Source organism: Nematolebias whitei, chromosome 13 (assembly GCF_014905685.2).
Source record: "Nematolebias whitei isolate Nwh7 chromosome 13, NemWhi1, whole genome shotgun sequence".
NCBI classification, from domain to species: Eukaryota; Metazoa; Chordata; class Actinopteri; order Cyprinodontiformes; family Rivulidae; genus Nematolebias; species Nematolebias whitei.
The window spans coordinates 24,531,684-24,599,367 of record NC_056510.1 but is presented as its reverse complement, the minus strand read 5'-3'; the positions used below and the strand labels follow the sequence as shown (position 1 = coordinate 24,599,367).

General features: G+C 40.3%; 2 protein-coding genes across 3 annotated transcripts in view; one reads left to right on the top strand and one right to left on the bottom strand.

Annotated features, from left to right (window-relative positions):
- The first annotated feature begins 11,313 nt into the window (after nt 1–11,313).
- Nucleotides 11,314–37,156, top strand: nr1i2 (nuclear receptor subfamily 1, group I, member 2). The gene is made up of 8 exons (XM_037686179.1): nt 11,314–11,556; nt 21,188–21,318; nt 21,468–21,637; nt 21,710–22,020; nt 28,623–28,768; nt 36,570–36,686; nt 36,815–36,920; nt 37,000–37,156. The coding sequence occupies exons 1-8, from the start codon at nt 11,366–11,368 to the stop codon at nt 37,154–37,156; spliced, it is 1,329 nt and encodes a 442-aa protein (XP_037542107.1). The 5' UTR covers nt 11,314–11,365.
- A 4,467-nt stretch (nt 37,157–41,623) lies between these two features.
- The window catches only part of gsk3ba (glycogen synthase kinase 3 beta, genome duplicate a), a 53,267-nt gene continuing 27,206 nt past the window's right edge, over nt 41,624–67,684 (bottom strand). The window contains exons 3-11 of one of the 2 annotated variants that reach the window (XM_037687026.1): nt 66,818–66,901; nt 60,562–60,672; nt 56,609–56,739; nt 54,471–54,577; nt 54,192–54,289; nt 53,988–54,095; nt 49,160–49,346; nt 45,052–45,150; nt 41,624–43,643 (exon numbers count right to left, since the gene is read on the bottom strand). In XM_037687026.1, the coding sequence (XP_037542954.1) occupies nt 43,573–43,643; nt 45,052–45,150; nt 49,160–49,346; nt 53,988–54,095; nt 54,192–54,289; nt 54,471–54,577; nt 56,609–56,739; nt 60,562–60,672; nt 66,818–66,901 (996 nt within the window). In that variant the 3' untranslated portion in view covers nt 41,624–43,572. The remainder of the gene's footprint in view (nt 43,644–45,051; nt 45,151–49,159; nt 49,347–53,987; nt 54,096–54,191; nt 54,290–54,470; nt 54,578–56,608; nt 56,740–60,561; nt 60,673–66,817; nt 66,902–67,684) is intronic. The other variant, XM_037687027.1, reaches the window with a different exon arrangement.

Genomic DNA, 67,684 nt, shown 5'->3' with positions numbered 1-67,684 from the left:
TAGAAGTAAATTTTGTAAAAAAAAAAAATTTAAAGAAAACTTGAAGTCTATGCTAATAAGTTAAACTTAAAACAGCGTAATGAAGTTTTGTTTTAACCAAAAGTTGTTAGAAGTGTTTTAATACATTTAAAAACAAGATCAGATTTAAAAAGTGATCTATTTAGTTTTTTTTCCCCTGAGATTTGAATACTGAGCAGCCTCCAAACTCTGACTTCTGCTTTATATTAAGCTCCATTGTTCAGTTTTTTTTTTTTTTTTTTTTGCCTGACAGTGAAAAGTCCCAGAGTTTGCGTCAATGTTTAGTGACAAACCACACAGTACAGTCAAGTTGGACCCAGCACACCCAGTGCCATCTTTTTCTGATTATCAGTGGCAATTATTATGGATTATCAGTGTCTGCAGCATCTGGCTGGGTAAATAAATGAGCAGGACCTCCTCCACTGATGTAATAAGTGCCTTAATCTGTGGAGGATGCTTGTGGGTGTGATTCTTCATTATTCTTTTTGACAGGCTTCCCAAATCTCAGACGCCACTAGAAACAAAAGAATGCCATGTGACTGAAGCCGATTACTGCAAATACTTTAAAAGGTTTGATTTGTCAACCTACACACTTTGATTTGGATTAATATAGACTCACACCTTGACGGATAAAATAAATTTGTACTACTGCTCATATTTTTTTGTAAATATTAACACAGAATCTGTCACTGACATCTCATTTGTTTCTATTTAGCCGCTTGAATCCTTTTCTACATCAGTTTCCACCAAATGTGGTTTTTGACTAGCCAAGATAAGTCTCACATGTTCTCTTAGGTTTACAGTTTTTCTTGTGTGTTTTATTATAAGTATACATTTTCATATTTGCATGGCTTTATAGAACACCCTCAGAGCTCCTGCAACTGGCAGCACTACCTTGGGGTACCAGTTCTTCACTTCATATAAAGACAACAGTCCAACTTTGAAACCATACAATAAGTTCTCCAGGCTTTTTATTGGCATTCAGTGAGTCCTTTTCTGCTCTGCAGGCCTTACAGTAGGTGTTTTTTTTATTGACAGTCTTTCAGGTTGTGGGTTGCCAGCCGGCCTGGCTGAGGTGGAAATGATCGAGCGAGCACGAGCAAAACAAGCTGAGGAGGCCAGACTTCCTCCTCTGCCCGCTCCACAAGAGACGGGGATGATGGAGGAGATGGAGGCCAAGAAGTGAGTTTTCAGGGAGCAAGACATCCACAAGTGAGCGACTCAGTAGGTCCAGAGAATGTTATGCATTTAAAACCATTCCATCTGATGAAAACTCATATTAGGAAGAGGTTTTTCAAAAACATAATTTACTATGGGGACACCAAATCTTTTTATAGGTTTAGATATATTTTGTCCCGTTTGACCACATTAAACTAAACATTTTAGTTGTGAAATGTCATTTTCTACAAAATTAGGTGAAGTTCTACCAGTTTGTTTGAATTCATGGTTGTCTGTATCTCACAAAATTTCAATGAAACAATGCAAACTGACATGGACTTTATATACCAGAAACATGTCTATAATCAGAATGAAGGCCGAAGCTGAGTTTGTAAAATACTGATTGAATTAGCACATATCAGGTCATGAATAAAAATATAAAATAAACCATCACTCATCTGCAAAAACATACAGTACATTGCTGACAAGATGCTGATATTAATATATTTGTCTTATATTTGGTCTGTTAATAATGACTCATGTGGTTTTTATCATTAAAAATGGACTCCTTTGCATTTCTGTGATGGTCAGGTTGCAAGATTCTCTTCTTGCTGTGCTGGAGGATCTGCTGAGGTGAAGAGATGATGCTCACAAAGAGACTGAACCTCTTACTCAGAGTGCCAGAGAGACAGAGGCCAAGCTTCAACGAATCATTAATGATGACCTCAGAGGTTTGTGCTAGTAAGTTCTGTTTATTTTTCAAGAATCTCCCAACACACACACACATTTTTAACTTTTAGCTCTCCTCTTTTTTTTTATTTTTTATTTTATTTTATTTTGTCTAGCTCAGAAAATTGGAAGCGAGGAGGGAACACTGATGCGGTGCGACATTGTCACCACTTTTTGTTTCTTTCAGACCCACAAGAATGTTCTTTCTTCACCACAGCAACAAGGAGAAGGCAAGAAGTTACTTCTTAGACACTCGTGAAGGTATGAATAAAAAGGCTTCTCAATTTAAATTGACTGTATATTTCCAGAACAACACAGTGGAGAACAAGATTTACAAGTGTTGTTTTATAAACCTTTTATTTGCCGTAAATTACCTTTACTGTATATGCTTTTTTTTAATCAAAAAGTTAAAAAAAATCTCCAGTTATTTAAAAGCGCAAATGGCAGCAGCAGCTAGCCATAGCAATAGCGGTGGAGCCAGGGGCACTTCCAGCAGGAATACCGACACGTTACTGCTGAAGTAATTGTTATGCAAAAATGATGACGATGTTAAAGTTTACTGAGCAGCTTTTCAATAAACCTTTTGACATTTTTAAGATTGGAGCCTTTAAGACGGCAACAGCCCACTTTTGTCTTGGTCTGTTCAGACTAGACAATAGCTTGTCAGTACAGTCTAAATAAACCCGTTATTCCAAACAGAGGCCATTCAGAGCGCTATCTACAACAGATAAGATATTTATCACTTTTATTTAACTAGATTAAAAAACATTTAAATAAAGAGCTCTTTCTTAAGGAGAGTATTGTTTATAACCTGATTTTAAAATACTTGAACACTTTTTAAAGGGATTTTTTTTATATATATAAGCTTTATCATTGATTGATGGAGAAGCTGGAAACATCACTCAAGCCATTGTTGACAAGTCTCAAGCCAGATGACATCAAGGCTGTGGGCAAACTTCCTACAAAGCAGTGGAACTACTGAATAAATAAAAGCTAAAGAAATATGTTCATCAAGTGTATCAACCAAATGTTACATAGAGATTTAAATTAGTGGTTCAACAGGCTCAGCTGGAGGAGACACATGTTAAAAAAAGCTCCTGCATGTCCCTGTCCTCAAGGAGAAGCCTCCTTCACGTCCTGTTACCCCCAGAGTAGACCCCCCTCCAGTGGTTAGTTAATCGCTCCCTGTCATCCATAGGTCATCTGTAGTTAATTCTGTATACGTGCAATTTGTTGTCCAACTTGTGTTTGTTTTTAGGGAGATGAGGAAACAGAGCTTGCAGTAATTGTTTTACAAAAGCTGCTCAGAGAAAGAAGTTCAAATTCAGGTCCCCGAGGGGCAATTAGTTTCACAGTCTATAAAACATCCATACTACACAAAACATTAAGACATAAAAATAATACGGAAGTCATCAATGTTCATTGAGAAGCCTGATCACTCCAGGGATCAACCTGAACTTACCATGGAGTGGGTGATCAGGATCTGCCAGAATAAGCCTGGCCTTGTTCACTGACCTCGTCTCGTGTAGGTCGGTGAGATTCTGTAGCACCACATCTTTATAATGTAGATTTTATTTTTGTTTTTTTTGTTTTTTTCTATTTACTTTTCATTTTATATGCTGTGTATATGAGTGTCTATTGTTGTCTGTACCTCATCTGTGTTCTCTGTCTATAACAGGTCTCTCCTGTAAATGAGTCCTCGTGACTCTTTGAGAATAATCTTTATAAATAAAGGTTGATAGAATCTGAGATTAGTATGTGTCTTAATGTTTTTTTTTTGTTTGTTTGTTTGTTTTAGTTCTTACATTGATGTCTAAACATGCTAAACATGCTTTATATTTGGAGTACATCTCAATTTACTTTGATCCATACTGCTATGCAGATATCTTGACCTTTCTAAGTGACTTTAAAACTCTGTTAAGTTCCTGGCAAAAACCAATGCAGACATGTTCCTGTTTTTAGTTTTCGAAATCGCCTTATAATCTGGCTGTTTTTTTTTTTTTTTTTGCTACTATTCCTCTTGATTGTCCTTTTAGTTGCTATTTTGTTTTGATTTGTAAAAAAAAAAAAACAGCGAGATACTTAAATATGCCTATTTTATGACTGTCAAGGAGTTTGTGATGCCCTGAAACAACAGAGAGACCAGCAAAGACAGAAGGTGAAATAAACAGAAGGCACACAGATGAGAGTTTCCTAAACTCCCAGATCTTATGTAAGTTTGTTTCTTCTCAGATCTCCCAGGAGGAAGCAGCTCAGGCCCACGTGGTGGGCGCAGAGCTTGATGGGCTGTTTGACACCTCTGTCTCCAGGAGGAGCGCAGGAGCCACGCTCCTGAGAGAGAGGTGGCGAGAGGCTGAGGAAGACGGGAGGAGATTAATGGAGGAGTGCAGATGCAAAGAAAACAACAAGATATTCAGACGATACGATTTTAGAAACAACATGCTGTGTAATCACACATTATTATCTCATAATTAGTGTTAATGTTTAAAAATCTGTTAAAATATCAGTATGACTTAGAGAAAAAAGATCTGTCTGATGCTGACGTTTCTTTGCCAGTCCACCTGAAGCAGCAGCTCGGAGCATCGTTCAGGAGATCGCAGCACCTCCTGGGATCCATCCTGAGAAAACTTCAGAGTTGGCTTGTTCTGGTCTACAAAGTCCTGATCAGGCCCACAAGGAGATGATCGGCCAAGTGGAACAGGAAAAGCAAACGCAACAATCTGAGTGAACATGGACAAAAAAATAAAATTTAAAAAAGCATACAGAAAGGTGATTGCAAATAGTTTTAGTGTTGGTATTTGATTGTTATTAACTGTAAATGTGCCTGGAATGAACGTGAAATGTTCAATCTTTCTGACAGTGTTCAAAGAAAGTCAAATGTTTAAGCATGAGTTTTATGAAGACTTGTTTTATAAATGACTAGTGTGACCAACACAGTCAGAACGGGTCTGAATTTGTTGTTTTTTATTCCTCTTTAAGTTTACCTCTACACAGCTGATTACATGTGATTCACTTCTCATATATGTTCATTTGAACAAGTTTTTAATATCAGTTCATAAATTACTCCCAGTTGTCAGTTTTTGAAGTGCCCTCTGGTAAGTTACAAGCCTAATATAAAGGTTACTGAATAAATTTGCATCTATTTCTGTGGCAGTTATCATAAATATTTGGCAGGCTTTTCAAAGCAGACACCCATATTTTACTTTTTTCTGTCACAGGTAACATTTCAGCTATTCAGAATATTCCATTCATTCTTTTTGAAATCATTTCAGAGATCTCCACCATCACTCTTCCTATAAAACATGACGCAGCGTTCTCTATTTGTGTGTATTAGGATGCACTGCATGTTTGTATGATTCTAATTAGTGGCAATTGTTAAACTTTATTTTCATGTGTTTTTTTCTTGTTTGTTTGTTTTGTCAAAACCGCCATGCACTAAGAACAAATTATTTGCATAAACATGACAATGAACCTTATTCTGGTTCAATGTAATTACAAATATCTACAAAGACATTTTGAACATGTATTAGGAACCTGACAAGAAGCCGTAACATAAAACAGGTGAAGTGAAATTATGACCTGTTACAACTACTTTGGACCTATAAATGTTCTTGACTAGAAAAAAAATTGATGTCTACAAAACATATTCAACGTACCAATTGAATGGTAAAGCAGCAATTTAAACTTTTAAAAGGATTTTTTTAATTAAACATTGTCCTGTTGCACGCTTAATAATCTGGGTAGATACTGGTAAATCTAACAAGGTTAAGTCAAGTTCTCTAGATGGGTTTTTCTTTGTTGAAATGTTTGGTCTTTTATACAAAAGTCTTCTTCATTGTTATAATTTTTATTCAGGTCTCTCTTGTAAATGAGTCCTCGAGGCTGAATGTGATTAACCTGTATAAATAAAGGTTGAAATCTAAGGCGCTGCAATAAACCATCTCATAATTTTCCTGATGCATGCTCAATAATCCAGGTAGAAAAATCTAACAATGTTAAGTCAGGTCAGGTGTTATTGTTAGATCAGTCTTATAAATAGCACCTTCTCATAGTGGATCAACCAGTTTGCTGCTGACAGCCAGAACTAGTTGTTCGCATGTAAAATGAGGACCATCATCCTAATTATAGATCTTTAGTGCTCTGATGGCTGTTTACTATTCACAGGGGGTTGAGTGATACTAGCAATAACAGCATTGTAAGAGGGGGACAGTTGAACCCGGAGGCCTCCACCTCTGTTTAATGATGGGCAATTTCTTTTCACAAAGATGGCCTCCTTTACTCCTCTCTCAAACCATCATTCCTCTCTATCCAGGATGTGAACATCTTCATCCCTGAATGAGTGACTGCTGGTCTGGAGATGAGTGTAGACCGCAGAGTCCTGGCCTGATGATGTTGATCTTCTGTGCTGGGCCATCCTTTTGGCCAGTAGCTGTTTAGTTTCCCCGATGTAAGACTGATCACCCTCCTGACACTGAACAACATACACAACATTACTCTGTTTGTGCCGGGGGACTGGATCTCTCTTTTCTACCTCCTCCATGTGCAGGTTGGCAACAATAGGAGAAACTGGCACACCCATGTTTCTGCCTATAATATTGCTCCCCATATGTGAAGTAGGTTGACTGCAGGCACAGTTTCAAGAGTTGACCCAGTTGTTCTGTGGAAAGTGTGGTCCTGCTGCTCAGAGTGGTGTCTGATTTTAATTTTAAACTGACCACCTCTACTGCCTCATCAACAGGAATGCTCATGGACTGGCATTGCTCAAGGCAGCGTGAGACAAATAAGGGTGGATGCAGGTGTGGGTGTTTCACCTTCTCTACTCACATTTTCAAGTTGTCAGTCCGGGGAGTTGAACCTGTGACTTTGAGATCACAGGCCCATCTTCTCTAACCTCTGCACCATGATCATTTTACTAATTAAGCGCTGGTACAGGCAACATATATTTTGAAACATTGTAAGTGACAGCTAATCATGCTAACAGTGTTAATTGTAGACCTCATTTGTGAATTCAGGGTAAATCATACAGACTAGGCGTGGCCTCCCCTGAGTGCAGTCTGTGCACAAGGTCAGATGAAACATTTCAACAAAGAACACTCTGTCCAGAGAACCTGACTCAACCTTGTTAGATACTTAAACATAGTGTTTTGCTTTGTACTAGAAATAAAGTTTTTTAATCATGTGGAATGTACGGTGGCCCTAAGGTGTAAATGAACAAAATTTGAAAAAAACTGAATTACATTTGAAAAAACTGAATTACATTAAGCCAAAGTGGAAGTGGCCGAAGTGGAAGTGGCCCGAATTACATTAACCCTCTATGGCATGGTGTTGCCCTCAGGCAACAAACCACTATTTTGGCCCACACAACACCCCTTTAATTATTTTTTGTAAATAAAACATCACATTCAAAGTCTGATAATAAGTCTGTGACCAATGAAATTTGAGCTGGGCGTGACTTTGACCTTTCATCTTGGGGTGAAACAGTCCTTTTTGGGACAACAGCCCACTTGGACACATTGCTTGCAGAAGGTAAGATAAATTTAACTTTTTAACATGTTTAAATTTAAATAACTTTGTATAAATAATATCTGTGATGTGTATGAATAAGTGAAAAAGCATATTGGATTGAGTAAAGACACTTTTTGTCTTCATTTATATACTCAAATGGCAGTTTTTCATTCGTTGCCTCAGGGCAACATTGTGCAGTCAGACCACTTTTGTGCGAACCATAACATGCTTATGGATGGAGATGTGTAAGGATGCATGGTTATCAACATAATCAACTTTTTTTGCTGTACTATCTACTATTACTCACAGGAAATGGATTCAAGAACAATTTATGGGTGTAAGGAACATGATCAAGTGATTAGGCTCGTTCCTTCCGACAGTGAGAACAGTGAACTTGAGGAGAGTGACAGTGAGGAAGAGTGGACTCCAGAACCAGGTTTGAGGGAGAGTTAGGAGATCAGGGTTCAGTCTGTAGAGTAACATGCTGTATGGAATGAACATGTGTGTGCGTGTGCTGGTGTATGTGCGTGTGTGTGCATGTGTGCATCCGTGGGTGAAGAGAGGTATATATGACCTATTCTAATTTTATGCTTACTGGTTTCTTTTGAAAACAGACGACCTGCCTGATGACAATGAGTCTGTGGATGAAGAGGAAAATGAAGATGATGAAGCATCACAGGAAGATGTTCCACTCTTACCCCGTTGGAGAACACCCCACAGTGCCAACATCACTGATCACCCAGAATGGCAGGTCAGCCTTCCAAAATCAGGCAATATCAATTCCCCCTACGAATACTTCACAATGTTTTTTTCTGAAGACATTCTGGAAGTAGTTGTAGAGCAGTCAAATTGATATGCCATTCAGTGTGACACCATCAAGCCCTCACTACAAAAGAACTGGAGCAATTCATGGGTACAGCAGTGTACATGTCGTTGTTTGGATTACCAGGCACCCGCATCATTTGGAACAGAGCCACCCAAGTGTCCCAGGTAGCTGGCACTAAACACAGGCCCCACTACACCTATTCTGGTCCCTGATGTGCATCTGGATGCCACAACCCTCTGGATGGTCATGGATGAAAAGAAAGGGAGATGCAAGGTACCAGGATGCAAAAGTACACCTAAAGCCAAGTGCCAAAAATGTGACGCCCACCTCTGTTTCACATCCACCAGCAACTGCTTCAAGAGGTTCCATACAGAATAAAACAGACTGTGCTTTGTAAAAAAGAGAAACCCAGTCATTCAGTACCCCCACAGGAACACACATTCAGAGACATGAACACACACTGCAGCTAATCTTTAATGCATTAATTGATCAACCATTTGTGGCTGTTTGTTGAAAGAAAACTTGTTGAAATTGTTGTTGTTATTGAAATAAAACTTCTTCTAATGCATTTATTGCTTGTTTGTTCCTCATTCCACTTATTAAATAATATAGAAAACCTTGGTGTTTTAGTACCCTCAAAGCATCTTGTTGAGGCAACAAACCAAAATCGGGTGGGGGGGGGGGGTTCCCATTTTTTTTTTTTATAAATTTTAAAAACCCCCCCCCCCCCCCCCCCCCAAGCTCCCAAAACTAGGGTGACATATTTTTTCCTCATAAAATAAAATTTCATACCATAGAGGGTTAAGAAAAACAATTGCATTTGAAAAAACAGAATCACATTAAGCCAAACAGGAAGTTTTTTTTTTTTTTTTTTTTTTTTTTTTTTACTTCATTAACAGCATAAACCTGAACAACAAAACAATATACAGTACACAAAATGGAGATGTGTGTACTGGATATTCTAAAAAAAGTTAAGTCAGGTCCTCTGGACTTTCAAAAAACAACAACAACAACAACAAATAAATAAAAGTGTAGAAACGTTTCATCTTTCATCCGAAAGACTTCTTCAGTCTGAGGTGCTGTATTCAGCTCAGTCTTATAAATAGCACCTTCTCAGAGTGGATCAACCAGTTTGTTGCTGGCATTCAAAACCAGCTGCTCACATGGTCAAGGAGGACCATCAGCCTAACAATGGATCATTAGCACCCTGATGGCTGTTTAGTATTAACAGGGGGCTAAATGATACTAGCAATAACAGCATTGTAAGAGGGGGACATCCAAAAAAGTTCAATCTGGTCCTCTGGACATTCAAAAAAAAACAAAAGCAAAACAAAGCAAAAAAAAATCTAGAAACGTTTCGTCTCTCATGGTTGATCCACTCTGAGAAGGTGCTATTTAAGAGACTGAGCTGAATACAGCTCCTCAGACTGAGGAAGTCTCTTGGATGAGAGACGAAACGTTTCTAGATTTTTTTTGCTTTGTTTTGCTTTTGTTTTTTTTGAATGTCCAGAGGACCAGATTGAACTTTTTTGGATTTTTCTACCTGGATTATTGAGCATGCATCAGGATAAGAGGGGGACAGTTAAACACAGAGGCCTCCAGAGGACCTGACTTAACTTTTTTAGATTTTTCTACCTGGTTTATTGAGCATGCATCAGGATGTACTGTATATTGTTCTGTTGTTCGGTTTTATGCTGTTAATAAAGTAAAAAAAAAAAAAAACTCTGTTAGGCTTAATGTAATTCCGTTTTTTCAAATGTTTTTCATTTAAACCTTAGGGCCACCGTAGAAATGCCATTATCGATATCTAAAAGAAAGAATAATTAAAGAAAGAAATCTGGCTTGATTATGTGGTAAAACGAATTTCCATAAAAATGCAGAGTTCAACACCTTGACGTTTTCAAGTCACGCTTGAAACCAAGGTAACATGAACCGAGTGGGCGGTGCTCAAATCTATAACCCCGCCTCCCCTGGAGAATCAGTCAGTAAAACGTGTCCAACCAAGCCGGTGTGAAATAACGAGCGACAAGTCAGGAGTCCGACTTTCTCCAGTTCCACCTGCTTTATGGTCCCACAGTCCTAACGCGACCTGGATCGACCTGAGTAAGGGGAAGCTGTCAGCACATCTGGAGTCATCAGGTGATTGAGTTCACTGACCTCCGCTGTTGGTTTACTGACCTGCTGCTGGTCTGGAAAGGAAGTGTCTGCAGTTTTTTTTTTAATGCGTCAGGGTGGACACAGTCTGTTCTGTGGGTCTGAAATATTAGTTTCTGTGCCAGGCAGAGACATTTAGAAGCGACTGACAGCAAAACATTTACTTTGGCTTTCTTAATTTGTCCTGAAGTGTGTGTGACCCGTGGGAGATGTGTTGTGTAAGACATTCTGGGTGACCTGGTTGGACAAGAGACCCAATATTTTTTTAAATGTCTGAATTCAGCAAACATCCGGAGTTATATTTTTATATCTAGGATCAGTGTTGGATAAAGTGTCTTAAAGCAAAGTTAATTTCAGTTCAGTGGTTAAAACTGCTGCTCTGCAAGTTCTCTGCTGTAAACACTTTGATTAGTCTTTGATTAGTTTAGAATAAACCTTTATTTTAGCAGTTTAAATGCTTCAGAATGTGAATTTATGTGACTGTTTTTAAAAGAGTAGCAGAGGCAGAATCCACACTGGAATGTTACACGTGAAGGCACCAGAACATGTCTGCAGAAAAGTTGCATCTTTATCTAAATGCATTTAGAAACAGTGGAAATTCTAGGGATACTCAGGGGGCAAAACAAAATTGGGCACACACACAGAAAGCCATCAATAAATGTGACATAACACAATGAAAAGACCAAAGTTCAGCGCTAATCACGAAGGTTTGGAGTCATCAGGTGAATAAAAACAGTTTGTTCACAGTTATTTATTTCTGTTATGGGACGAAATTAACTGGAAATATGCTTTAAAATGTCATGAACATTTAACAAACATTGCATTTTCTTTACTTTGTTGTATTTTTCAAAACAGTTCCTGTGTAACTTTTTTGTTGTTTATTTTGAAGCTTTTTTTTTTTTTTTTAACAGTATATTCCACGCACGTTTTGTTGTGGTTTATAGTTGCTTCTCTTGATTTCCTCTACAGTTGAGAATGAGTGAGAAAGCATCTGGTATACAAACACTCAGCGAGTTGGCCAGCGCGCAAACCGAGGAGAACGAGGATGATGAAGAGGGGAAGGAGATGGAGGATGAAGAGCCCAGGGTGTGTGCAGTGTGTGGCGATCTGGCCAAGGGTTACCACTTCAATGCTCTGACGTGTGAAGGCTGCAAAGGTTTCTTTAGGTGAAGTTGCACGTTTCCTTTAACACGTTTAAACTGTTATCACATTTTATTGACCTCTTTTACTCCGTTTAAATAGCAGAAATAACTGATGGTCCAATAAAGGGCATTTGTTGAGATAAACTGATCAGTCAGTTTATGAAGCATTTATATCGAAAAAAAATTAATTTTAATGAATAGTAAAGAGATGAAATGAAACACTGTAAGCAACAAACAAAAACACAAAGACTAGGCTTAACATTTGCATGAATCATTTGCAAATCCTGCTTAGTCAGACCCAAGTTTTTATACCAAAGCAGCTCAAAGTGAGTGCATATCAGTGCAAAAGCACCTAAACATCAAATGGATGGAACAAACTGTCATACCGCCTAAACTGCCTGGCTTGATGTCAGTTTGTGTGGCTGAAAACTGGACCCAAAGGCAGAAAATCTAATCACTTTTAGGGATTTGCTACAGATTAAGGTAAATAGTGGAGTTTAATCTGAAATGACAGGTGGAGAGTGGGCAGGCAGGTAGAAGCGGGGCAACAGGTAATCCACAGATGCACCTAAAGGGGAAAAAAGTCAGACCTTGCAGCTTGTTGTGATGCCATCAAAAAATAAAGTTTAGTTCGGCTTTACTGCAAAAAAAGTCCTCATGAAGTAGACACCAGCCACTGCTAAACAACCATAACAAATTTAAAATAGATTATACCTGAGAGTCATTCCCCACAAATAATCTGAACACTAAGATATCACACAAGATTCCAGTTGAAACCTTTGGCATGCATCCTTGAAAGAATGCCGGTTGAATTTGGAGTTGTTTTACCAGTTGAAGTGGTTCTGTTAGTCCAGCTCTTCAAATTAAATCAGCTGTTTTTATTTAATTTGTGTTACGCAACACGTGGTGAGTTTATCCCATTTTTTAATTTTATTTTGGCCATTCGCTTTAATTGTTTTCATTCTTCCCAGTCAAACCTCTGCAGACAGGGTGTCATCTTGTCACTCAACGTTCTGCAGCGTCCACAGACAGGCAGTGTCATCTATGAATATCAGCTCCCCAAAAATGTTTTTTTGCACTCATGCAGACCCATTTCAACACATACCTGGACCTTCAGAGTTCACTGTCAGGACTCGCATCTTCTGCTGAGAAGTTTTTTTATTTTTTATTATTTTTATTATTTATTATTAGTCGAAGAGAACGAGGGGGTAAACATGTCAGGAGACTGAGGGAGAAGAGGAAAGTCAAAAATGTAAGATTGAGGGTGGCAACTCTAAATGTGGGGACAATGACAGGCAAAGTTAGAGAGCTGGCTGACATGATGCAGAGAAGGAAGGTAGATGTTTTATGTGTCCAAGAGACCAAGTGGAAAGGCAGCGAGGCTCGCAACATTGGAGCAGGGTTCAAACTGTTTTACCATGGTGTGGATAAAAAAGACAAATGAAGTAGGGGTGGTCCTGAAGGAGGAGTTGGCAAAGAATGTAGTAGAGGTGAAAAGCGTGCCAGACAGGGTGATGCGTCTGAAGGTAGAAGTAGAAGGTCTGATGCTAAATGTTGTCTGTGGTTATTCAATTCAATTTAAAAATACTTTATTAATCTCAAAGGGAAATTAAATGTAGTTGTAACTCATTATCCTCATTTCATTAAGAGATGTTATAGATGCAGATAGTTGCAGGCAGGAAGCATCTCTTGTAAAGATCCGTCCCACAGTGGAGCCAAAGAAACTGGCCACAGATGCCGTCTGATCCATCCACCCAGACTCTACTGGCCTCTCAGTTCCTCCGGGCAGCAGGACGCCCTAATACCAGACAGAACTCCTCCCAGAGCGATGGCCACTCCTCTCAACAGCCTGCCGAGCTCCTCATCGCTGCAGACAGCCTGCTGCAGGTGTCTGGGGACAATCTCGGTCCTTCTGCTGTCATGAGCCATGTTTCCTGCAAGTTCCAAGATCTCAGTGGTCAGGCACTCAAGCACAGTGGGCAAGGAGACGGGAATGCATCTATGGTGCCTCCTTTTCAACTCATTTAAGATTTGGGGCTTTTAGCTGAAATATTATTTGAGTTTTGAGATGTTAATCAGCTGTTCCTGATTGTAACACACCCCCCCCCCCCCCCCCCAAAAAAAAAAAGCACTTGTTGTTATGGCTATGCATCATAACAAATGTCCAAAACTAAAACAGTTTCAGTAAAAATCCTTCCAGCTGCACAGCATCTGATACCAAAGAAAGCAGTCATCCAAAAAATGTGAATTACACCCAGCAAAAGAGGAATTAAAAGTTTTCAAAAGCAAAATCTCAGAATTAATGTAACAGAGCTGCTCCAACATGCAGCCACCCCAAGCGGCGCAATTCTAGAACTTAGAATGAACAGTTATGCTCCACATGTTGGATGTGATGTGGAGGAGAAAGATACATTTTGGAAAGATCTTGATGAAGTGATAGAGAGTATTTCCAAGAAGGAGAGCGTGATGATCAGAGCAGATATGAAAAGACAAGTTGGTGAAGGAAACGGAGAGGATGAGGAAGTGAATGGTAGGTTTGGTGTCAAGGAAAGAAACCAGGAAGGACAGATGTGATGGATTTTGCCAACACAAGACGACGAAGATCTCAGCCAAAGAGCCAGGATCTTCTGCGGTAGAGTGGATCTCAGCAGAAGAGCCAAGAGCGAGGACCTCAGCTGAAGAGCCAGGAGCGAGAACCTCAGATGAGCTGGGGGCCTCAGGAGAAGAGCCGGGGACCAGATCTGCAGCAGGTGGTGGTGGTGGAGTCAGGACTGCAGCTGGAGAGTTTGGTACCAGGACTACAGCTGGAGAACCAGGAACGGGGACCAGAGACGGGGCTGCAGCTGGAGAACCAGGGACCAGATACGGGGCTACAGCAGCAGGTGATGGAGCCGGGGCTGCAGCAGCAGGTGATGGAACCGGGGCTGTAGCTGGAGGAGCCGGGGCTGCAGTTGGAGAACCAGAGATTGGAGCTGCATCAGGAGATGGGTTCAGACTTGCTGCTAGGGAGTCAGGAGCAGGAACCAGCGCTGCAGCAGCAGGTGAACCAGGAATCAGAGCTGCAGCAGGTGGGCGAGGAGCCATGAACCCCTCAGGAGGACTGGAATGAGGAGCAACCACTTGGGTCTCCTCGCAGTGGGGCAGAAGTGGAGCCAAGTACATTGCCACCACAGAAGCCTGCCACCGTTCCAGCTCCTCCAGCGAACGAGGGCTGTACTGCTCCTCCGGCAGGTGGGGGCATAGGTTCCTCTCCCCCAGCGAATTCCCCCCTCGCTCCTCCAACAAGTGAGAGCCGAGCAGATCCTCTGGCGGATACAGGTACCCTCCCCCCAGTTAAATTTTCCGCCGTTCATCCAGTGTGTAAGAGAGCTGGGTTTCCCCCTGCTCGCGAAGCTCTCCCACTTTTGCGCTGGGCTCGGGGAGGACCAATGTTTCGTCCCCTTCTTTCCAACACTGATTCGGGACAGCTAGGAGGTGAACGAGGAGGAAGTGGGCAGCGGGGTGCAGCAGCGTGACGAACAGATGAGGAGGAATGAGACGGAGAGGCTGAGGACCCGGGTTTAATGGCCAGGCGGGTCCCCCAAAATAGATTCTTAATTCTCTCATCCCTTTCTCTGTTGCGCTGAGCCGTCTTCTCTGCCTCACGAGCCAAAAACTCAAAGTAATCATCCTCCCACTGGGTTCAGAATGGTCTCGGGATTCTGTCGCGTTCTGCCGTCAGGAGTGTTGAACCCAATTGCAGGAGGATGACAAGAGGCTCGATGAAAAGATCAAAAATATTTATTTTACAAAGACAAACCAAAAGCTGATGGGGCAGCTTACTTACTGATAACAGGACAGGACGGAAAGCAGAAACACACACCATAAGGATAATCCCGAGACAAAGACAAGACGCACAGGAGCTGAATATACACACACAACACTGATTGGGATAACGACAGACACCTGCAGTGAATAACATGAGGCACAGGTGAGACAGGGGCTGAACAGGAAACATGAGGAAACAGACCGAGACAGGACAAAACCCCACAATATGTATGTATGTATGTATGTATATATATATATATATATATATATATATATATATATATATATATATATATATATAACCAGCTTTTCATCTAAACATGTCTGCTGTGTGGAAGTATTTTACACTAGAAACACCATAAAACAAGACAGCAACGTGCAATGTCTGCAGAGCCATAGCACCACATTAAACCGCAGTAAAGTTAGTTTTACGATGGACATTCGAGCTCCGGGGCTTCAGCGGTCTGTTATTTTCGTTCAGTCCGGAGAAGGCAGTCTGATTTCGGTCAGCCCCGCTCAGTCTGACCCACTCAGTCTGTCTGTGTTGGAGGAGGGACAGACTGAGCACGGCTGACCGAAATCGGACTGCTTGCTTCGGATTGAACAAAAAAACATATTGCTGAAGCCCCGGAGCTCGAATGTTTACAGAGAAGTTGCTAAACTTCATTGTAATTAATGACCAACCACTATCAGTTGTGGAAAACAAAGGATTTCACAGCTTGATACTTGCAGCCAAGATATAGTTTACCCTGCAGGAGATATTTATCAGTACAACAGTAGACAATAAAAAAAAAAACATGTTTTGAAAATTTCAAGAAAATTATATATATATATATATATATATATATATATATATATATATATATATTTCTTGAACTAGCAGATGTTTAAAGCCATTTAACATTTAATTTAATTCATTTATTCATTCATTTAAAAGAAACAAAACAAATTCATCAAAATGAAAACATTGAATGAAAAGAGTGCAGAAAGAAGAAAAAAATCATATCTGCCCCTTATTTAAAAAATATAAAATAACTTTAAACAATTACTTAAATTAATCACTTTAATATCCACTTTAAAGCTAGGAATAAAAACGAACATGTTTTGTGTTAGCAGAATTTAATTCTAACTTTAAAACTTATCCAACATTAATAATACTTACCTCAAGTTGCCTTTTTGGACATGCATGCATATATTTGTACAAATTGTACTTGAGAGGAGATTATTACAACCTCATATAATCAATGATGATGATGATATCGGAACTGGATCGGTATTGGCCAATATTTAGATTTAGGTATTGGGATCGGATCGGAAGTTAAAAAAAAAAACAGTGGATCGGTGCACCCTACTTGTTTTGTGGCGTTTCTAGTCAAGTCAAGTCAGATTTATTTATAGAGCACATTTAAAACAGAAACTGTTACCAAAGTGCTTAACAAAAATATCATAACATCAAATAAAAAGTAGCAAGATATATTTACAGCACATGGAATAAAAATATAAAACCGAAAACATAATTAGAAACAATGAAATGCTAAATCAGATCACGTTGTGTCAAAAGTCAAGGAAATAATAACAAAAAGCATAAACTCAGTCAGAAACAATGAAATACTAGTGTTTACTTTCTAGTGTAAAATATATCCACAGAGTGGATGTTTCGATGAAAAGTTTGTTAGCTGTTAGCCACAGTGCTGCTCACTCAGTCCTCACATTGTAGCTGGCTGCAAACTATGAAATGGATTTCCTGAATGTGAGGCGGGTCTTGTTACTCTGGGTTCATGAGACACGCCTTCGTTCAGGAAATCCATTCCATAGTTAGAAGCCAACGTGCAGCGCAACCACAGACCTGTATCATGGATCGGAAATATCGGCAGGTTGGATCTGAAAATCTGATACGTAAATTATGCTGGTATCGGAGCCTGATGCGGATACTGGATCGGATCGGCCCCATCCCTAGAAAAAAAACCCAACCTTGACTCCTCAGTCGTGTCCAACTTCCAGCCTGTCTCCACACTCCCATTCACCTCTAAACTACTGGAAAAAATAATTGAGTCTCAGTTGAAGTGCTTCTTGGAGGATCACGCTATCCTAGAGTTATTCCAATCTGGCTTCAAACCTCTTCACAGCACTGAAACTGCTCTACTGAAGGTTTTCAACGACATTTTCCTATCCACTGATGCAGGTGATTCTATGCTGCTTGTCCTATTGGATCTTACATCTGCTTTTGACACCATCGACCATGGGATCCTCATTTCTAGGCTAGAGCAGTGGGTGGGCATCACAGGGTCAGCCCTCAATTGGTTTAGGTCCTACCTTTCTGACAGAACCTTTTGTGTCAGTATCAAAGATTTCAGTTCCGCATCAGCAGCGCTTCAGTGGTGGGTACCGCAGGGGTCCATTCTTGGTCCCCTTCTCTTTTCTTTATATCTGCTGCCACTAGGCGCTATTTTCCGCAATCACAACAAACCCTTTCATTTCTACGCCAATGACTGTCAAATTTACTTCCCCCTGGCACACACTCTATTCAACCTCTTCTGGACTGCTTGGCTGACATCCGGGACTGGATGGCTTTAAACTTCTTAAGTTTCAACGAGAAGAAATCTGAAGTCCTCTTGTTCCATTCCAATGGCACGTTCATGAACCACTGCATTGACCTTTTCTCTCTAGCTCCGTGAGAGAAACAAAGAGTCACCAATTTGGGAGTGATAATGAACCCTGAAACTTAACAGTCACATAAACATGATTGTTAAATCCTGTTTTTATCAGCTGAGGCGGCTGTCTAAGCTGAAGCCCATAATCTCCAAAGAATAATCTTGAGACCGTGATCCATGCATTCATAACTCCAGGCTTGATTACTGCAACAAGCTTCTGTTTGGAATCAGTCAATCCTCCATTGCACGTCTACAACTGGTCCAAAATGCTGCAGCCCAATTTTTAACTGGTACAGGCCATAGAAAGCACATTACTCCAGTTTTGGCCTCCCTGCACTGGCTACCTATCCACCTTCGGATCCAGTTCAAAATTCTCATGTACCTTTTTTAAATCACTGAACAGTTCTGCCCCGTCCTATCTCACTGATCTTCTACAGCCATATGTCCCAATGCGCTCTCTGAGGTCAGCAGACCAGATGCTCCTTTCAGTTTCAGAAATCCGTTGCAAGCTCAGAGGTGACGGGGCTTAACTGTTGCAGGTCCAAGACTGTGGAATGAGTTGCCACTGCGTGTCAGGCAGGCTCCCACACTCAGAGTCTTTATGTCTCGCCACTTTTATTCCGGTGTGATTTGTTTTGAGCCTGTCTGTATTCTACAGTGTTGGCCTTTTAGATATTATCTGCTGCTATTTGTATCTATATTTTTATTTTTTGTTTTCCTGTCCGCTGTGCTTGTTTGTTGCTATTGTACAGCACTTTGGTTTGCCTTGTTGCTATTGTAAGTGCTCTATAAATAAATTGGTATGGTATGGTATACAGACAACAATAACAGTAAACAAAGACAACAATAAAACTACAGTAAAAATGCAGCTAAAATAAGAGTATTGTATAAAACAATAAATCAGTGTGCCTTAAAACAGGGTGAAATACTAAACAAGAACATATTTGCTTTGATTTTTCTATTGACATTATCAAATGTTTGAAACCACTTAAAGAAATCAAGGTGAACAGCTTCAGTTCCTGTTACAAGGTGTTCCAGGTTGCAGGTGCTGAGTAGGAAAAGGCCTTTTTGCAAAGTTCAGTCCGCACTGAGGAAACGCTGCAGGTAATGATGGACTGAGTGCATATGCTGTAACTGCACTGACGACATGACATGTGGGAGGAGATATAAGAAGGTAGCAGACCAAGGAGGGACTTATAGATGAAAATGAAAGACTGAAAGGTGAAAATGTTAAGACTGGTACATGACCTGTATGAGGACAGCAGGACATGTAGCATTGTCAGTGAACACAATCCACCGTGCCATCCGCTGTTGCCAGCTGAAACAATACAGTGCAAAGAGGAAGCCATTTCTAAGCAAGCTCCACAAGCTCAGACGTTTGCACTGGGCCAGGGGTCATTTAAAATGGAGTGTGGAAAAATGGAAGACTGTTCTGTGGTCAGATGAGTCACGATTTGAAATTCTTTATGGAACACTGGGACGCCATGTCATCCGGACCAGAGAGGACAAGGATAGCCCAAGTTGTTATCAACGCTCCGTTCAGAAGCCTGCATCACTGATGGTATGGGGTTGCATGAGTGCTTGTGGCATGGGCAGCTTGCATGTCTGGAAAGGCACCATTAATGCAGAGAGCTATGTTCAGGTTCTAGAACAACATATGCTCCCATCTAGACGTCATCTCTTTCAGGGAAGACCCTGCATTTTTCAACACGATAATGCCAGACCACATTCTGCAGCAATCGCAACATCATGGCTACGTAGGAGAAGGATCCGGGTACTGAAATGGCCAGCCTGCAGTCCAGATCTTTCACTTATAGAGAACATTTGGCGCATCATAAAGAGGAAGGTGTGACAAAGAAGGCCCAAGACGATTGAACAGTTAGAGGCCTGTATTAGACATGAATGGGAGAACATTCCTATTTCTAAACTTGAGAAACTGGTCTCCTCTGTCCCCAGACGTCTGTTGAGTGTTGTAAGAAGAAGGGGGGATGCCACACAGTGGTAAAAATGGACTTGTCCCAACTTTTTTGGGATTTGTTGATGCCATGAAATTTGGAAACATATTTTTCCCTTAAAATGATACATTCTCTCAGTTTAAACGTTTGATCTGTGATTTGTGTTCTATTCTGAATAAAATATTAGATGTTGACACCTCCGCATCATTGCATTCAGTATTTATTCACAATTTGTTTATAGTGTCCCAACTTTTTTGGAATCCGGTTTGTATTTTATATTGAACAGAAGATACCCTTTTCCAGATGTAAAACTACATAAAAAGTCAGGCTAAAGTGATTGTTCAGATCTTTCTTATGAATAATAAATATCTTACCTGCTGTAGATGGCTATTTGAAGAGTTTTGAGAAATAGCATTCAATTCTGATTAAACTGACAGAGTAATACCCAGTTCAAGTAGAAAACTACCGGTAAATGGATTGCCGGCACATTAAAACAACTTAAATCTTTGAGATTTTGTTCCAGTTCAAGCAAGCACTATTTTATAACCATTTACATTAGCAACCCTTGATATGTTAGTAAACCTTTACCCTTTACATTAGTTATGTAGTACTTGGTTATTCTGGCAGAAATATTATTATTTTCATAGCAGATATGCCCCATGCTACAACAGAAGTGCTACAGCTAGCTGCTGCAAATACCCCAACAGTTTAAGAAAAATGATCATGTACTGAATCACGACATTTTGAAATTTCTTATGTTTTCAGATGGCAACATCTACTTTGTTCTTGGCCTTAAGGTTAATTAGCCATTAGCTCACCAACTAAGTGTTAAATAAATTCCTTCAAACTAAGGTAATTCAAAAAGCCATCTACAACAGGTTAGATGTTGGTTATTTTTAACTATTCAAAGGTATCCTACTTCAACAAGTCTGAACTTTCACTTTCGGTCTTAAACAAATAGTAAACAAATTTGTTTTCAAATGGTCAAAGGGTCAGAGAAAGCTTGAATGCTTGCTAATGGAAGACCAGTACGGGCTCTGCAGGGCCCAGACTTCCTTTTCTCAACTCCTGCAGGTGCTGCGATGACTTCCCTTACAGTAGAAGGGTCAATAAAAAAAGGACCAAAACAAAATTAATTCTCAAATTCTTGACTACTTTTTACGTTTAATGGCGGCTCTCATTCTTGTGATTTCTAACTTCAGATTGAAGTTTGTTACTAAGTGGATTTTTGACTAAATTCAGACGTGCCATAAAGAGGTCATCACAGCTCCACTGCTCATTCCTGAATGAATGCATTATCACAAAAAACAACCGGCGGTCGTGTCAAGCCTGCCGCTTCCATAAATGCCAGGCCATCGGGATGTGCAAAGAGAGTGAGTAACATTCACATACAACTAATGATTCTGCTTTAAGGTTGTACTTGTTAGATGAAGTGAATAACTTTAGTTCAGCTGTTGGTATTTCTTGTAATGTGATGTGTTCTTGTATGCCTGTGTATGTGTGTGTGTGTGTTTGTGTGTAGTGGTCATGTCAGAGGAGGAGATCTTGAAGAGAAGAATCCGTATAAAGGAGAAAAAGATGTGTGATGTCATCATGCAGCTTTCACCCAAACAAGAAAAAATCATCCAGGAGCTTTGTTCCAACCACCACAGCACATTTGACTCGGCGTTTTCTCGCTTCACTGGCTTCAGGGTGGGTAAATGACTGTATTCGGATCAAAAGTCGTCATCCTTCCCTCTTTTAAATACCCTGTTTTATTTTCAGCCAATGGACAGAGAGAGCCTGGCAGAGAGCGAGCAAAAACAGTCACATCTATTGATGATCTGCCCAACAAACACCTGTACTCCAGATGGGAAATCCTCCCATGACCCCACATCATCCTCATACACCTGCTCCCTCTCTTCCTCATACTCGTCTCCCTCATCATCTGGTTTCTCTGGCTTCTCTAGAAAACAAGAGGCCTGCAGAAGTGACAAAAACTACAGAGTTTACACCGCTCTTCCACATATGGCAGATCTCACAACCTACATGATTCACGACATCATTCGATTTTCCAAAAGTCTTCCAAACTTCAGGTAAACTTGGTTGTATTTTAAATGAGAACAACCTGTGGAAACATTAGTGTTTTTTCCAATGTTTACTGGAGTGAATAAACAACAAAAGCAAAGAACCTGTTTACTTGGATCCTCTGTAGTTTCTGTCAGGCAGGCTTGCCAGATAAGAAGTGTTGTATTATTGTACTGGTGCTTCAAGATGGATTTTGACCCAAACTGTCATATGTGCTGAGTGAGCTTGTTCTAAGATGAGATGTGTATTGTGTTTAGTGAACATCCATCCATCCATCCATTATCTTCTGATTGTTCCAAAGTCGGGTCGCTGGGGCAGCAGCAAGGAGGCCCAGACATCTCTTTTCACAGCCACCTCTTCTAGCTCTTCTGGGAGGAGCCCAAGGCGTTCCCAGGCCAACCGAGAGACATAAGCAATGTTTACATGGACATAAGTAATTGGCTCAAATGGCCATTCGGAATAAAAACGCGTCATGTAAACACCCCGTTTGGGTTATTTTTTGTTTATTCAGCATGATCCGAAATAATTTGTGATCAGAATAAAACGGGTGGTTTATGCTGATTCATAACCCAAATGGTGCGCATGTAAACACTTAATCTGTTAATTTTTTTCTGATCATGAAAAACCGACCTGACTGCGCATGTGCGACTATGCCATTTCTGCCTGGCTAATGCTATATTAGCATGTCGGCCGGGGAAGCAAACCTGAGCAACACAACATTTCTACTAGAAACTTTGAAAGAGCTCAAAATGGTCTGTATTACCTGTAGCTCAGTCAGGGAGTGCAGTAATGTCTCCACCGTCATTAAAACCTGTCGCGGGTCCATTTTGGGCGCTCAGGTTTGTTTACATTCATCCCGGAAGTAGTAAACCAGAAGTAGAACTTCTTCTTCTGTGTTTTTTTTTTAAGGAGAGTTTACCACTCTGCACATGTCTGTACTTATGTTCAGAACAAAGCCTGCTGCATGTAAACACTCACCATGAACGGACTGTGCCCATGTAAACGATACGTTTGAATTATTTAATCTGAAAACATTCCAATCCAGTCAAAAAATCTTGCTCATGTAAACAAAGCTATTGTCTCTCCAGCGTGTCCTGGGTCTTCTCCGGGGTCTCCTCCCAGTCGGACATGACCGAAGCACCTCCCTAGGGAGGGGAGCATTCTTACCAGATGCCCGAACCACCTCAACTGGCTCCTCGATGTGGAGGAGCAGCAGTTCTACTCCGAGTCTCTCCTGGATAACTGAATTTCTCACCCTATCTCTAAGGGAGAGTTCAGCTACCCTGCGGAGGAAACTAATTTCAACCACCTGTATCCGCAATCTCATTCTTTCGGTCACTACCCACCAGAGCTCATGACCATAGGTGAGGGTAGGAACATAGACTGACCAGTAAATGGAGAGCTTTGCCTTTCAGCTCAGCTCCCTCTTCACCACAACGGACCGGTACAGAGTCCGCAATACTGCAGACGCTGCACCAATCCATCTGCCAATCTCATGCTCCATTCTTCTCTCACTCGTGAGCAAAACCCTGAGATACTTGAACTCCTCCACTTGAGGCAGAACCTCACCCTCAATCTGAAGAGAGCAATCCACCCTTTTCCAGTTGAGGACCATAGCCTCAGATTTGGAGATGCAAATTCTCATCCCAGCCACTTCACACTCGTCTGCAAACTGCTCCAGTGAGCGCTGAAGATCACAGCACAGTGATGCCAACATGACCACTTCATCTGCAACGAGCAGAGATGGAATCCTGAGACCACTGAATCCCTCTGTCCCCTGGCTGCAGCGAGAAATTTTGTCCATAAAAGTTATGAACAGAATCTGTGACAATGGGCAGCCCTGGTGGAGTCCAACTCCCACCCTGAAGGGGTCCGACTTACTACCGGCAATGCAAGCTAAACTCTCGCACCGCTTATATAGGAACCGAACAGCCCGTAACAACAGGCCCTCAATCCCATACTCACAAAGCTGGATGGGCAAACTCCCATGACCCCTCAAGAAATCTATTGAGGGTAAAGAGCTGGTCCAGTGTTCCATGACCAGGACAGAATCCGCATTGTTCCTCCTGGATCTGAGATTCGACCAATGACCGGGCTCTCTTCTCCAATACCCCTGAATAGACCTTACCAAGGAGGCTAAGGAGATTGATGCCCCTGCAGTTGGAGAACACCCTCCGACCCCCCTTTTTGAAGAGTGGAACCATCACCCCAGTCTGCCAATCCAGTGGCACTGCCCCGATGTCTACGCAATGTTGCAAAGGCGTGTCAACCAAGACAGCCCCACAACATCCAGAGCCTTAAGGAAATCAGGGCGAATCTCATCCACCCCCGGAGCCCTTCTGCCATGGAGCTTTTTAACTACCTCTGTGACCTCAGCCATGCTTATGGACAGATCACCTCCAAAGTCCCCTGACTGATTCCTCCATGGAAGACGTGCCAGTGAGATTGAGAAGGTCCGCAAAGTATTCCTTCCACCTCCTCATGACATCACTGGTTGAGATCAGCAGCACTCCACTTTCACTGAACACAGTATTAGTAAAGGGCTGTTTTCCCCTCTTCAGCCACCTGATAGTTTGCCAGAATATCCTTGGAGCTGACAGAGAGTCATTATCCAGGGTCTCACCGAACTCCTCCCACATCCGAGAATTTGCCTCAGCAACAGTCAAGGCTGCGGCCTGCTTGGCCCTCCAGTACTCCTCAGCTGTCTCCGGAGTCCCGCCAGCCAACAAGGACCAATAGGACTCCTTCTTCAGTTGGACAACCTCCCTAACCTGGGGTGTCCACCACCAAATTTGAGGATGGCCACCACAAGAAGCACCGATAATCTTGCAGCCATAACTCAAGGCAGCCACTTCAACAATTGAGTCATAGAACATGGTCCACTCTGACTCAATGTTCCCCACTTCAGCTGGGATGTGGTTAAAGCTTTCCCAGAGGTGTAAGTTGAAGATCTTTCTGACAGTTCTTCTGCCAGGCGTTCCCAACAAATCCTCACTACACATTTGGGTCTACTGGGTCTGTCCAGCATCTTCCCCCACCATCTGATCCAACTTACTACCAGGTGGTGATCAGTTGACAGTTCAGCTCCTCTCTTCACCAGTCTCTAAAACAAACGGCCACAAACGACTGAATTAGTATTTCATTCTTTCTAATTATGTTTTCTGTTTTATATTTTTATTCCATGTGCTGTAAATATATATTGTTACTTTTTATTTGATGTTGTGATATTTTTGTTAAGCAATTTGGTAACAGTTTCTGTTTTAAATGTGCTCTATAAATAAATCTGACTTGACTTGACAAATCAGAAGACACAACTACAAAGTCAATCATCAATCTATGATCTAGGGTGTCCTGGTACCAAATGCACTTATGGACACCCTTTTGTTTGAACATGGTGTTTGTGATGGACAAACTATGGCTAGCACAGAATTCCAACAATAGAACATTGCTCGTGTTCAAATCAGAGAGGCTGTTCCTCCCAATCATGACCCTCCAGGCCACACTGTTGTTACTCACGTGGGCATTGAAGTCCCCCAGCAGAATAAAGGAGTCCCCAGCTGGTGCACCTTCCAGCACCCCTGCCAAGGACTCCAAGAAGGCCAGATACTCTGAACTGTCTTTCGGCACATAGGCACAAACGACAGTCAGAGCCCGTCCCCGCACTAGAAGGCGCAGGGAAGCTACCCTCTCATCTACTGGGGAAAACTCCAACACACAAGCACCAAGTCAGGGGGCCAAGACTATACCTACACCAGCTCTGTGCCTCTCACCATGGGCAACTCAAGAGTGGAATAAGGTCCATCCCCTCTCAAGGACATCGGTTCCAGAGCCCATGCTGTGCGTCAAGGTGAGCCCAACTACTGTATATCTAGTTGGCACCTCTCAATCTCATGCACAAGCTCAGGCTCCTTCCCCACCAGAGAGGTCACGTTCCATGTCTCAAGAGCCAGTTTTGGTAAGCCACAGTCAGAGCACCAAGGTCCCCACTTTCGGCCACTGTCCATGGATTCACGTACCCGACTCATATGGTCCCTCCTGCAGGTGGTGGGCCCACAGGAAGGCAAACCCATGTTGCTCATTCAGGCTGAGCCAGACCGGGCCCCATGGGTAGAAATCTGGCCACCAGGTGCTTGCTGATGAGCCCCTCCCCCAGGCCTGGCTCCAGGGTGGGGCACCGGTAACCCACATCCAGGCAAGGGACACAGAGTTCCTTGTTTTATTTTGTCCATACAAGTCTTCTGAATCACTCTTTGTCTGGCCTGTCTTTTAGAACCATTCTGCCTTGGGAGAGAGACCCTACCAGGAGCAATTAAAATTGTCCCAGACAGCATAGCTCCTAGGATCATTCAGGTGCACAAACTCCTCCACCATGATAAGGTGGCGATTCAAGGAGGATGTTTAGTGAACAACATTGCAGTTTGGTTTTTTCGATGCAAAGTAGGAAGAAATAAGGGATGACTGCATGAAGTTGGTGAACATGCACACAGAAAAGGAGGGGACAAAAACATGTTTATTTTTATCTGACAACACTGTTACCTGGCTCAGCTGCATGCTTTGCTCATGCACTGTCACCTCTGTATGTTCATTGTTACAGCCAAACTGGTGAATACACTAATGTTCCTTTGGACCTAGGATGTTGTCGGTTTGCTCTTACAAGGATGAGAAGCACAAAAAACACTGCTCTCTGCCAGTTACTTTTTCAACCTTTATTTATACAGGTTGGTCTCATTGAGCTTTGAAGACTCATTTATAAGGGCAACCTGTTTTTAGCAAAGAATGATGACGACAGTAGATGATAATGACAACAGTAGACAATCTTAAAAGAAGGTATATAAATTGAAAAAATAAATAAATGGAAGAAAATTATGTTAAAAAACAACACAAAACTGCTATGTTATAAAGCAATATAAAATGCTAAAAACAGGAACATGTCTGTATTGATTTTTGCCATGAACTTGTTTGAAGCCACTTGGAGAGCTCAAGGTTGAGAGCTTCAAATCGTTTTGCAAAGTGTTCCAGGATAGGTTGTTATCCATTTTTGTCGTCACTCTTTGTTAAGAAATCAGGTTTTTCTTGTAAATGAGTCCCCAAGGCTCAATGGGATTAACCTGTCTAAATAAAGGTTGAATACAGGAGCGGAGTAGGAGAAGGCCCTTTTGCCTAGATCAGTTCACACTGAGGGTACACTGCATGTAATAATGTCCTGAGAGTGCATGCTGTAGCTGCACTCATGTAGTGACATGTAGGAGGAGATGTATGAAGGCAACAGGACAAGAAGAATAGATCAAGAACTGTCTGTTGTTAGTGCAGAAAAACATTTGATTGCAGCTGCCTGCAGTGCACGTGCAATTTCACACCTGTTGAGTATTTCACATCACGGTGGAGGGTTCCCAAAAAAAAACCTCCACAACGAGACCTTCAGTTTCTGAGAGAATGAGTGAGCTTTTTTTATGTGTACACAATTGATGGAACCACTGTAGAAAAGCTTTGGTTTCACTCAAAGAACAATGTCATATAAATACGGCCTAAATGTATTTCAGGGGGAGTGCAAACCAAGTTTCCACAAAACACTTTTTTTTTATCGAAATTGTTTACATTTCTTTAACATTTGCTTCTAAGCAACCAGGTAGTTCTTTAATCTTTTAAAGTAATCTGTACTTTTTTCACCCATTTTCTGTCCAGTTCTTCTATGTGACCCTGACCGTGAATTGTATGTGGTTAAAATATGAAATAAGTGAAGGAGAAAACAATAAGTGTTACCTAATGAATAAACAGTATCAACAGCAGATCCAAAAAGATATGACACTGGTCAAGGTATGTATGCAAAGTTTTCAGCTAATAGTTTTTTTTGGAACCGCTTAATTGCTTAAAATATTATTTTATCTGTCAAATGGTTTTAGTTGTTGTTTCTCATAGATTCAGATAAAAATAAAAAAAACTGTTATGTCTCTCCTACTTTGTGACAGGCAGAAAATAACAGAATTACTAAATATTCAATTTAAAATTGATTGCTCTGGTATGCGTCAACACAACACTGCTTTGTCACTTGATTCGGGGAGCCTTTTTACACTTGAATGACTCATAGTTCAGAGTTTAGAGGTTTCACAAACAAACTGGACTGAAAATGAGTGAAAAAGAAGAAAAGAAAAAAAAAAGTAAGAAAACCTTTTAAAGACCAACAGAAGGCCTAAATAACTATTGCAGTTTGGTTCTTTGGAAGCAAAGTAGGAAGAAATGAGGGATGACTGTATGAAATTTAGAGTAATTCTATAACGGACACTGGCTTTTGTACTCTACTGATTAAAAAATATTTTATTTTATATTTTCTACAAGCAAAATAATTTATTCCCTAGAGCAGTGTCCTTTGTGATGTTCGTGTTTGAGTGCCATCAGTTTTCTGCCCGTATTGATCACATGGCAGTCTCTCAAGCAGCGCTACCTGAAGGGTCAAAGGTTACACTCATACATCAATTGTTTCTGGGCTGGGTTTTTACACACTGAAACTCCTCCACCTGAATAATTTCACAGTTTACATTCTTTTGTTTCACCCCACTCTTTTCTGACCATGCTGGAGGTTTTCAAAATACATTTGTAATTTGTTCTTTTAAAGGTCGCTGACTATTGAGGATCAGATATCTCTGCTGAAGGGAGCCACATTTGAATTAATGCAGATTCGCTTCAACACGGTGTTCAACGTGACAACAAGCAACTGGGAATGCGGCCACTTAACATACTGCATCCACGACGGTGTGCGAGGTGGGATCATTAAGGCAAACAGCTGAGTTACATCTAGTCCACCCAATCAGTGCCTTTATTTGTGATGTGTCATTACATTCTTCTTAAGAAAGCATTTGCTTATTCTCTGTGTGTGCTTGCTGTCTGGATTTGGCTGTGGGTTTAGGAAGTATGATCTATCTACTTCAACAAACAGGGATAGTGATAGTCCAACAAAATGATTAAAGACCACAAAAGCTTAGTGCTCCATCCATTATCTTCCGCTTGTTCCGAAGTCGAGTCGCGGGGGCCGCACCTTGAGCAGGGAAGCCCAGACATCTCTTTCCACAGCCATGTCTTCCAGCTCTTCTGGGAGGATTCCAAGGCGTTCCCAGGCCCACCGAGAGACATAGTCTCTCCAGCGTGTCCTGGGTCTTCCCCGGGGTCTCCTCCCAGTCGGACATGCCCGAAGCACCTCCCTAGGGAGGCGTCCAGAGGGCATCCTTAGCAGATGCCCGAACCACCTCAACTGGCTTCTCTCGATGTGGAGGAGCAGCGGGTCTACTCAGAGTCTCTCCCGGATAAAATAACTTCTCACCCTATCTCTAAGGGAGAGTCCAGCTACCCTGCAGAGGAAACTCATTTCAACTGCCTGTATCCATAATCTTATTCTTTTGGTCACTACCCAGAGCTCGTGACCAAGCTTAGTGTTGATTTTTTTTTTAAAAAGCTCAAATTCTTTACAAAAAGGGAAAGGTTGAATGTTTTTAAGTGGAATTCTGTGGAATAGTTATGAACAATAAAGTCCATGCTCAATAATCCAGGTATACAATCCAACATTTTTCAGTCAGGTCATCTGGACAGTTTCTTTTTTTGTGCTGAAACGTTTCGCCTTCGGTCCGGAAGGCTTCATCAGTCAAGGAAACGCACAACAAAACTGATTCTTCCCCCAACAGCTTACTCCAAAGTGGAACAAACCAGTTCTGCTTGTGATAAGATGGTCTCTTTGGTATTCCCCCTCCTCCATTGCCAGCCCTCTTCGAAACGCAAAATTTTTCAGCACAAAAAAAGAAACAGTCCAGATGACCTGACTGAAAAATGTTGGAGTTATGAACAATCACTATCTTTTCTGGTGTGGATCGCTTGATGAATGATGACAGTTTGAAGAAATAAATTCTGAACAGGTTAATGAGCTAATGGCTAAATCAAAATCAAATGGGGTTGCTGCCATCTTAAAAGTATCCCCAAAAGTTTTCACAACACAATTTTTTTAAACCTACATTGCCATCAGTTTCACATCGCTCATATAATATTCTGCAAGTCTGCACCAGAAGTGCCACAGCTAGCTACTACTATTAGCACATCCAATAACAGAATTTCATGTAAATAATTGTGTGATAAGAAACTGACTGACGTGTAAGGTTTGCATAAATATTGGGGTTGATTTAAGATAGGAGCTACCCCTTTTGGTCTTAGCACTGCTTGGGCTAGCTGTTAGCTCGTCAAGCAGGTAAAAAATAGGCCCTGTCTACACTTCTCTGGATCTTTATTAAAAAGTTTTTGTAGTTTTTTCCATTTACGTTTCAACTAAAATACCCATTTATGCGACCAGGTGGCGAGAACACCCACATTAACAGCATATGCATAACATATTTAGCTTGGCTAAAGCTTCCTACTTTAGCCCAAACGTCATGTTTTTAAAAAAAATACTGTTTACAATTTCCTGTCAGTAATAACTGTTTCAGCACACAATCAAAGCTTAATGGAGACAGGATTAGGACAAAGTGAGGCAGATGCTGGAAAACCTGCAAGAATGTGCAGAGTTTCTGATTTACAAATCCTATACATGTGATACTAACGTACAGTATGCTCAGTGACATTTTAATTTAAGGACTAATTTGGAAAGGACTCAGTTACACTAGTGTTATACTTAAAAAAAAAAAATTTTTTTTAAATCCAAAATGCTTGTGTGCACATATATATACTGCTCTGCTCATACTGTAGTTTCTGTTGCATCACTTGTTTACACACTCACCTCTTCAGTTGTGTTTCTTGATGCTTGCGAGAAGAAAAGGTACCAGAATGCAGCCATACTGGTACCGTCTGTTTTTAAATCACTTAAAAAGGAGCTCCTTCACTGCGCTTCGTCTTCTGCCTGCTGGCAAGAGTTTCATTAACATCCGCTGCTAAAAATACATTTGATTGTGTTTGTTTATCATGTAAATAAGGATCATAGAATATGGTTTGTGAGTGGTCAGTATGAATATTTCATAAAGGATCAATCAAGGCAGCACAGCTCAACTTTTTATTTTCCTCCAGGTTGCACTGATTTAGATCAAATTTAAATCGCACATTGGTAAGGCTAGCCTGACCAGCAAAACTGCATTACTTTGGGAGGAGGCTTTTTCCAGTGAAAACTGATTCTGTTACTATTATTCAGAAGAAGACATGGGGAATAGATTATTTTAAATAATCAGAAATATGATATCGCTCTTTGCTTAGTGTGCAAACAAAGGAAACTTTAATTGAAATTTGTTTATTTTAACCAAACGTTTAAGTGCTGATAAAAAAAAAAAAAGAAAGCAAAACACAACCACACATTTAAGGCTAGAAAAGCTGAAATTAAAAAATGGATTCCACTGCGGAGAACTCGTCAAAAAATACTCTTTGAAAATTAGACATGACTATTGTTATTACAATTCAAATTTTCTAAAGGAAACAAAGAAAAATTAGCCTAATTTTGAAAATATGTGCCAAAGAACTTTTTAAACTGTGTAATAGACAAATGGATACATAGCTTCTCGTTCACGATGCCTGATGTGAAATTAAAGTTTCTTAAATAAAATGTCCCAATAAAGTATGTATTTTGGGATAAACTGAGGAGACAATGACTTTGATCTCTATCAAATTTTAAGAAAGTGTTTCAGAAAACTATCTGGGAAAATCACAGTACATTTTTTGGACTACAGTCAAATTGTATTAACTTTCAAGTTTTTCTAACGTCTTTCTTCTTCTTTCGACTTTTCCCTCTTCAGGGGTCTTCACAGTGAGTCATCCTCCTCCACCTCACTCTGTCCTCTGCATCCTCTGTCCTCAGTCCAACTACCTCCATGTCCTCTCTAACTGCATCCATATATCTCCTCTTTGTCTTTTCCCTGACAGCTTAATTTCTAACATCCGTCTATCAATATACCCACTGTCCCTCCTCTGGACATGTCCAAACCATCTCAGTCTGGCTTCTCTAACTTTATCTCCCAGTTGTTCAACCTGTGCTGTACCTCTGATGATCTCATCTTATCCATCCTTGTCACTCCTAATGAGAAACTCAACATCTTCATTTCTGCCACTTCCAGTTCTTTCTCATGTCTTTTTGTCAATGCCACTGTCTCCAGATCATACACCATAGCTGGTCTCACCACTATCTTGTAAACGTTTCCTTTGACCTTTGCTGACACCCTTTCGTTACTAATCACTCCTGAAACTTTTCTCCATCCACTCCATCCTGCCTGGACTCTCTTTTTCACCTCTTACCACACTCCCCATTTTCCTGGACAGTGGACCCCAAGTACTTGAAGTCTTGCACCTTTGTGACCTCTGCTCCCTGTAGCCTCACTGTTCCACTGTCCTCCCTCTCATTCACACACTCTGTCTTATTATGGCTAACTTTCATTTCTCTTCTTTCAAGTGCATACCTCCACCTCTCCAAGTTCTCTTCCTGTTTCCTGTTCTCACCACAGATCACAATGTCATCTGCAAACATCATAGTCCACGGGGATTCCTGCCTGACCTCGTCTGTTAGTCAATCCATCACTAGAGCAAACAAGAAGGGGCTCAGAGCTGATCCTTGATGAATTCCCAGCTCCACCTTGAAGTTATCTGTCACTCCTACAGCACATCTCACCACTGTCATGCTGTCCTCATACATGTCCTGTACCAGTCTAACATACTTTTCTGCCACTCCAGATTTCCTCATGCAATACCTCACCTCCTCCCTCGGCACTCTGTCATGCTTTTTCTAAAGCCACAAAGATAAAATGGAGTTCTTTCTGACCCTCTCTGTACTTCTCTATTAGCATCCTCAAAGCAAAGATGGAATCTGTGGTGCTCTTTCTTGGCACGGAACCATATTGTTGCTCACAAATAGTCACCTCTTGTCTAAGTCTTTCTTCCACATTTCTCTCTCAGATCTTCATTGTGTAACTCATCAACTTAATTCCCTTGTAGCTGCTACAACTCTGTACATCACCCTTGTTTTTAAAAATGGCCACCAGCACACTTCTTCTCCATTCCTCAGGCAATTTATCACCCTCAAATGTGCCATTGAATATTTGAGTCAAAAACCTCACTGCCATCTCTTCAGGCCATTTCTAAACCTCCACTGCTATGTTATCAGGTCCTACTACCTTCCCCTTCTTCATTCTTTACAAGGCTTTCAGAGCTTCACCCTCACTAATCTTTCTCACTTCCTGGTCCACAGTTTCTATGACCTCTACTCTTCTTTCTTTTTCATTCCCTTCATTCATTGCTCATCAAAGTATTCCTTCCATCTTCCAGTCACAATCTCCTCACTTGTTAGGACATTGTCACTCCTATCTTTAATTAGCCTAACCTGCTGCACGTCCTTTTCATCCTGATCCGTCTGTCTCGCCAATCAGTACAAGTCCTTCTCGCCCTCTTTAGTGTCCAGCCTCCCATATAACTCATCATACGCCTTCTGCTTTGCCTTAGCTACCTCCCTCTTTGCTCTATGTCCCATCTCATTATATTCCTGTCTCCTCTCTTCAGTCCTCTCACTGTCATATTTCTTCTCAGCTCAGTGTACTTCACTATTCCACCATCAGGTTTCCTTATCATGCATTCTCTGTCCAGATGACACACCAAGCACTTTACTACATGTCTCTAATTACTGTTGCTGTAGTAGCCCAGTCATTTGGAAGCTTTTTCTTACCATCCAGAGCCTCTCTTAATTTCTCACAAAATTCTTCCTTCATCATCTTCCACCATTTGGTCTTCTCTGATTTTACTCTTTTTCTCTTCTTCATAACAACAGTCATTCTACACACAACCATCCAATGCTGTCTGGCCACGTTCTCCCCTGCCACAACCTTAGAGTCTCTAATCTCTCTAAGGTTTCCTCTTCTACACAGAATGTAGTCGACCTGCGTACTCCTTCCTCCACTCTTATAGGTCACTCTATGTTCCTCCCTCTTTTGGAAATATGTGTTGACTACAGCTATTTCCATTCTCTTGGCAAAATCCACCACCATCTGTCCTTCCTGGTTTCTTTCCTTGACACCAACCTACCCATCACTTCTTCATCCCTTCTGTTTCCTTCACCAACATGTCCGTTCAGGTCTGCGTTGATCACCACTCTGTCCGTCCTGGGAATACTCTCTATCACTTCATCCAGATCCTTCCAAAATGTAACTTTCTCCTCACCATCACATCCAAACTGTGGAGCATAATCATTGCCAATATTTAGCATCAGACCTTCTACTTCTACCTTCAGACACATCATCTAAGTTTCAAGTTGTTTTAACTAAAAATCAGAAAATAACAAATAGCTTCTCAAAGTATTAGCTTATCAAGTTCAAGTTAGTTCAAGTTATGTTTATTTGTCTTATACTGGATAACACAAGGTCAACAGTTCAATAACATGTTCAGGATGAGAAGAACTGATTTGACTCGCTAAAAAACAAGAACAAACAAACAAATTCCAAAACATGCAATAAGGGTACAAAATAAAGTACCAAATAGTGAAAAAGTAAATATAATATTTAATATTTACTAGGTCCAAAAGAAAAAAGTAAACAACAACATGGTAGAATATAACCGTGCAAGTAGCATGAATTTGTATGAATAAGTATTTCAGGGTAGTAATATAAGCTTCAGTGCACATGATATCTACAGTATATTGCACATAACTAACATATACTACACAGGTTGTGACAGGTTATTGCACAGGTAGTGAGTGACATTGAGATGAACTATGATGGTAAGGTTAGAACCACATAGTGCAGCAGCAATAAACATATTAGTTGTCACATCTAATATTGGTCATTATTAAGTTGCTACTGACAGCAGACTGAACCACCACACATACTAAATGAGAATGAAGTAATCAAGTAGTCATATATGGGGGGAGTGGTGGCGCAGAGGTTAGAGATGTGGGCTTGTGATCCGAAGATCGCCGGTTCACGCCCCGGCCCCGACAACATCAAAATTGTGGGTGGGGTAGGTGAAACACCCACACTTGCCCCCACCCTCATTCGCCCCACTCTGGGCCCATGAGCAAGGCCCTTAACCCCACCATGTGCTCCCTAAACAGGTCTCTCTTGAAAATGAGTTCTCGTGTCTCAATGAGACTAACCTGGATAAATAAAGGCTAAATGAAAAAAAATATATATGAGCTGCCATGATGAAATGATTGGAGATCAACAACACGGATAACATAAACGTGGAACATGGCTTGTTTTCTTCTTCTTTCCATGCCGTTGCTCCTCTTGCCTAAAATTTCTCTTGACATATTCTATAAACCTGCAACAATAACATAGCAGGTGATACAGATTTCTGATGATATGGTGGATAGCTAAGATAAGGCTTTTTGTGTGTGTGTGGAACAGTCCATAGTTTTTTAAGTGAAATTTGGTGAAAATGTTATTAATATCTTACCTGTCCAACATTTGTCAGGTTATCGGGACAGTTTCTTTTTTGGTGCTGAAACGTTTCGCCTTCGGTCTAGAAGGCTTCATCACTCAAGGAAACACGCAACAAAACTGATTCTTCCCCCAACAGCTTACTCCAAAGAGGCGAAACGTTTCAGCACAAATAAAGAAACTGTCCATATGACCTGACTATTGTATACCTGGATTATTGAGCATTGACTTTGTTGTTTTCAACCAGTTTAACACGACTGTCAACAAGGAAGAGGGCCAGCAATGGAGGAGGGGGCGTACCAAAGAAACCATCTTAGCACCAACAAAACTGGTTTGTTCCACTTTGGAGTAAGCTGTTGGGGGAAGAATCAGTTTTGTTGTGTGTTTCCTTGACTGATGAAGCCTTCTGGATCGAAGGCGAAACGTTTCAGCACAAAAAAATAAACTGTCCAGATGACCTGACTGAAAAATGTTGGATAGTATACCTGGATTATTGAGCATGGACTTTGTTAAAATCTTACCTGTTTTAGATATATTTTAAAGTAGCCTCAGTTTGGAGAAAAAAAGTTAATTCTGACTAGATTGCTAATCTAACAGCTAGTGGGGCTGAGACCAAAGGGGATTGTGAGTAAAAACAATTCTAATCTGAAAAAATCACATTTAGCAGCTAGCTGTAGCACTTGGTGCAGACTTAGCCCCACTCAGACTAGTCATTAGCTCATCATTACAGTCAGAATAGAGAAAATAACCTTATTTTTCTATCCAACAATTTTCAGTCAGGTCATCTGGACAGTTTCTTGTTTTGCTGAAACGTTTCACCTTCCATCCGGAAGGCTTCATCAGTCAAGGAAACACACAACACAAAACTGATTATTCCCCCAAACAGCTTACTCCAAAGTGGAACAAACCAGTTATGTTGGTGCTAAGATGGTCTCTTTGGCACGCCCCCTCCTCCGGTGCCGGCCATCTTCCTCGTCTACAGTTATGTCAAACTGGTTGAAAACAACAAAAGTCCATGCTCAATAATCCAGGTATACAATCCAACAGTTTTCAGTCAGGTCATTCCAAGATTTTTCTAGAAGAAAAAAAATATGGTTGTGTCTGAAAAAAGTGAGTAAGTTGGGAATAGCCCAGTTCATTCCTTTCTTTCCATTCTTTTCACTGACTTACTTTCGTGTGTCTCACAGCTGGTTTCCAGCCGCTGCTTCTGGAGCCCATGTTCAGATTTCACCATAGACTACGCAAACTGGACCTGCACGAGGAGGAGTACGCTCTCTTACAGGCCATGTCGTTGTTTTCTCCAGGTAGTGGCGCGTCAGTTTTTCCCCACACTGATCTGATCAGCCATTACAGAATATAGTCGCTATTTAAACCTCACAAATGGCACAGAATCTATTTCAAAATGTTTTGTTTTTTTAATTCAAATCACTAGATCGTCCAGGAGTGCAGCAACGCAGTGTGATTGACAAAGTCCACGAAGAGTTGGCGCTCACACTCAAAATGTGGATCGACTGCAAGAGGACAGGCCCCAAAAAACAGTGAGTGAAGCACTGCTCTTGATCCACTCAGTGTGAAATGTTTTATAAATGCATCCATCACCGTCTCCTGCTCCTTCAGTCTGCTGTACCCCAAGGTGATATCCTGCCTGACAGAGTTGAGAACAATGACAGAGGAGTACAGCAAGCAGATCCTGCAGATCCAGGATGTCCATCCTGACACCCTCTCTCCTCTCATGAGGGAGGTGGTCGGTAAAACCTCCAGTAACGATGGGTAAAGCAGACTCTGAAATCTCAGCTGTTAATAATGGAGACATGAAACAGAAAACGACTACTGATTTAAGGAAAAATGTCCTGATGTTGCCAAATTAAGCCAAAGACGAGTCCAGTCCCCATGAAAAGTAATTTCTTTTGTTTACAAATCAGACATGGGCAGTATTACATTTTTGTTGTTATTGTGTTACTGGTTACAGCGCAAGTGAATATTGGTGAAAATATTGAGCTTTGATGTTTACTGCACATATTGTGACTGCAACATTAAGATTCTCAGGAAGTATATGGAAGCTTGGCTGCCAAGTTTTTCTTACCTTTTTTTTATATTTGTTATCTCAGATAGTGTTCTGCATATTATATGCAACTGTAAAAAGTGATTATTTTATTGTAAATAAAAGTGAATAAAGGTGCTCATGTGATTTGATAATGTTTCTGTCTCTTTGTTGTCACAGTCAAACAAATACTGCCCTGCTGTGGTCATTGATGTACAAGCAACTGAAAAACAGGATTGATGATGTGTAAATGGACTGTATTTCTACAGCAACTTTTTATTTGATCAAGATGCTCAATGTGCTTTACATTACAATTTGTGCCCTCATTTACCCCTTCAGCTCTGCTAGAGCTCTACGAAGTTAACTGAACAAATCATTCTAAAGAGACTAATCAGTGTTTTAGATCGCATTCATGCACCGACAGGATACACATCAGAGGCAACGAGGGGTTCAGTGTCTTGCCCAGGGACACTTCAACGTGACTGCTGGTGGATTTGAACTTGCACAGGATGACGACTGCTCTAACCACTCAGCCACAGCCGCCCCTCCAGCAAACGTAGTTGCTGCAAACAGCTGTATACTTTTAACCAGTAAACTTGAAAGGACATTACTGATGCTGGTCATAAAATTAGAATATCATGAAAAAGTTGATTTATTTCAGTAATTCCATTCAAAAAGTGAAACTTGTATATTCATTCATTACACACAGACTGATGTATTTCCAATGTTTTATTTCTTTTAACGTTGATGATTATAACTGACAACTAATGAAAACCCAAAATTCAGTTTCTCAGAAAATTAGAATATTAAGACCAAATTAAAAACAGAGATTTTTAAAAATGTTAGCCAACTGAAAAGTATGAACATGAAAAGTATGAGCATGTACAGCACTCAATACTTAGCTGGGACTCCTTTTGCCTGGATTACTGCAGCAATGCGGCGTGTCACTGCTCAGGAGTTATGAGAGCCCAGGTTGCTCTGATAGTGGCCTTCAGCTCTTCTGAATTGTTGGGTCTGGTGTATCACATCTTCCTCTTCACAATACTCCATAGATTTTCTATGGGGTTATGGTCAGGTGAGATTGCTGGCCAATTAAGAACAGGGATACCATGGTCCTTAAACCAGGTACTGGAAGCTTTGGCACCATGTGCAGGTGCCAAGTCCTGTTTGAAAATGGAATCTGCATCTCCATAAAGTTGGTCAGCAGCAGGAAGGAGGAAGTGTTCTAAAACTTCCTGGTAGACGGCTGTGTTGACCTTGGACCTCAGAAAACACAAGTGGACCAACACCAGCAGATGACATGGCCCCAAGCCATCACTGACTATGGAAACTTGAGACTAGACCTCAAGCAAAGTGGATTCTGTGCCTCTCCTCTCTTCCTCCAGACTCTGGGACCTTGATTTCCAAAGGAAATGCAAAAATTTACTTTCATCAGAGAACATAACTTTGGACCACTCAGCAGCAGTCCCAGGCGAGATGCTTCTGACGCTGTCTCTTGTTCAAGAGTGGCTTGACAGAAGGAATGTGACAACTGAACCCCTTGTCTTGCATACATCTGTGCGTGGTGGTTCTTGAAGCACTGAATCCAGCTGCAGTCCACTCTTTGTGAATCTCCCCCACATTTTGGAATGGGTTTTGTTTCACCATTCTCTCCAGGGTGCGGTTACCCTATTGCTTGTACACACTTTTCTACCACATCTTTTCCTTCCCTTTGCCTCTCTATTAATGTGCTTGGACAGAGCTCCGTGAACAACCAGCTTCTTTAGCAATGACCTTTTGTGTCTTGCCCTCCTTGTGCAAGGTGTCAATGGTCATCTTTTGGACAATTGTCAAGTCAGCAGTCTCCCCCATGATTGTGTAGCCTACAGAACTAGACTGGGAGACCATTTAAATGCCTTTGAAGGTGTTGAGCTAATTAACTGATTAGACTGTGACTGTGGCACTAGGTGTCTTCAATACTGAACCTTTTTCAAATGTTTTGAGATACTGAATTTGGGGTTTTCATTAGTTGTCAGTTATAATCATTAAAATAAATAAACATTTTAAATATATCAGTATGTGTATAATGAATGAATATACAAGTTTCACTTTTTGAATGGAATTACTGAAATAAATCAACTTTTTCATGATATTCTATTTTTATGACCAGCACCAGTATACTGATTTGAAAGTCTCATGATTTATAAACAAAAGTGATTGTAAGAAAGTCCTTTGCAAAACTTAAATGCTTACCTGTAGTTGCTATTGGAAGATAAAGTGTTTTCAGTGTTGCAGCTAGACTATTGAGCCATGTAGCTCTACAGATCTCAGTAGTCTTCCTAATACATCAGTTAGTTATGGAGTTCCTCAGGGTTCAGTGATTGGACCAATACTCATCAATTTTTTCAGCAGCATGAGGTTAAATTTCTATTGTTAAGCTGATAATATTCTTTTATGATGATATTCACTTTTTGGTACTTTTTTGTGTACCCTTATTGCATGCTTTTTTGTATTTTCTTGTTGGCAAGTTGATTTTTTAGCGAGTCAAATCGGGTTTTCTCACCCTAAGCATTTCATTGTACTGTTAACCCTGTGTTAACCTTGCATATGACAAATAACTTGAACAAAGTCCATGCTCAATAATCCAGGTATACAATCCAACATTTTTCAGTAAGGTCATCTGGACAGTTTCTTTTTTTGTTTGTGCTGAAACGTTGCTGTGTGTTTCCTTGACTGATGAAGACTTCCGGACCGAAGGCGAAACGTTTCAGCACAAAAAAAAAAAAGAAACTTGACTTATTTTATCCATGACAACTGATCAATCCAGAATAGATTACGTCTCAAACTACATTTTCTGCACCCAAATTTAAATAAAATTGCTGCCGGAGCTTCCTGGAAATACACCATCTAGTTAACTGATTATCCTTAATGGCATTAAACTGGCCTCCAAAATTAATAATAAAAAACAATAACCTTGGAGTTAGTTTGACCAGGACATGTCAACTCCCATTTAAAACTAATTTCTAAGATCACCTCTTTTGACAATTCAATTGTTAAAATTAAAATCATCTTGTTCCAGAGTGGTACAAGGAACTAGTCCTTGTATTTATGTATCACTAAAAGCCATCAGCTTTTCAAAAATGCTGCTGCGAGAGGGTTAAATCACAGATCAAAGATCATATTTTTCCAATTTTAGCTTCACTTTATTGGCTCCCTATAAAATTCAGCATAACATTTAACATCTCTTTTTTTTAACATACAAAACTCCTAGAACTTTGAAGCTTCTGATGACTACATTTTTACTCAGTTTATGTATGCATGCAGTTGTTTTTTTTTTTGCAAATTATGGGGAAAAATATGCAAAACATATCAAAATAGCAGCTCCCAAAGACCAGGCAGAAAAACTTCTTGATCGTTTCCAGGCTATCCTACTCTTTATTTAATGCAAATTACAGTACCAGGGAACTATTCCTCGGAGCACGCAGAGGGAATATTTACAGAGGCGCACATTTAGCATACCTTCACATAACGAAAGAAACAAAAAGAAACAAAATAAAAGAAATAAACATTTCAGTCACAAACAGAAGCATTCAAGTAGTAGTACTCTTATACAGGATGTTTTTTGTAGTATTTAACTTTTTTTTGTTATGTTTTCTTTAACCCAGGTATACCCAGTTATAGCATGTTTTACAAGTATATATGCTAGTATATAATACTAGTATCTATACTTCTTTTCTTTTGGTAACCGTTCAGGTGTTTTTTTTTTATTTTATTTAACTGGATGTTAAAGTTTAGGTTAAAGTGGTCAAACCTTGTTGTAGAGGGTAGCAACACGTTCATGAACGTCAGTTTACAGCAAGCAGGAGACAGAGAAAAGGCTACATGACTCGACCCCGGGGTGCTACTGAATTACACCATCCCTTCCACAGGGGGTGAACAAGCCAGAGGAGAGAGACAACAAAATACCCAAACAGAAGAGAAAAGGAGCTATTGCCTCTGAAAATGGCTCATCACAATGACATTAAAGTTTGGCTTTGGAAACAGAACCAACACTGTGAGTGATACAGAATCTCTACTGTACTGTATATGTACAGTAAACCAGGCCTTAAAAAACAGAGCCTCCACCTCTAGAACGACCCACTTCAGCCCAAACAGGACCGTGGTGCCCAAAATAAAACATCCATCAAAATAAACACCTGTCAGTTAAGGAGAACTGTTGGTAGAATTACCTACATCTGTGTAAGACGTTAACTGTGCAATGGAAAGTGAGGAAATGCTGAGGGTGGAGGGGGCGTTTGTGTAGCAGGACATTCAACAGCACCAAGGGGGGAGTCACAACACTGAGTGGTGGTTGATGGCCAAGGGGGAGGCGGGGTGGAGACAAAGCGAAGGTGTATGAAAGCAAAGGCACTCCAAACTATAGTTACACTATACATGACAAGTTCTTGTTACAATAATACAGCTGTGTCATCTATTGTACTGTACAGGTAAGATTGAACATATGGCTGGATAAAGCTGATCATCATCATCATCTACAGTATCCATAAACATCAGTTTTACCCTGATTCTCTTATTTATTTTTTCCTCTTTTTCAAATCTCTCCCCACTTTTCTTTGTGTTTTTGCTCATAAACAGTACACGGGTCTGCGTATATATACATACCTTAAACACAACGTGGAAAAAAAATCAACATAACAGAATAACATACAAGACATACAAGTCAGAGTTTTGGTGAAGAGCATTTATACTGTATTTACAAATTCAGTTTCTTTTTTCTTCTTCTTCTTTTTAAACTGTAGTGTTTTCTGTAATTGTCAGCCTGTACCGAGCGGATCTACGTGCTGCAGGTGGAAGAGAGAGTAACGCGCGGCAAACACTTTCAGTCGGCAGTCGCACCACAAGAACAGCCTGGGGTGCATCAGAGACCGCCACCGCTGGGGCTTCTTAAGAAGCCAGAACAAGAAAAATAAAACAAAGCGTGATCATTGAAAGTCTTCATGAGGAGGCAAACAGGAGTTTGTTGAGACGCTGCACCGTCACAGACGCAATAATACACAGAGTCCAAGGCAAAAAGGAATAGAGCGGCACTCTAAATCCATCTACGCAGGAGGAGGAAGTGGCTGCTGGAATCTATCAACACTCCAGCAAGAACAACAAAAATAAACACAAGCTTATCGAAATCTGTTATCTTTAGGCAGCAGCAAATATTGCCACAGCTCTACAGGATATGAGCTCACCTTAAATGATTTCTGAACCACTGTAGAATAATATACATATATCTATATATACTTTTTATACAGAAAGAAAAGTAATATATAAAATGTGTAGGTACGCGTGTTTGTACTGTATGTATATATTATACAAGCACACGGGACCAGATACACGTCACATCCATCGCACACCCAAAAACAAACATCTGCCCAGGAGTACAAAATAAAATAAAACTGTTGGAGTAAAACAGCTCGCCTGCCGCTAAAACAACCCCGGGACAAGAAAATAAACTGTTCAAATATAACCCACACCACACGCCCTGTCACAAAGTGATGCTTTCTGCATACATCATCATGCCTCGGTGTGTGTGAGAGGATGTGCGCGTGTCCGAGTGTGTGTGTTTATGCGTGCGGGAGCCTCATGCCTTGTCTGCGGAAGTGGACTTGTGAAGGTGCGACACCCCCCCAATGAATCGATCCTACCGTACTCGGGTCATGCACTACAGAAGGAGCCAAATGAGGAGGGGAGGGGGCTTAGGGATGCAGAGAAATGGTACGATGATGAGGGGGACAGCGAAGGACTTTTCTAGCTCGTCCTCTTACAAACAACGTGTTTACATGTAGTCTACTTTCATCAATAGTACAGTCAGCAACACTCCAGCCCTGCGCTTCGCTTCGAGGTGTTATTGACGGAGGATGGAGAGGAGCTCGAACAGCTGGACGAGGAGGCCGGCCGAGGGGTCGGCGACGGAAGTCAGAGATGCTTGTGTTTGTGGTCGTTTCTAGGAGGGGGCTGTTGTTTAGCTGTTGAACCCGGGCTGCCTCAGCATCGCTGCGCCGCTGCCAGGGAGGAGAGCGGGGCAGGAGCAGAGCTGATCGGCGCTCCCCCACCCTGGCCAGGGCAATGGAGAGGCTGTGGGCCGGGGCTGAGACCGGGGCGGGGCAGGGTGCTCTGCAGGCTCAGGAGGTGGAGTTAGAGGCCGAGGCAGAGGCGGTGGTGGTGATGGGACCTCGCTCTGTGCTGCTGCCATCTGTGAACAGAAAACAAAACATCAGCGTTACTGTAATTGCCCCGTACACGTCGCACCGCCGTATAAGTCGCATCAGTCCAGTTATGTCTAATAAAGTGGGGAATAAACATAAATATGTCGCTTTGCCGTACAAAGTTGCATCTATTATGCGTCACTGCTGACCAACTGGAAATGTGGGCTGGTGTTGTGCCAAAAATTGATTGGCTGACAAATGGCGGCTGCGGGAGTGTGCACGGGAGGACTTTAACAAGAATTTAACAAGATTAACACTTAAAAACAATTTGTTTGCTTGAACTTATAGCAAAGGTGTGTCTCAGTTGAACTTTTCTTTAATAAATGCACTTTAAAGGTCAAATCAGCTGCATTTCACCTGGGCGGCGCAGTGAAATGCAGCTGATTTGACGTTTGCTCCAGGAGTTCCAGAGCGAGACGAAGGTGGCTTGGTATGGCAAGCCAAGTGTCTCATTAATAGCCACTTTTACTTATTAATGAGACATTTGGCTTGCCATAAAACTCAGGCGCACTCTAGTGGCCGAAAATGGTAGTTTTCAATATGTTCCATGTCAAAATGAATGAAATAGTCAGCTCTCAGTAAAAAATTGGGTTATAAATATAAATATGGGGGAAAAAAAACGAAAATAAGTTGCTTCGTTGTGTAAGTCGCAGGGCATGCTAATTTATGCAAAACGGTTGTGACTTATACAGCGAAAACTACGGTAGTTTTAAATAAACAAACTATAAAAAAATTTTTGTGATAAGAAAATTAGTTTTTAGTTGCCATTAAATAAATAAAGCATAAATGTGTGAGACCGGATCATAATCAACTGTGTGGACAAAGCAAACAACTTATAATAAAGAGTTCATAGAGCTTTTAGTTAACATCTGTATAGTTTCACCTTAAAAATCAACTTGGAACTAAAAATAATTATTTTTCTCCACCCAAGTTATCCATCCATCCATTTTCTTTACCCGTTTATTCCATTTTGGGTCACGGGGGTCGCTGGTGCCCATGTCCAGCAATCACTGTGCGAGGGGCGGGGTACACCCTGGACGGGTCGCAAGTCCATCACAGGGACACATAGAGACAAACGAGACAAACAACCATTCGCTCTCTCACTCACACCTAGGGACAACTTAGAGTTACCAATCAGCCTAACATGCATGTTTTTGGTCTGTGGGAGGAAACCGGAGTACCCGGAGAAAACCCACGCATGCACGGAGAGAACATGCAAACTCCACCCAGAAGGCCCCTGGACCGGGGTTTGAACCAGGGACCTGTTCGCTGAGAGGCAGCAGCTCTACCAGTTGCGCCACCGTGCTGCCTACCCAAGTTATGAAATACACTATAAATAACTATGGGATGGTAACTGTGGAGGTTCTACTCTTTTTTAGAAGACTTTGCAGTTACCTGTAGTGGCGGATGGGTTGGTTGGTGTAGAGGCGGCAGCCTGGTTGCGGGCGTGGGCTGGGATGAGTATGGAGGCCAAAGAGGGATTACTAGATAGCTCTGAAAGATTATAAACATAAGTTATAAGGTCATGTTGTTGCAAAGCAACTCTAAACCCTGGAGAAAGAAATGATTTGCTTTCAAAAGAAACATATAAAAACAGATGTCGACTGCAGTAACAATGGTATAGAATGTATTGCAATAAAAGGCATTTAAAATAGCTATAGGGCATAATTTTACATTAAAAGAACAATTCTTTAAGTTAGGGCTGGATGATATATTCAGTATATTTGAGATATAGTTTTCTCTTGTGCGATACCAAAAATACATACATCACAAATATCAAGTACTGTATAAACTTTAACAACTATTTTTTTTTTGTTGCAATTTACATCTAATTCACCAGAAGTTTAGCTTCATCCAGCTTCTTTAAATGCATCATCTACTGTGATGATGCTGTGATGATCATGCATCAGGATATCATCTACTGTGCTTTAACACAGTTTTTCATTAATGTTATTTTTTAATTAAGCTCAATATAATACATTTATTTTAAACCTCAGTAACCTATAATGACTGTGGTCTCAGTTAAGGGTTGAATGACTACATAATTTTTAAACTCGACATTAACATAATAAAACTCAAGTAGAACTCGAGTACTTGATGACATCATAGGATCTAAAGATGCAAAAATAAATAAATAAAACCGCAAAAAAGGTCATTATTTACAACAAAAAAAAGACCAACAAAACATTGGGAGTAATATTATGCTCCTACCATTTATCATACAGCAAATAAGTCACAGGAAAAACTAAACTATTAGTTTTTATTATTAAGCTGCAAAAGTGAAGAAACATGCAGCACGTCAAAAACGAAAATAAAAACTGTGGGGCGGACGACAACCCCGCACCACCGCCAGCTGTGGTGCGCATTAGGTTTAGTTTTGGAGATTAATAGGTTTATAGGTGTTTTATAGGTTTAGAGATTAATATTTTTTGCTTTTTGTTTGTGAAACAAGGTCAGAGGAAGATGGTTCTGGTTCAGTCATTGGACCCGGTGTTACACCATACTCTGTGACCTGCAACAGTGCATGCAACACCGCCCCCTACGGTCACAATATACGTTGGTCTCCAAATATGGTGTAACACCGGTTCTCACAAGCTCCAAACAGTCAGGAAGTTGATTCATTTTCTGTTTCCTTACGGTAGTTGAACCAGAAGATTCATATTTAGTGAAATATTTCCAGACTATTGATGCATTTCTACATGTTTGCCAAGACTGGGCCTGCTCCGCTCAGTCCATCTACTGGGAGGAATCCATTTTGTAACCCGCGCCCGGTGCGGATCACATGACGCAATGACGTAACGGCGACGTAACGACATCACCATGAATACTCGACGTGACATTAAAAAAACCTTGATAGATGTTCTAGGAGTCGATGCGTAGATTACTCGAGAAGTCTGTTTAAGACCTAGTCTCAGTGCAACATGATTTACTTGACAAGATTTAATTGGTTTTGCGTCTTTGATTGTGATTAACTGCTCTCTTCTTAATCAAATGGTTCTTGAATGTAATGGGATGACTGGTCAGGGGACACTTGCATGTGTTAAACTGCATCTTCTGCAGCTGGACTTCTTCTGTTGTGGTATGTGAGAGAACAGATGTGCAGTTTGTTGGATTTGTATTGCAGTGAGGGAAGAGTCTGGCTTAATGTCTGACTCACTTTACCACTGGATTACATAACGGTGTTGAATAATTAAAGTGATTAAATGAGAATTTAAAAACACTTTAAAATATTGAATTATTGTTTTTTGGCCAAACTCTCATTTAAAATACTACAGATGACTAGAAGAATCTCACGCACTAATCTTTTGTACATTTTACAAGGATGTTGAAAGAAAATGTCCCAGGAACGTCTGGAGTGAATATTGGAAACATTTACAGTCTGACATGCTAAGTTCATGGAGCGTCTTTGGAAAACCTTAGGACTGCAACATACAGTATGTGTGTGAAAACAGATCAGTAGGGTCAAAATGTTTTAGCACTACTTTAGTGTGATGTGGGAACATAAAATCTGGGAACTGGGAAGTAGCTATAATGTAACCCAAGAGGAAACTGTCCTTGGTAATAAGAAAAAACGTGTTTTTTTTGGTCACAGACTGTTACTGCAAGTGTTTGACCAAACTACGGATACAAAGTCCTGCTCCAAAATCTCTGAAGAGAGTTTTTGCAGGAAAACAGTAATGAAAGTCCAACAAAGTTAAGTCAGGTCCTTTGGACAGATTCAAAAATATAAAAAATAAAAAACTTGTTGAAACATTTTGTCTTTAATTCAAAAGACTGTCAGTCTGAGGAGCTGCAGCAAGCTCAGTATCATAATGGATCACATGCTAAAGGAGGACCATGAGCCTAATGACCGATCGTTAGTGCTCTGATGGCCGCTTGCTATTCACAGATGGCTGAGTGCTACTAGCAATAACAGCATTGTAAGAAGGCGATGATAAAACTGGGAACTGTGCTCACAGAAGAGCAACATCATCAGGCCAGGACTCTGCGGTCTACACTCATCTCCAGGCCAGCGGTCACTCAGGGATGAAGATGTTCACATCCTGGACAGAGAGGAACGATGGTTTGAGAGAGGAGTAAAGGAGGCCATCTTTGTGAAAAGAAATCGTCCATCATTAAACAGGGGTGGAGGCCTCCGGGTTCAACTGTCCCCCTCTTACAATGCTGTGATTGCTAGTATCACTCAGCCCTCTGTGAACAGTAAACAGCCATCAGTGTGCTAATGATCCATTGTTAGGCTGATGATCCTTCTTGAGCATATGATCAGCTGGTTTTGGTTGTCAGCAGCAAACTGGTTGATCCACTCTGAGAAGGTGCTATTTAAGAGACTGAGCTGAATACAGCACCTCAGACTGAGGAAGTCTCTCGGATGAGAGACGAAACGTTTCTACATTTCAGAATCAGAATCAGAATCAGAATCAGTTTATTATTGCCATGTCAATGAACGAGGTTCACAAACTAGGAATTTGCTTCGACATAAGGTGCGAATAGTAGTAAAGTAAAATAAAGTAAAAATAAAGTAAAAATTAAGTAAAAATGAGAACATTACATAAGCCTGTGTACACCCACAAATAACGTAAAATTAAAACCATAACATAACCATATGTACACCCATACAATAGAAAACAATAAAAAAGCTTAGAGAACAGTACAGATGGAGTATTCAGTTATAATACAGATGTAATGTGACCAAAGCAGACATTATGAGGTAGCATTATGAGTGTTCAGGAGTCCAACAGCAGAGGGGAAGAAACTGTTCTTATGGCGGAAGGTTCTGGTCCGAATGGACCGAAGCCTCCTGCCTGAGGGGAGTGGTTCAAACAGTCCGTGTGCAGGGTGAGCAGGGTCATCTGTGATCCGACCTGCTCGCCTCACAGTCCTGGAGACGTACAGGTCGTGGAGGGATGGAAGGCTGCAGCCGATTTCTTTGTTGTTTTGCTTTGTTTGTTTTTTTTAATGTCCAGAGGACCAGATTTAACTTTTTTGGATTAACTTTGTTGGATTTTCCTACCTGGATTATTGAGTATGCATTGGGATAGTAATGCTAGTTCATGTTAGCAACAAAAGTCACATTTGCGTTGCTGTACAAAAATCAAAACTTAGTGGCATCTTGAAAAATGATTTGCGTTAAAAGTCCGACCCAACTTCACAAAGTCAAGATTTGATGGACTAAGACTACTGAACGTTGGCTGATTACAGCACAAGTGACAGAAAATACTCCATCTTTGTATTGTTTTGTTTTTTATTGTTTTTTATTGTATTGTTTTCACTCTGTCTATAAAACATTACAGACAGAGTGGAGGTAATTCAATCAGCCGGTCATACTTTGATGAGGCATAAGGATACGACAAAGTAATGTAAAAATAATTAAGGCTGTACGTTGATGTTGTAATCCCAGTGATTATGCTGCAACAGCTTCACAGGAAACATCCTGATGCATATTCAATGAGCTTCACAGGAAGTTTTTACAAAAATAGCATCATGTGGTCATCGTGGTGCCTACCTTGGGTGGTGAAGTTAAAAAGCGAGGGTTTTTCTCTCCCGTTGGGCAGTTTGACGTTGGGGTCACGCAGCTCGTCGAAGAATGAGTGTGCGCAGGCCTCTAGAGGGGTGAGGCGCGCTGTGGGCGTGTACTCCAGCAGGCGGGAGCACAGGGCGATGGCCTCGGGAGGCGTACGAGGCCGGAAGACCTGAGCGCCAATTAGAGACAAAAATCAACAAGCACTAAAAATATTTTGAACGTTTAACACACATTTGTTCTAGATCTTTACTCCAGTGATGTTTAAAGACACCTATTCATATATATAAATTTAATATAGAACCCCAAATCTGAAAAAGTCAGTTATTATGGAAAACATAAATACATAATTCAATCATTTGTAAATCTCATTAAATCAAATTTTATTCATAATGGAACACAAACGTACCAAATGTTTAGTGCTTTTATTTAAAAAAAAGGGGCAATTTTAAATTTTATGGCTGCAACACATCACAAAATACTCCAGAAGACTTTAAAAGTTAATAACACTAAGGAGAAACAGCTGGACCAGCATTTTGCAACTAATTAGGTGAATGGCTAACAGATCAGTGAGAGGACTGGGTATAAACAAAAGCATTTTAGAGAGGCTGAATCTTTCAGAAGTTAAAAAGGGCCGAGGTTCACCTGTCTGTCAAAAACTGTTTAAAAATAGTGGAATATTTTTAGAAATTAGTTCTTCAACAAGACTTTGAATATCTGATCACCTTCTGTTTATAATATCAAAGATATTACAAGAATCTGGAGACGTTTCTGTGCACAGAGGGCCAGGCTGAAAGTGTTTGGACTCTCAGGAAGCATTAAATACAGATCTGATTCTGTTCGGGACATCGTTGCTTAGCCTCAGAAGAAGAAGTCATGTGTGGACACTGACCAGGAACGCTGTCGTGTTTTCTGGGCCAAAGCTCATTTCAAACAGACTGAGCAGAGTGGAGAAATGTTCTGTGGTAAGGCAAATTAAAATCTGAACAAAATACATTTAGGGAACCAAGGACTCCTTACAGAAGAGGACAGGAACCATCTGGCCTGGTATTACTGCACAATTCATAAAAACCTGCCTCTCTGGTGGTATGGGGGTGCATTAGCCTCCCATGGCATGGGAAGCTTACAGATCTGGAAAGGCAATGCAGAAAAGTTTATAGAACACGTTCCCATTTAGCAGATGTGTTTTTCAGGGGAGGTCATGCTAAACCACATACTGCATCAATCATCACAGCATGATCTTGAGTACACAATTTCGTTCCACCTCATGTACCACGTGATGCAAATGGGGGGAAAAAAAACAAACTTGACAAACTGACCACATTTCTTCACTGTGCTGCTGTCTTTACTTGCTCTACTCAACCCGTTTTGTATTTGTAGTTATTTCTATCCTTGACATGTGTTTTTGTCTTTCAAGTAGGGCTGGGCAATATACCGAAAATTAACCGACACCGAAATTTATAACAACGATCGACTTCATTTTGCCCATGTCGGTATTTTCGGTGTTTTCAAAAAAATTAAAATAAAAGTCGTTTTGTCTTTTGGCTGTGTATAGGTAAGCTATGCTCATGTCCCTTTAAGATGCTGCGCTACGTGCAGTCTGCAGTCACGTGACTCCACCCTATCCAGTCTGTAACAAGAATGAAAGAGACGGTGCGGTTCAGAAAATGGAGGAAATTTCAAATGTTGAAGCGGCAGCAGCAGCGGCAGAGCTGGTCCAGGAGGAAGAGGAGCAGCTAATTTACAAAAAAATGTGTCACCAGTCATCTGGCAACATTTTGCGTTCAGCAAAGACGATACTGAACAAAAAAAAGCCAAGAGTAAACTATGCCTTTGCACATGACATTACATTTGCACAACTCATTGTTTACTTTTCCAAATGGCAAATGTGAAATTTATTCTTTTATTATTTAGTTTTATTTACAAGGGAATACTTGACAACTCAAATGTGACCATTTCATTTATAAGAGATTGTGTTTTTAATACTTTGTGTTTACAGGAAAGTTATTTTATTCTTCTAAATGTGTTCAGTTGTGGGGGAGGGGGGTTGCAGTTATCGTCCATTTATCGTTATCGAGATGAACTGCTCAATATATTGTGATATTGATTTTAGGCCATATCGCCCAGCCCTACTTTCAGGTACACCTGGACCTGTCATTCTGTTTGTTTGCCTCTTCTTTCTGTTCCTCTCAAACCCAGCAGGTTGAAGCAGATGGCCGCTTGTCCTGAGCCTGGTTCTGCTGGAGGTTTCTTCCTGTTAAAAGGGAGTTTTTCCTTTCCACTGTTGCCACTGTGCTTGCTCAGGATGGGAGACTGGGACGAGTTGAAGATTCAACAAGTCGCTTCCTTAGATAGAGAACTTTTACCAATTGGTTTTTGTATGTCTGTGAATGTTCCTGTAAATGGCCCTGAGACAACTTCTGTTGCGACTTGGTGCTATATAAACAGAACTGAGTTGTAAATCAAATGTGAATTTATGAGATTTGCAAATGACTGTATTCCGTTTTTATTTGAACTTTACACAACATTATTTTTTTCAGAATCGGGGTTGTTGGCCGCAGTGAACTAAGTGCAGCTACGTAGAGCAGCCACAGCATGACAAAACAGGCAGTGGTGACACTACCTGCTGGTCGGATGATTTTATTTTAAATAAAGCGGTTTCTTTTTTCTTTAAAACATGTAACATGATGCAGATTTTCATGTCAATATAAGTATTAGAATACCTTTTCAAGGAAAATAGACTATGCTGTTACTAAGAGGACACACAACAAACACACACAAATCATTTTTGTCAAAGAGCTCCTCAACACAAACATGCTTTCAATATTACTTAAATATAAATATAATTATAAAAAATTAAATAATTATAAATGACCAGGTCAAAATCTTCCATGAACCAACCCAATTTCAATTAGTTGAATAAAAAATGTTTTCACAATCAAGTAATTTTGCTGTTCAACCAGTCAGACGTGAAATATTCAACCTTCTTGTGGCAGGAGCTTTTTGACATTAACATGACACCACTGTGAAAAAGTCTTCAACCTCATCTCTTTATCATCTGCTTAAAAACAGGATTTAAAGCTCAGGATTTAAGAAGGTTTTTCAAACTTTTTCTTTTTCCCCACTCATTTTCAGTCCAGTACATACAATCTAACCATTTTTAAAAGCATCTTTTCCCCTATTTTCCTTTGTTAGATAAGCCAATTAAGAGATGTGCAAAACAATCAGTTCTTAACTGTTCTTAAAATTAAAACTGTGTTTCTGCACAATAAACTATATTGTAAATGTATGCTTTTTTTTAAAAAACGTGTGGACTTTGACACAGACCTAATTTATTTCCAAACCAAAAATAAGAGGTTTTCCAAACATAAAATTTGCGTTTTGCATCAACAGTTTTAATGCTGCACTTTTGCACCATTTTATTTCTCTTTAATTTTGCATATCTCAGCAGTGAGTACGAAAGAGACCAAATGGAGGACAAAAAAAAGATGAGTCAAGTCTATAAAACTACCTTTACCTGAATAGTACCTGGAAAACCAAAAGAAAAGAAAAACACGATACAGGGCCGAAAAATGATCATACTTCAGTTGATCATCGACTCATATTTTTTTTGTAAATGTATCAGGAATTGGTGCAAAAATACTCTTATATCTGCCAAATGTTATTCTTAAAAATGTTTTTGTGATGGTCTTTTAATTACAGAATTAGGAAGGAGCAAGTGGATCTTTGCTATGTTGTATATGAACAGACGGTGTTATACACCACCTGTCACCAAAAGAGAAAAGGTGATCATGTTTTTGCCCATGTGGGTCATAAGATATTTTGCTAACAATACAGAAAAAGTGCAGTGGACAGAGTGTATATATACTAATACTTGCTTTTAAAACTTTGCCATTATTTACTGGAGTCAACTTAGGACAAGTTTAAGAAAATCTCAGAAAGTAAACTTTAGATGTCCATCAATATCAGTTTTACAGATACTGAGCAGAGATTTAGTCTGGTAGTAGCTGAGGGTCGTCCTCAATGCATACTCTGAGAGCAAGCACATATTGCAAGATGTCACATAAGATTTACATAAAACTGATAATAAAGCCTGACGAAGACTGATGAAGTCTTTTGGATTAAAGACAAAATTTTTCAATAAGTTTTTTTTCTTTTAATCCGTCCAGAGGACCTGACTTAACTTTGTTACATGAGAATAAAGCTATTTATAAAACTAACTTTTTGTTCCTTCCTGTAACAATATGATCATAACTTAAAACTCTGGCAGCAAAGGCGGTGGGCGATATCCACTCCTTCACGGAACGATAGGCCTTTTTTTTTTTTAAATAAACCGAGTGGACTGAAAACAAGTTTTTAAAAAGGCATCTAAAATACTACGAAAAACTTTAAAAGATCTTCAGAAAGCCTGAAGAACTATTTATCAAGACCAACCTAAAAGATCACAAGAATAACTGTTTGGACAAAAAGTGTAAAGAAATGAGAAGCCAGGTGACTTTTTGACGAGTGGTGTCAAAATTCTGCACATGTAGGGTTTACGTTTAAATAAAGACAGCAAGATGATTTAAAAGCAGTGATATTACATGGAGGACAAAGATGTCCAGGGTAGCATGCATTAGATGAATTAAGATCACTAAAGAAAGTGTTGACAAAACTCATAGTTCACAGAGCCAGGGAAGAGCAGAGCAGAAGTGAAGCTAATACATTTACATGCAGCTCTGCTGGAGGGAGATGATTAGGCTGGACAGCATGATGGGAAAACAGGAAGGGGACAAATCAGTAGTTGAATTTTAAAGTAAAATTGATCTTGTACCTGTTGACTCACCTTAGTCCAGGGATGTGCCTTAATCTGGGGGAATTTGAACTCAGTGTAGTTGGGGTTCATCTCACGGATTTGCTCTCGGGTCGGAGTACCGAGAACCTGAGAGAACAAGTAGAATCATCAGCCTCGTTATTTTCTTACACTTGGAAATATACAGTAAATAAACAGGCTGAGCAAGTCAAGTCTGGTAATTACCTTAATAATTTCAACCAACTGATCCACACCACTGTCGCCAGGGAAGATTGGTTGTCCTAGCAACAGCTCTGCGAGTACGCAGCCAGCTGACCACACATCTGCAGAGGGAGGCACGTCACCAAGAGGAAAAACAAGTTAGACGCCAGAAACTGAACACACACACCAGTCGTGCCATCCTGCAACAATGACGCAAAACATCTAATGCTCCGTTTCTTTTGTCAGCACGGGTTTCATTCACATACAGGGGAGTCTTGACCGTGACACCTGTGGGTGGCCTACCTATGCTGGAGGTGTAGTCAGTGGCCCCAAAGATGAGCTCAGGAGCCCGATAGTAGCGAGAGCAGATGTAGGACACGTTAGGCTCCCCACGGACCAGCTGCTTGGCACTGCACACAGACATCAACCACCATCAGTCTGTTTACTTCAAAATAATCAAATTAATAACAAACCTACGGAACTTAAAGTAAAATGTGTGATTTAATGAAGAGGAACGGGCTCCATCTTCAAGGTTGTAACTAAAACTAGTTTGTACAAACATATTCTGAATCCAGTTAGCAAAACACAAAAATAATAATTCAGTCCTTCTAATAGGACACTTTCTTGTGTATCTGGATCAGCCATGATGCTGATTATCTCATGCTGCTGTATTCATTCATACCCATCTGCTCACAAACAGACTCATGTTCAGGCTGCTGTTTAATACAACATATTGTTTAACACTATTAATGTTCTTCAATCGTTTAGCGTTGGTTTAGCATATCTTAAGTGTATATCTTAGATCCTTATTTACTGTTTATTTTTATACTTTATATTTTTGCTATTTTTGGGTGTAACTGGGACTGAGTACACAATTTTGTTCCACCTCATGTACCACATGTGATGCGAATGACAATAAAGAACTTGAACGTTGTTGCCAATAAAGGAAAGTGAAAAATAACTAAATATGAACAGATTAGTTTTACGATTTGTTATATTGTAAAATCAAAAGATAAAATGTCCCTTTTCTGATGTGCTTTATCAAGTTTTATTATCTTTATGTGACTTTGGAATAACTTAAAAGTCTCAGCCTTTGGCACAAACTCTTGGGAAGAAATAAACTACCCGTACATGTTTTTTGGAAGAAAGCTCATTTTCAATGTAAAGGCCTTTTACTGCAGACGGATTGTGCCTCATTGACTTAACTAAACACCTCCTTTAATAGCGGTTGTCATTATTTTATGGCAATTCACACCGACCCAACAGTACCGTCTCAGATCGGTGTGTTTGAACACAACAAGCCAGCGCTGCAGACTCAGCTGAGCAACTACAGCTTTGTAGTTTAGAGCGTCTCACACCATTCGTACTTCCCAGACAAATGCCCAGCTGGCTCTGTGATTATTTAAACCTCCTGCTCTGTATTTTCATACATGATATACAAATAACATAAGGCTGTATGCAAATAAAAAAATGTTTATTTCCAACATAAAAATTTAACTAGGGTTTCTATTCTTATTCATTGGCACAGTAACTCAGAAACTTGTAGACTTTGTGTAGTTACAGTGGCAAAAAATCAAAACAAAATTAATAAAAATAATAATAATAATCTTGCAGATGCTGACGGATTGATCATGGCTCTTATTAAGATATTAGTTTTTGTGTTTCAAGTGAACATGCTAAAATTACTAAGCTGTGAATACAATCTTCTACTTGTTACAACAGTGGTTCTCAAACTTTTCAGGTTTGGGTGATTGAACATATCTTAACCAACAGTGACAGATGTCCATTAATATTTGCTTTTTAAAAACTTTTATTGTTAGCTTAATTTTAACTAGCTGATTTTTCCTTTCAACAGTTTTGACCTGTAAATAAATATACAATTCAAATCAAAATCTGAATACAATTTAATAGCTACACTCTGTGAAATCCACTTTATCACTCAGTTTTAGCAAACAATGCCTAATATATATATATATATATATATATATATATTTTTTTTTTTCAACTGAGTGGCTGTTCATCCATTATTTGCTTTTTCGTTTTTAATGGCATTGTTCACTGCCAGGTTAAGATATTGTCTTAAACAAATGAGCCATGACCAGTTGAGGTTCCTGATTAACAATATTTGGATGGTGACAGATTTACAGATTTAGTGCCATTGAACCAATGGCACACAATGAGGTTGTGTCGTCATCAGGAAAATAAGTTATTTAAAAAATGTCCCTGCAGGTTCCAACTCTAAGAAAAGTGTTGAATGTTTGAAGTTGACCACACGTCTTCTCTCAGCGACCACAACACTGTCTAACTGCTTTTATCTGTTTATAGATACAATCCCAACTCGGGTGTTTCCCAGGTCCAACTTTGGGAACCACTTTTCTACTGCATCTATTAGTCTATGTCAGTCTGACCAAAGTGACAACATGTGCACAACGGTTCCTCACCTGCCAAAGTCGCAGAGCTTCAGCACTGCCGTCTCTGGATCGAGCAGCAGATTCTGGGGTTTGATGTCCCGATGGCAGATCCCAAACGAGTGGATGTACGCCAGGCTCCTGAACAGCTGGTACATGTACAACTACACAGGGACACACAAAGACATGTCACTGCAATGAAACAGGCAAGCACATGCTCATGAAAAGGTTTATTATGGAAACATGCGGTCAACGACCCGTTTCAGCCTGGTCAGAATTAAATGACATTTTTAGCATGTTTAGAAGACTTTTTTGTTATCTTGACCCTTGTTACGCAGGTTGTGCAGTGTTATAAATGAAACAGCAACATCTGCCTTCTGACTCAGTCCCAGACGAGACGTTTTGGAAAACTGTGCACGAGGACAGACACAAACACCAACAGATACGTTTTCTTATGCAAACTGCAACACTTGCATGTTTCAAACAAATCAGTGAGTTAAAAACAGAACACATTTGTGCTGTTCAGCTTTTCATTTCAATTTAGGTCATTCTACTCTTGCAAAAGTCATTTGTTTTAAATCGGTGGGCTGTATTTTATAATAGAATAGAATAGAAACAGCCTTTATTGTCCAACGGATGGGAAATTCAAGTGTAACAGCAGCAACAGATAAAAAGATTTCACACAAAAGTTCCTAAATGTTAATAAACAATACAACGTATAAAGAAATAAGATAAACAATATCAATAATAATTTAATAAATTTAACATAATTTAAAACAAAGCAACTGCTGTCACAGCAATCAAATAAAAGAAGCAAAAATAAAAATAGGACTCACATTCGTTCTTATTTTTTTATATTCATTTTTAAATTTGTGTTACAGGCAATATTTTATTGACACAAACATTTAACAAAACATTTTTTTAAAGGTAAAGTCAGAAAAGTAAATCTTGAATCATTAATGCAGAACAACCCCCCTGATCAACAGGGATTAACATTTTTATTCCTTTTCTGTAATTACAGTAAATTTAGTTTTAGGAAGTCATTTTACATACAGTAGTCCCTCGCTACTTTGCGGTTCAACTTACGCTGACTCGCTCTATCGCGGTTTTTCAAAGTAAGATTGAACACGAGAAAAAGAAATTGTGCAGGACACACATGATTGTCGACTTTAATATTACTCACGTGATTGGAACAGTACTGGATACTGTACAGTAGAAAGTTAATGAAAAAATAAAATACTTTGGACAGGCGCCACCATTTTGTAGTTTTCTCTCAATAAGCCTCCACTGTATCCCTGCTCATAAGGACTACATTTCCGAGAAGCCAACAGGGTCCCGCCCAGAAGCCCCATTTCCTTCTGCTGAAATTCTAGAGGGAAAGTTTTTCCGATGGAAAACGTTTGGTGCTTATTACAGTGACGTCTTAGCCCAGCAGATGCAGAGAAGCCGCACGGAACCCACCGAACTGGAGCAGAACCAGAGCAGCAGAACCAGACCTCCAGACCCACCGGTGAATCTTGAGAGCTGGTAGCTGGCCCACAAAGACTCCCGAGTGGGAAAGCGTGTCACCAAAGATCTGGCGCTCCATCCGGAGCCCACAGCCACTACCCCGAGAGCCGACCAGAACTGGCAGGATAGATCCGCAGAAACGGAACCAAGTCTGAGCGGAACAGAGCTGCTGCTGTTCTGCAGAACTAGTGAGCAAAATTTAGCAGCTACATATGTTGTTAAACTTAGTAGGTTTAAGAGTTTAGAACGTTTGATTGTGGGCTTCTTCGCTGCAGAGTAGGTCTGCAAAAATGGAACTGAGTCGGACCGGAACCAAACGGAACCGAGAGCTGTTACGGTGTTCTGCTGAGCTGGTAAGTAAAATTGAGTAGGTACATATACAGTGCATACAGTATGTAGTTAAAATGATGTACAGTGAGGAAAATAAGTATTTGAACACCCTGCGACTTTGTAAGTTCTCCCGCTTAGAAATCATGGAGGGGTCTGATATTGTCATCTTAGGAGCATGTCCACTGTGAGAGACATAATCTAAAAAAAATAAATAAATCCAGAAATCACAATGTGTTTTTTTTTTTTAAATAATTTATTTGTGTGTTACTGCTGCAAATAAGTATTTGAACACCTGCCAATCAGCAACAATTCTGGTCCTCAAAGACCTGTTAGTCCTCCTCTAAAAAGTCCACCTCCACTTATTATTCTAAATTAGAAGCACCTGTTTGAGGTCGTTACCTGCATAAAGACACCTGTCCACCCCACACAATCAGTAAGACTCCAACTACTAACATGGCTAAGACCAAAGAGCTGTCCAAAGACACCAGAGACACAATTGTAGACCTCCACAAGGCTGGAAAGGACTACGGGTCAATTGCCAAGCAGCTTGGTGAAAAAAGATCAACTGTTGGAGCAATTATTAGAAAATGGAAGAATCTAAACATGACTGTCAATCTCCCTCGGACTGGGGCTCCATGCAATATTTCACCTCGTGGTGTATCAATGATCCTAAGAAAGGTGAGGAATCAGCCCAGAACTACACGGGAGGAGCTGGTCAATGACCTGAAGAGAGCTGGCATCACTGTTTCCATGGTTACTGTGGGTAATACACTAAGACTTCATAGTTTAAAATTATGCATGGCACGGAAGGTTCCCCTACTTAAATCAGCACACGTCCAGGCCCGTCTTAAGTTTGCCCATGACCATTTGGATGATCCAGAGGAGTCATGGGAGAAAGTTCTGTGGTCAGATGAGACCAAAATAGAACTTTTTGGTCTTAAGTCCACTCGACATGTTTGGAGGACGAAGAATGATGAGTACCATCCCAAAAACACCATCCCTACTGTGAAGCATGGGGGTGGAAGCATCATGCTTTGTGGGTGTTTTTCTGTACATGGGACAGGACGACTGCACTGTATTAAGGAGAGGATGACCGGGGCCATGTATTGTGAGATTTGGGGGAACAACCTCCTTCCCTCAGTTGGAGCATTGAAAATGGGTCGTGGCTGGGTCTTCCAACAAGACAATGACCCAAAGCACACAGCCAGGAGAACCAAGGAGTGGCTCCGTAAGAAGCATATCAAGGTTCTGGAGTGGCCTAGCCAGTCTCCAGACCTAAACCCTATAGAAAATCTTTGGAGGGAGCTCAAACTCTGTGTTTCTCAGTGACAGCCCAGAAACCTGGCTGATCTAGAGAAGATCTGTGTGGAGGACTGATGAAACACTACAGGAAACCTTTGACCTCTGTAACTGCAAACAAAGATACTGTACCAAATATTAACATTGATTTTCACAGGTGTTCAAATACTTATTTGCAGCAGTAACACACAAATAAATCATTTTTAAAAAAATCATACATTGTGATTTCCAGATTTTTTTTTTTTAGATTAAGTCTCACAGTGGACATGCTCCTAAGATGAACATTTCAGACCCCTCCATGATTTCTTCGTGGGAGAACTTGCAAAGTCGCAGGATGTTCAAATACTTATTTTTCTCACTGTAGATTTAAGAGTTTAGAACATTGCAAGAGTGTGGGAAGGGTTTATAAAGTCTTAAAATAGTATATATAAATACTAAAATAAATATAACGTGACAACATTGCGGATTTTCATTTATTGCGAGGGGGGGTCGTCGTAACCCCCGCAATAAATGAGGGACTACTGTGTTGCTGTTTTAGTGCAGTCAAAAACTGATAACAGCTCTTGGTCAGGTCAATTTAGATTCAGGTTGTAGGTCGAAATAGTAATAAAAAATATTCATACTCGACAGAAATACACACACTAAAGTAATTCACTGCTTGGTATATGTCTAGTAAATTGTCTAACATGTAATAGGCCAAATTAAGAAACTTATATTTTGTGTTTGAAATAATTAAAATAGCTGAAATGGCTGTACTCAACTAAAAATATATACTTTGGCTAAAATACTTCTTAATTGGGGAAAGTGCACCTCTTTCAGGTATAGCGATTACATTTACAGATACACACCTTGACGTAAATCATGGGCAGCGTCTGTTTGGCTCGGCTGTAATGTCTGGCCATTCTGTAGACTGTCTCAGGAACGTAGTCCAGAACCAGATTCAGATACACTTCATCTTTCTGTTGGGAGAAGCAAAAACAAGAAAACTCTGTTTAAAATTTAAGACATGCATACAAATTAGAGGAAAACATTAAAATTCAAAACAATAAAATTAAACCATAGAAAATCTCAGCTGCTTGTTAAAGTTAATCTACTGTTTTAGTTTGTGGTTTCTCTCCAATATGCGATGCCTGTATTCGTAATGAAAGAAGCCATTTTTCAGCTGGTGGAACGGATTTTCACATTCTAAATGGGAATCCATTGTATCTCCCCCAGGGGCACACAGCTGTGCGTCACAACAGCCTCAGCCGTGGCCACAGACAATGACATAACTTCCTTGTTTCCTGGTTGATCGGGGCCAGTGACGGCCGGCGGAGTTCTACCCCGGAGCACACTGACCCTGAATAGATGCCGTGCGTGAGGTTTCTCCACTCACTTATTCGAAGACTGCCTCTTTGCTCTAGCCAAGTTATCAGACAATGGCGTGGAACCCACATATCCAGACCACAAATTACACGTCAGCCTAAAATGCAACAGTCTGGAAATATTTTAATTTGAAGCCTCATAAAGAATAATATAGTACACAGTGGTACTGTGGTACAGTGGTAGTGTAGAGAGGGAGAGAAGCCTAAAAAAACTTTTGAAAATGAAAAGAGCACTAAAAGGAAAATGTTTTAAACAAAATATCAAGTTAATTGAACAGACTAAGCTCAATAATCCAGGTATAAAATCCAACAAAGTTCAGTCAGGTCATCTGGACAGTTTCTTTTTTTGCTGACACGTTTCGTCCTACATCCAAAAGGACTTCCTCAATCCGAGAAGCCATCAAACTAAACTGATTCCCATAAGCGGCACACTCCATAGTGGAAAAAACCAGTTTGCTCGTGCTAAGATGGCCTCTGGGGCCCACCCTCTCCTCTGGGGCTTCTTGGATTGAGGAAGTCCTTTGGATGAAATACGAAATGTCTCAGCAAAAAAAGAAACCGTCCATCCAGATGACCTGACTGAACATTGTTGAACAGACCAAGGTTTTAATTCAAGGTTCCCACATAAGACATCAGTGTAAAGAGGCTAGGAAATAAAATCTAGTTTTTTGGGGCTGATTGAAATGACCACAACTATTTTCTGTGCATCTCAATTATCAACTAAGAGGTTAAAAGTTTAACCACATTATTTTGCTGTTTTCCCCCACCATAACAAAAAGAGTTAAAATAATCTCTGCTTTGATGTAATGTGTGTTGCAGTCAACATCGAGGAGAAGTACTGCTGACCCAACCACTAAATGCAAACGTGCACAACTTCTCTCTTCAATCTCTTCAGTAATGAAACAGATTTTCAAAACGGAGTTTTAGCTTTTCTTATTACTCGTTGTAGCCGAGAGCCCATATCTTTTGTTCTCCTACCCTCCATCAGTTAGCAGCATTATCAGCCTGACCCACATTCATCCTGGTTCCCTGCAGGTCTGCAGAGTGCAGTGAGTCAGTGAGCTATGTCCAAGAAAAGCTCCCCAGCCAGACTGGTGTGCAGCATTTCTGTCAGCTCAGTGTCCTGCTTTGAAGTAAGTCATCTTCTGTGCTCACTCAGATGACCCTGTTCAACAAGTAGCCAAAACATTATGACTAACAGGTAAAGAAGGGACACTGCACAATGTTCTGCAAAAAAAATAAGAAAACTGCATCCTGACATTTGGATGTTCCTTTGACACTTGTCACAATCCTATCCACCAACAGCAGGGGAGCAAAACATTTTTGGTAATGATTTAAAGAACGTGAAATGAAGTCCATATGCCACAGATTACAATCTGATTGAATCTGTGGAAAACAATCCACAGAAACCATAAGCCCTGATTCCAACGAACCAAAGGATCTAACAGGCACTGCAAGACATGACTGGTGATCTTGGTCTACACCTCCACTAGAAAAAACTTATGGGTAGTGAAAATGTTAAGACTAATCAATGCCTGATTACGTTAAAATAAAGGTACAAGACTGAGGAAACAATAACTTCTAAAACAATCTGTAGACAGAGATCCACACATCTTTGACTAGATTTACTTTTTCTCCTTGACACAGTTTCAGTCATTAGTCCTCCATTGACAAAAAAACATTGGTAGCACTTGTGGTACAGATATGGAGACTTTTCCACCTCCTGCTAGCACGACCAAGGCTATATTTAGCCTAGCAACAGCGATGACTCACTTCCTGCCTCACTACAAAGCCACTTCCTTGGCTTGTTCCCAGAGGGTTAGCAAGGCATGGATCCGATTGGATTCTTGTTCCCTCCCAGCTAAATAATAAGCCCCTAATTTTGTAAGAGGGAGAAAAAAAATGCCTTTCATTCACCTGAACAACTGGCTAAGCTCTCTATAAACAAAAATCACCCGCTACGTTGTGCTAAAGGCTTGGTGGGATCTGTAATACACAATTTGCACATCAAGTGTGGCTCATATTAGCATATATGCTTGTGCTTCCTGTCATGTACACCCAAGCTTGACACATAGAAAAGTCAATACTAACAAACCATTAAAAAACAAGCATACATGAGTATTAAGACTAAACGTAAATTGAATGGCCTTGTCCATATCTTAACGCAGGTTAATGTACTGCTTGCAACATGGCACTTTGAATCCAAGACTGTCTCAAAACAAATGCATGGTATGTCTTGTATTTCTATTAACTTGACTCAGTGTGTGTTGGCAAATTCTGTGGCAGCTCTGCCAGCTCACTAGACTTTAATCATTACCCCGAGGCAGCAATGTTGAACCACCGCCTCTCCATTAACATCTGTGTACATGTCTGAAATACATTTTCCATAGCCAGGAATTAAATAAAAAAGTCGTCATGGCCTCCAGAAAGCTTCACTAGGATAATCATAATTGAATCAATGTACAAAAAGGGTTTAAGAATTAAAAAAAATAGCTGTGTGACCATCTCTGTCCATTGATCAGCAGTAGGGTGCACCGATTGAAGTTTTCTGGCCGATCACCATTCTCTAAACAGCCTGACCTGCCGATACCGATTTTGTTTTATAAGCGACACTGTCAGATGTTATAAGGTCACAATGCACCTTCAATTTTCCAATTTAATTTTATTGAAAAACATACCCTTGAACAATATCCTAGAAACAATACAAACTTGTTTTAACTGGCCATGAGGTAGTGCTCTGAAATATAAATGAAGTTGAGACAATTGTTAAAACTACAAAAAAATCGGTAAAATCAGTTTCTCGTGTAAGTATCAGCCAATCTCCCAAAATTAAGGAAATCGGGGACAAAATCAGGTGCACCCCCCAATCAGCAGTGTTTCAATTTATGCAAGTAGCAATTTATGTAGTCACCTTCAGTTACTCTTTATAGGTGGAGTCTCCATTAAAGCTTTATTACGCATTTGGAATCAGTGCTTAATGAACACAATTCTTTGTTTTTCTGTTCTGATTTCTAAAGTACGAGCTCTAGTGAAGAAGAAAAGCAATACTACAGTAGAACCAACTCTTTGTTGAGGCGAAACAAACAAATACATATAAATAAATAATTTGTTAAGGGCTGAAGACAAAGTTATGGAGACCAACGATCAATAAAATGGGAGTAACATGTTTCAAAAGTCCAAGCTTTGATTAGTCGTAAAAACCAAGGCATGCATGATTGAATGAAATGTCCAATGTAACCGAATGCAAGAAAAACGTTGCACAGTGCTAGAACAACGCAATACAAAATACACCAAACAGAGTTGTTGGTAGCCCTAAACGAAAAACACTAGACGTCTTCTTCTCCAGCTATCTACAGCCCAACATAACTGGTTTGCAGGTAGTTCTTGCTAATGCACACTGGTTTGTATTCAGTGCGTGGGAGCCTTTCTGTAACAAGAGAAAATTTAACTGTCCCTTTAATTTTTTTTGCACTTTATATTGTATCTTTAGTTGATGACAGAATAATATTATCAGTACTCCTGCTGAAAGGTTGACCAAAAAAAGTGAATTTAAACTATCTTAAAAGTCAACAATGAGTAATGAAAACTGCTATAAAGTTAAGTCTCACATTTTTTATTATCGTCAATTTATTAAACTCAACTGTACTTTTACTGCTGATACAATCATCTCATGAACCATAGCTAAACATTTCTGCAAATTATGAAGTTATATTGCACAAGTGTCTGTAAGAGAATAAAGCTTTGTGATTGTAAGCAACTGTGTCCTGTTGTGGGTAAATAAAGGCAACTATTGAGAGGCACCTACAATAGTGGGTAACTCTGAACCAGCTGAGCGTCTCACTACAACTTCATATTTTGACAAGGGAAAAAGCCAAGCAACTATTTGCTTACCTGCCCACGCTGCTTGGAACAGTGGCCTTCTTTTTTAGACACACTATTATACAAGAGGTTAAAGGGTAAAAGCAAAAGCACACTGTGTGCCTCAAGCCCTCCATATGTCAGTAATTGCATAAGACTACCTGTGCACATGACAGCTGCAGCAGCGACGGCCCATACCTGCCTCACAGCTGCATTCAGCACGAATCGTCACTGCAGAAGTCGTACAACACCCACACACTGAAGCTCTTTTCATTTCTTATCATTGTCTTTTTTATTACGGACTCATTCTATCCATCAAATTGTGTGAAATTCTAACATTACCTTTTGCCTATTTTACCAACACCACCCCTTCCTTCTTTCCTCCCTTCACTCTCAGACCCTCTGGGTGGTAAATCCCCATACCAACAACATGGTGCCAGTCTCCATAATTAACTAAGTGATACGATGGAGGGGGAGAAAAATGAAAGGCAACCCAGTGGGAGAAATATCTGAATGTAATTTTAAATTATAAAAAAATAGTTCTTAAAATGACAAAAAGTTGGGACGCAAGCCAAGATGGCAGTGTGTGGGGTTATTTCTGAAACCTCTCAGTTTGTGACAGTATACCAAGAACTGGCCACAATTCTGAGAGGTCACTGGGCACATGGCGTGAAGTGAGGGGAGGAAATGAGGTGGAGCCTAAACGGGAGGGCTCGAGTAAATCTATTAATAGCAGAAACCCTCTTAGTCCTAGAAAATGAAGTCCCCCAACCATCACTCAGTCTGCTTTCCTTTCACCTATCCACACCACGAACTCACACCACTCAACTTCCCTTGGCTTGAACTGTTGAGCAACAGAGAGGCATTCCTGACCGCGGCGTCCTGTATAGTCCCGACAGCATGAGTGCCAAGTCCATGTGTGTCTATATTTGACGAGCAGACCTCCGCAGGCCTGTCTGTCAGCCAGCTGAATGACAGAGTACAGCCGTGCAGTCTCCAAGAGACTTCCACTGGTTGTCAGGGATGAAAAGCCTGAAAAAGCAGGTGGCTTCATTGTTCTGATTTATTGTATTTAACAAACACGTCCCATGGCTGAGAATACAAAAAGTGGGATTTCTGACATGCACAGACAATTTAAAGAGCAACACAACATAAAATTTTTAAAAAAAGTTTTGGTCACAGGAACATCAAAAATATTAAAGTTATCTGTCATAAATAAATTTGTGCACTAAAACCAAATGACCAGTTAAAGTAATGGTCCAGATCTTTTCAAGTGCAGTTCTGTTTAAAGGTCCTAAACAATTAATATATCATCCGTTGCAGATAGATTGAACAACCTCAAATAGAGTTCAACTCTAACTAGACTGAAAATCCAGTGGCAAGTCCGAACAGGGCCAACACTAAAGTGGATTGTAACAATCTTAAAGCAACTCCGAACAAACAATTCATAGCAGTTCCTGTGAAATGACTCTGATTTTGACATTATAAGCTGATTATTAATCTTGAACTGTAGTAGTTGTGTTATTATAAAATACAGCTCTACTTATGTCAACATCTATACTGGTACAGGTACAACTAACCAGTGTTGCAGTGTGGAGCTCACATGAACAATTAATGGAAGCTATGCAATCTTCTCTGGTTCTGGATCCAGGGGTTTAAAAGCGACAAAGGCTGTAACAAACAATACCATAAAAAATGTGCAAATGCAGAGGCTATAAAAGAAACCTTGGACAAAATTTATCTTTTTTTCATCTTTGCTGTTGATACATGATCCTTTAATAAAACAGTCATATTATAAGTATATGATAAGAGTTGTAAATATTTACAAAATTATATTTGTATGTGAATTTTACAATGTCTCACAGATAATTGTGTAGCTCACCTTGTCTCCACTGGAATAGAAGAAGTAGCGCAGACGGACGATGTTGCAGTGGTCCAACTTCCTCATGATCTGAAGCTCACGATTCTGAATAACAAAAAACACAAAATGTTACAAAAATAGACGTATTACATTGAGGAATCAGATGTTTTGTTCGCAAGTCCTTGAATCAGTTTTCCAATAAAGTAGAACCGCATTTAGCAAAAGCTCTTTTTTTAATTCTAAAAGGTTGAAGTGTTAAATGTCACTAGAGACAGTTTAATATTACCTAGTGACTGTAACCATACAGAAAAGCTTTATATATTGCTATGTTTTATAACAGAAAGAAGAAACTTTGTAAGTTACAACATGACACACTTACACTGTACATGTTTAATGCGAACATAAACATAATGAATAAAAAAAGATGCTTTCTGTGAAAAAGGAAACAAGAGGCGAGCATAAACAACTCTGATAAAATGAAGTGAAAGGTGTGATGGGCTGCTCAAGTGAAATGTAAGTACTGAGCTCCATGGGAGAAACAAAAACTCCACGCAGAAGCTGATTGCACATATGGACCTTCTCAAGTGTGGACAGGAAATAGAGCGGTGGATAAAGCTTCAAGAGCTCATTTGAGTTCATATTTTTACACAGCTTCTATTTTGCTCACTCTCTCCTGCCTTTAATCACAGAGAATTGTGATGACTTGATCTGATGTGCTTGTGTAACCTTTGTAAAGTGAGATCTACCGTACAGAAAAAAAAAATGGAGAGTGGTCAAAAACAAAAAAATTACACGGAGACGAAAGTTCAATGAGTGGACAAAGTTAGAATTCAGTAGCTTGCATAAAAACGTGGTTCACAAGACATTTTACTACAAAGAAACACAAAC

Coding starts and splice junctions, on each gene's coding strand:
- nr1i2 (XM_037686179.1), top strand. CDS start 11,366: ATGAGTGAGAAAGCATCTGGTATACAAACACTCAGCGAGTTGGCCAGC. Junction 11,557..21,187: donor GGCTGCAAAGGTTTCTTTAG/GTGAAGTTGCAC, acceptor GACTAAATTCAG/ACGTGCCATAAAGAGGTCAT. Junction 22,021..28,622: donor AAAAGTCTTCCAAACTTCAG/GTAAACTTGGTT, acceptor GTTCTTTTAAAG/GTCGCTGACTATTGAGGATC.